Genomic DNA, 72089 nt, shown 5'->3' on the forward strand with positions numbered 1-72089 from the left:
TTACTGACAGATTTTCTGATTATGGAAAGCTTCAGTTCACACATCTTCTAGATTCTCAAAAATTTTCTGCTTATAGAGAAAACTTCCCGAATGAGGCACTAAACAAATTATTTCAGTCCTATAACAGTCACTTTGATCAAGTACGTTTGAAAAATGAATTAAGTGTAATATATTCAGCCGAAGTCTTTGATTTTTCGAACAAACCTATCCATGAAATATTATCTGCCATATATGAAAACCAGCTGAACCAAGTTATTCCTGAAGTCCTTAAATTGGCAACATTGTGACAATACCAGCTACGTCAGCATCGGTAGAAAGAACATTTTCTGCGTTGAAGAGAATAAAATCCTACTGTAGATCAACTCATACACAAGAACGTTTATCCGGCTTGGCACTAATATCCATTGAAAAGTCATTTCTACAGAAACTTTGCAAGTGGCCCAACTGTAATTTCAAGGACGAAGTCATCAACGTATTTTCGTCCCAATCAAGACGTCTGGAATTCACATAAATATGTAAGGAATTTTATTATAGGGATTTTAAAATATATTTTGTGTAATAATAGGGTCAGTGGTAGCCCAAACCAGAGCCTTCTTTAGTTACAAGCCGGGGCATGGGTAGGTTTGGCACCGCAGAGTGGAGGCGGGAGATTTTAGAGTGATATTGTGTTTGCTCATTGCTTTCGTTGTACGTAACGCGTATTTTTTCAACATTACTTCATGCACAAAGGTAAGATCAAGATTCAGAGTAGTGATGTAAATTATTACGGGTTCATCTGTGAAAGGTTTAGGATATATTTTAATATTATCTTATGCGATTATCTATCGTGTTTTTCTACAAATATTTCAGATGCCTAGAAAGTGCTGTGTGCCTATGTGTCGTAGCACCTACACTTATAATTAAAAAATAAATAAAAACATACTTGTTTTTTTATTGATGGTACAAGGGAAAATAAATAAATACTTAAAGAAATGTTACTTGTACCAAAAATAAATAAAATAATGACGTACTTTCGCAATATCCTATTCCAATCAATTAACCATTATGTGGCTAGTAAATTGACAATGTTTTGCCGCTTAATGTTGTTTCACCTTGACATGAAAGGTGTAGGATATCATATGCATTTTAATTTCATGTGATTATGTCGTGCTTTTCTATAAATATTTCAGATGTCCAGGAAGCCAGTTTTAGTTTGAACCCGGCCAGTCACCATAACAATACTGTTATCCTAAATTATTTGTTATAAACTTTTTAAAATATAATTTTAAATAAATATAACTACAGAAAACAAGCTAAGAATGTGAATTATGCAAATAGGCCTAAAATAAAATGTAAACAGAAGAAACTATTGACATTCCTATTATAATAAAAGTATGAGGATGTAAATACAGTTAAGCCAAGTAAAACAATCTATGAAAAAATGAAAACACATCCCTTCAACATAATACGTAACAAAACGTAACATTATCTATTAAGTACATGTATGTATCTATTAGCGTAAACTCAGTGGACTTTAAATCCTGTAAATACCAAGTGGGTGACTGTAGAGTATCCAACGCCCACTGAACGAATATTTCACTTTTATCACTGCCAATGTTGCGCTATAATCGTATATGCAAGGTAGGCTATAACAAAAACCTAAACAAACCAAACCTAACCTGTCAAAGAAACAACAAGTTATACTAAATATGTGTATAATTGGCCTATGTCTCTATAGTGGACGGGACATAAGTGACATTGACCAAACCAACAAAGTGATTATATGCATGTACAAATTATAGATAGTTCTGACGTATAGCAGGCATTCCGAATCTTCAACAAAACTGCAACATTTATGGGATCACAAAACAGCGGTTTACAATTACTTTGAAAACCAACGGCGTAACTTTATTGATATAGCAGGCGAGACCCAACAATTTGACTAGAATTCTGATACACACAAATCACAAATAAGAATATAAAAATGTGGTTATACAATATTTAATAGAATAGTCAATTACTTTGTCATCCATAACCGTAAAAATTCCCAAAGACTGCAACCATTTTATTTTCATTTATTGTCCTGTTTTTTTTAATCACCAACACGCATTTAGTTTATAATACATCAACAATTAACGTTTGGTACGACCGCAAACATAATTCCATCGACACACACTTATATTGTAACATTAATTTACATTGGAAATCGGCATTAGCACAAACACGTGTACTGTACGGTCAGCCTCAGGGTGACAGATAATTACAGTGTTGCCGACGTATGGCCCCGGCTTGTATCTAAAGAAGGCTCTGCCCAAACCCTTTAACCAGTATACGCCAATGATAGCACCAGATCTAGAGGGAAAATCGCTGATATGGACAAACGAGTTCTAACTCGTTGATATGGACACTCACTCACGGAAACGTCAAATGCAATCAAGTCAGAGTGAAAATGTAGTTCTAGTTTCTTCCGAAAGATGTCTTTGGTTGTATATATGCGTATATTCTGCCACCTATAATCTGTTTAGAGAGTTATTCTGTAGGAGTTTGTTTAATTGATGAAATAATATTATTATAAGATAAATTGTTAGGAAGTTACGTTATTGGCTGTTGACTTGCTGAGTATCATGCTATTTAAGTGAAGTGATATTTTCAGAGCATTAAGCACACTATTCGCGCTATCGTTTCGATGCGTTGCATAATTATATGACATGAACGTTCATAGATAATTTCACCCTAGCCTTTGCAGCCACCCATAACATTTTGTAGTGTCTGTGCTGTAAAGGTAAGTTTGGATTTAACATGAATAATAAAGTTACATCACTATTACATAACACAGTGTTTTACTTCATGTGTAATTACTTGATATGCAAGTTAGAAGTTTTGAGTAATGAACTGTCAAAATACCGAAAACTAGTTACATTGAATGACAGTAGTAGGTGTACAAGAACTTATTTATTAAAAATATATTTTTAATTTAGCGATCATGTCCTTCAATACATAGTTTCATTTGTAAATGTCAGTAGAAATGTTAAGATCGACGCTAATTCATTGTTTTGAAATGTACAGTGCCAAGTTGGTCTGTGATAGACTTAGGTCTATCTATCAGCTATTAATTACACTAAACAACAAAATGTTCACTTTTTGTTTTGCCTCCAAATAAAAATAGGTGATTATAAAGTATATCGTATATCGATTCTAATTCGTACTCTGAAAAAGATGGGGAAGTCTGATTGCATTATTTTGTAAATCAATAGGCCTTGGCTTACGATTTTTTTTTTTTTTTCACAGACAAAATTTCTCGACACCAAACATTCTACGTGGTTCATTTTATTTGAAAAGAATGTGCAAAACACACAATTCCTGCCGCAGAATTTTTGTGTTAATTGCTGTTGCATGCATATAAATTCACAAAAATGCTTGTAATTCCTTTAGAGTTCTATAATTTTCTGAAACATTTTTATTTGTAGCAGGATCCAGCAATAGTGAGGAAGCATGCTGGATAACCCTTTCAATTTGAGATACATCCTGAAGGAATCTCTCTGACTTCTGCAAGTTTCAGTAGAAATTCAAATGGGAATGTATAAAATGGATTTTCAGGGACATATTGCATTCCATCATCTCAAATGTTAAAATATTTTTCTTCAGTTTGATATAATTACAGTAATATCTGATCTAAAATTTACAAAAAAAAATTGAACACATACCACGCTAATTTTTCTGTACCTAAATTTCCCCCCCCCCCCCCGAACTATTGGTCCCTCATGATTTGGGGGGGGGGGGTTTAGAACCAATGAAAATAACTTCTTTTATTTCCCTTCACTCAACCTCTGAAACTTGCCTCTGAAGTAATTAAAATTTCATTCCTCTTTTTATGCCTTGATTTAACAAATTTATCATGAAGTAATCCTTACTTCATATGGATTGGCGGAAAATTTTGTTAGTATCTACACGTTAATGGTACTGCATCCATTTTTCTCCTTGTATTAGGCCTTAAACTTTTTATCAAAATTTACTTTTTGATTTTGTAATGATTGTTGTCACATAAGAAACAACAATTTTGTATAGGTAGTTTGATTACATTCCAGTTAGAAGTCAGTAATTTCAGGTCCCCACAAATTTGCCATTTATGTTCAGAATAGGTTACAACATTCACAAAAATATCCATGTTCTTATGTCTTTCTTTCATATTGACAATGTGAGTCACTGGTACCGAGAAATAAACATTTAATCATTTAATAAGACTTGGGGAGGCCGAGACGTAGACGGGAGGATAATATTAAAATGGATTTGAGGGAGGTGGGATATGATGATAGAGACTGGATTAATCTTGCACAGGATAGGGACCGATGGCGGGCTTATGTGAGGGCGGCAATGAACCTTTGGGTTCCTTAAAAGCCATTTGTAAGTAAGTAAGTAAGTAATAATAAGACTTAGGCTTGACTTTGACTTAAGTCTATTTGGAATGCAATCTCTTTGTCATTGGAGATCAGCAAATACAATTTTCTTCTTGAGGAAAATCGTCACGAATAAAATAAATTCACAAGAAATTTTGAAATTACTTCCTTTCTATGTACCTGCAATTCATCAAGTCACGCAAAAATGTACTTTTCCAAATCCCAAGATCAAGTACAGTCAGTAACAAGAATTCATCTCTAATTAGAATGCTGCCTCTTTTTAACAAATTAAATTATTTGAATAATAGCTACCGGTATTAATTTATTTTCGGGAACAGATGATGCATTTAAACACAAATTTACTCAAACATGACTAACTAAATGCCGTAGCTGCTCTTCTCTGGCATTTATATTCTGATTTCTCAGTGTATGTATTACAAATTCTTCTATAAAAATTATATTTTGTTTATATAGTGTTATTTATTTTTGTAAAGGCATTATTTATATGAAAAACGTGCTTTTTGTGGACAACATGTTTGTGTACTTTCACATAAGATTTAATTAATTAATTAATTAACTTTCTGTGACACATCTAGAACCTTTGGTGTCACAACATTTTTTAAGAGACTGGAAAAAATATGACAACATTCCTTGATTTTGGAACAAGTACAACATTCGTTAGTTTCATATTCATTTGTCAGGCAATTTGAAATCTCTTCTATTAATCTTATTTTATAGGAAAGATTGGAGAATGCTGGGTTTAGGCCTACGGTGAAAGACCTGCCCTTGTGCAGAAAACTATGACTGAATGAATCTTGCTTTAAATGTACATCTAATTATTATTATCTTATTTTTGGATTAGGTTGGTTTAGATTAAGATAACTTAAGTTAGTTAGAATTTTTCCTCACCGAAAACATTGATGGACTGATTTTGGCTTGTGGATCACTTGGCATCTAGTATTAAGGACGATGTGGTCTGTAATTGATGTAATTAATTGTAGATAGTATTACTCTTTCGCATAATCTTTACTACTCGTAACAAACCTATCTTAAGCCTAGTTGTATCAATCATAGACAGAACATAATTATGCAGTTCCCCACCTCTGTAATAGGTCCTAATATCAATGTTCTTATTCAGTGAAGGGCCAATTTTATTAGTCAATATACACACATGCGGAACTATTAATAATGGAATTTCTCAAGGATCAATATTAGGTCCCCTACTTTTTCTAGTGTTTATAAATGATCTTGCCCCCCTAATAAGAGATGTAGGTCATCCCATATTATTTGCAGATGACACAAGTATAGTAATTACAGCCAATAACTCCAACACATTCCAATCTTCAACAGAGGAAATTCACTTCAAAATATGTGACTGGTTCTCGGTCAATAAATTAGTATTAAATTGTAACAAAACTAACATAATTCAATTTAAATCCTGTCCAAATTCAACGTCGCAAATTTCTAGCACAATAATTAATAATAGATCCCTATCAGAAACAACAACAACCAAATTTCTTGGCTTAAAAATCGATAATGTGTTAAATTGGAAAAATCATATTAAAGAAATTACCCCCAAACTAAATTCAGCTTGTTTTGCTATTAGATCAATGCAAAAGACAGTAAATATCAATACCTTAAAAACAATATACTTTGCATACTTCCACTCGGTAATGAGTTTTGGAATAATATTCGGGGGAAATTCCACAGATAGTAACAATATATTTCTATTACAAAAAAGAGTAATTAGAATAATAGTAGGTGCCGAATCTAGGGAATCGTGTAGGACTATTTTAAAAAAACTACAAATAATGCCCATGGCTTGTCAGTATATCTTTTCATTAATAATCTTCCTCGTATGTAATCGTGAAAACTTTGTAACTAATTCAACAGTTCATAGCATAAATACACGTCAAAAAAATTACTTTCATACTCCATCGGCAAGTCTATCATGCTATCAAAAAGGAGTGCATTATATGGCAGTAAAAATGTTTAATACCCACCCTATCGATATAAAAAATGAAACTCAAAACATAAAATTATTTAGGGCCAAATTAAAGAAGTACCTAATTTCTCACGCCTTCTATTCTGTAGGTGAATTCATGACATTCCATAACACTTCATGAAATTGATACTAAAACTATGTGTTTGTACTAGTAGACTATATTGTAAATCTCGTCTGTATATATTTCATCTAGACTGAAACTATAAATTAAGATTTTATAATAGTATTAAGTTTTTTGACTTGTTCCATATTCTAGCTGTAAGCATGTATGAATACCATGGAATGTTAATAAATACAATACAATACAATACAATACATACACACGCACACACGTTCTGTCCCAGGGCAGATCTTTCACTGCAAACCCAGCATTCACCAATTTTTCCTAGTTTCTGCTTTCCTCTTAGTTTCCGTATATGTTCCATATAACTATCTTAATGTCGTCTATCATCTGATATCATCTTCTGCTCCGAACTCTTCTCCTGTACACCATTGACTTGGTCTCCTAAATTCAGATCACTTGTCCTGCCTGTGGTTTTCCTAAAGTGTTAATACGATGAAAGAGTAATGGAACGGAGAAAAATTCTCTCCGGCACTGGGACTTGAACCCGGGTTTTCATCTCTACATGCTGATGCTTTATCCACTAAGCCACACCGGATACCCATCCCAGTGTCGGACAGAATCGTCTCAGTTTACGTTGCAACTCTTGGGTTCCCTCTAGTGGCCGCCCTCTGCACTACGTCGTAGAAGTCTATGAACATAGGACTGAAGTTCACACATGTGCTGAGGTGCACTCGTTATGAGTGACTAGTTGGCCGGGATCCGTATGATGATGCAGAATATCTGCATGGAAATATCATATGTACTTCGGTACATTAAAATATGATATGCGTAAATCACTTAGTGATTTAAGACGGCACTTATTCCGTCTGATCCCGGCCAGCTAGTCACTCATAACGAGTAGGTTGATGGCATGATCGACTTAACCCTACAAAGGTACAAGTTTTCTTAAAATAATAAGTTTCAATACTAACATTTACGAACTGCAAAACTATTATTTCAGGATACAATCTCAACAAAAAGTACTTGCGTATACTTCCTGTCTCCTTTCACTGCTGACTATAATTTAGAGTTTGTAAGACTTTGTTTTCGTTTAAGAGAAGAAGTTGAGAATAACAATTTTCACTTCAACGGTAATAACACAGTGTTTCCATTGTTGGCATTCGCAGGCTTTTTGTTGTCCCTCTCGCTTACATTTACAATGTAAGGCAATGAAGTCAGCATAACAAAATTTTAACAAGTAACTGAGAAAATATATAATTTTCAATAAAAATCGCAAATGATCGATTTTACACCCACTGATTGACTTTACCCACTTCTATGGTACAAAGGAAACGAAAAACAGATTGAAAACCTACACAAACACATAAACAAAATACATCCGAAACTACACTACACACTAGAAACAGAAAACAACAAATTCATACATTTCTTAGACATCACAATAACAAAAACAGACAACAAACACATGTTCAAAATATACAGGAAACCTACCACCACCATAATGCACATACACAACACCTCCAATTACCCCACACAACACAAACACGCAGCATTCTGATCCATGATACACAGACTCCTCAACATTCCTATGAACCAACAAGACTATAACGAAGAAATACGCACTATCAAATACATAGCACAGGAAAATGGATTCAACCCCAACATAATAGACAACAGCATAAGAAAGACTAAATGCAAACAATAAAACGCCACACAAACACAGGAAGAAACAAATACGAGTACACCACACTAATATGCGAAAACTAAAACACATACAAGATTGCATTATCATTCAACTAAAATACAACATTGCATAGGAACACACTACAAAAACATCTTAACACATAGACAAGACACACAAATAAATACAACTTAACACGAATTTACTATCATGCAACAGTTGCAACGACTTCTACATTGGACAGACTTGAAGATCATTTCAAACATGTTACAAAGAACATATCACAGCCATAACCAAATTACACAACAATTCAACCTACACAGAACACATCACAAACTCCAATCACAACTACAGCAACACAGACACTGACATGAGAATACTACACATCCAGCCAAAAAACCAGAAACTTAACACTCTAGAACAATATGAAATTTATAAACATACAAAAGCACACCTACGTCACACCTTGGAGTTTACTTTGATACGTATTTAAACTGGAATAACCAAGTAACCCATATTACCAAAAAAGTGCTTTCCATACTACATTCCTTAAACAGCATTCGAAAATCCTTCTGCTATCACTCAAGAAAATACTAGTGGAAACACTAGTAATGCCCCACTTCGATTATTGTGATTTTCTACTGGCTGACCCCAATGTCAACCAGTCGCAAAAATTACAACATCTTCATAATTCTTGTGTTCGCTTCGTCTGCGATGTCCGTCACGCTGACCACATTACCCCATCCTTCCAAACTCTAAACTGGCTACAGCTTAACGAACGTAGAAATTTTCATTCTCTTGTTCTCCTTTTCCAAGTCCTTCACACTTCTACACCTACCTACCTACCTACCTTGCCTCCCGTTTCAGTTACCTGTCATCATATCATAATCTCTTCATATGCACACAAAATAGCCGCATACTAGCCATACCAACACATAAGACATCATCGTATTCATCATCATACACAATCTTGCTCTCGCGCTTGTGGAATACCCTGCCCAGTGACATCAGAGACTGTCGGAATTTAGTAGCGTTCAAAAGCGAGCTTATTAAGCATTTTCTTACTGCGTAGAGTAGGTTTAATTTGTACTTAATCAATAAAAGAAATGCTTCTCTCTTCTTAACTTTTACAATAAATGTCTAGCTTTCATTAATCAGTTAATCTTTTAGTACTTTGATTTTTATTGTATCTGTAAATTTAATATTAATTGTAATTATAATTGTACTTGTATTCTTAATATTGAGTTGTAATCCCCTAGTAGAGGGGAAGAGAAGGCCTGATGGCCTTATCTCTACCAGGTTAAATAAATAAATAAATACATCACATCCTGAACACTCAACTCAGTTTCAAAACACAGACCCTTTTCGACACAATCATGAACACATCCCACCACAACAGGAAACCAGAAGATAACGTGGGATCTCCACTAGGCTTTTGACAATGAAGAACAAGACTTCGAAACTAGTCAGCTAAAGTAAATCGTAAATATTTCGCAAATATTAACACAGTAAAGAAGTTGGAAATTTAATCAGTGATATATAAATGTTAAAAGTGAATATAGAAAAATGAACAATACTATTTGCTGATGTCCAGACTATCATTAGTAAAACAGAGGATGAACTTCAATATAACATACCTACCGGTACTCAATTAAATTGCTGAATTGTAAAATATCAACAAGCAAAACTGAAATAATGACTTTTAGAAGAAAAGAACCCATAAGATCCAAAATAATGATAGATAATGTTATACGAAGACTTCACACTTCTGTTACCTGGAAAATAGCGTAAATATCCTATGATTACAGTAAAGACGTAAAGGCTAAATCACCTTGATTTCGGATGTTGTGTGGGACAATAAAAACTCTTAGCAGGAAAACAAGGATAGAAACAAAGTTGAAATTCTATGGAAGAATGGCTATCCCAACATTATTATATGGGAATGAATGTTGAGTCTTAAGGAGAAAAGAAGAAAGCAACATACAGGCTGCTGAAATGAAATTTCTACGAGCATTAAAATGGGTGTACAAGATGAGATCACAACAAAAAAAATGGCCTGGACGTATAAACCAATAAACAGAAGAGATCGAGATAGACCAAGAAAAGAGTGGAGTTATGAACCGGAATAGGACATCAGCCCTGTGCTGTGAAAGTCGATGATGATGATGATGATGATGATGATGATGATGATGATGGTCTAATTTAGTTTTCTACTATCAACTTATCATCTCAGAATACTGTCACTTATTTAAAATGATTGATAAATAAAACAATTACTCCTACCTGCATCAAAAAAAAAAAAAAAGAAAGAAAGAAAGAAAAGAGATTTTAAATGAGCCATTTATTTCGTGTTATTAACTATTTGATTTACTAGAATCGTAAAAAAGTTGTCTAAGAAAATCATGGAGTCCTAAATATGTTGTTGTGAATAGTAAAGGACAATAATAGTAAGTACTTGTAGTTTTATAATGTGAAAAATTTATCCAGGATATACATTTCGGTTGTCCTTGTCATTTTCTCCACAAATCAGTAATAAAAATGAAAATCTCTCATTTCTGTCATTATGTTCAGAAGTAGGTTTCGAGCTCCAAGAGCAGTATGATTGTGTTCATTATTGCCAATTTCTCTAGCAAAAGCTTATTATTTCTCATTTCAGGTGGGTGTACTGTGAAGTACAATCATGCTGCCAAGGTCGTATATGTTGGTCAGATTTCTATATCAGAATGCAGCTAAGCAGTCAACAGATCACTTGTGTGTCATTCGAGTGGGTTCGGGTAAGTTCATTTAATCATTTACGTAATACTTGTATGTTAATTGTGAACTGTATGTTCTTAAATTAATTCCAAAAACAATTCATTATTTTCTCCCAGTGGTTTAGGGAAACAGTCTTCATTCCGCTATTTCTCCATATCTTCCTTGGATATTCACTACTATCTTTTCTGTCTTGTTATAAGAAGAGTTTAGTGTAGAGGTGTAGTAAGTTATTCTACTTTTTCATGAGTTTGAAATTGAAGACCTTTAAAACCATTAACAGCCAGTGTCCTCATATGAGGACAACGGATTAAAAAATTATGTGTACAATATGTTGTTGTTGTTTTCTAATGCCAGGCATTTGACAATAAAGTCATTTGACCTCTTGCACTCCAATATTTTTCAAAGATATGTGTACAATATGTGAATTTGTTTCATCAAAATATGCTATGAGATAAATTTTTGATTGTGTATGCAATGATCTATGTTCCATCCTGAACAGATGGAAAAACTATTTTGGGCAACTACTAAATGTACATAGGCCGAATGGGAATGATCGGGATGATATTCAAATACAAACTGCTGAGCCATTTATACCCAACCTATACTTTCTTACTCTGTGAAAAGATTTATTAAATCTACATACATAGACTTCAATAAACAAAATTTGATAACACAATCTCAAGGGAAAAAATGGAACTCTCTGTATCATAATCCACAGTTAATTCCCGATTTACCACGAAAATCGTCTGTAGCTGCATTTAGATTGGCAACAGGCCATTATTGTTTGGCCAAACACCTGCATAGAATTGGAATATATCAGTCCCCTAACTGCCCATTGTGCAACTCAAACCAAGAAATGGATTCGGAACACCTCAAAATCTGTGCTTCAGTGGCTGGCCATGATAATATCTTTGAAAAATATTGGAATGCAAGAGGTCAAATGACTTTGTCAAATGCCTGGCATTAGAAAACAACAACAGCATACTTTCTGAAGTCGAAATTGTGACAGAAAATGTAAAAAAAAGTACAAGTCTCCAGGTATTGATCAAATTCCAGCAGAATTAATATAAGAAAGTGGAAACATTATTTAGGAAATTGTACCAGAGCAATGGAAGGAGTCCATAAATGTACCTGTCTTCAAGAAGGGAGAAAAGACTAACTGTAGTAACTTTTGAGGAATATCACTTTTATTGATGTCATACTAAATTTTGTCCAATATTCTTGTAAGAAGTTTAACTTCTTATGTAAATGAAATTATTGGAGGTCAGCAATGTGGTTTTAGGCATAATAGATTGACTATTGATCAGATTTTTTGTATTCGATAGATATTGGAGCAAGAATGGGATTGTAAGAGCACAGTGCATCAGTTATTCATAGATTTCAAAAAGGCATATACACGGTTAAGAGAGGAGTTTTATGTACATAATCTTCTTATTGAATTTGGTGTTACCAAGAAGCTAGTTCGATTAATTAAAATATGTCTCAGTGAAACGTACAGCAGAGTCCATATAGGCCAGTTTATGTCTGATGCTTTTCCAATTCAATGCAAGCTAAAGCAGATACACTATCACCTTTACTTTTTAACTTTGTTCTAGAATATGTCATTAGGGAAGTCCAGGAAAACAGGAATTGAACAGGTTACAGCTTGTTCATGTGATTGACGTGAATATGTTAGGAGAAAATTAAAAAATGATTAGGGAAAACACGAAAATTTTACTTGAAGTAAGTAAGGAGATAGATTTGGAAGTAAATCCCGAAAGGACAAAGTATATGATTGTGTCTCGTGACCAGAATATAGTACGAAATGAAAATATAAAAATTGGAAATTGATCCTTTGAAAAGGTGGAAAAATTCAAGTACCTTGGAGCAACAGTAAATGACACTCGAGAGGAAATTAAATGCAGAATAAATATGGGAAATGCCTGTTATTATTTGGGTGAGAAGCTTTTGTCATTCAGTTTACTCTAAAAAAAGCAGAGAGTTAGAATTTTTAGAACAGTTATATTACTGATTGTTATGTATGGTTGTGAAAGTTGGGCTCTCACTTTGAGAGAGGAACAGAGGTTAAGGGTGTTCGACAATAAGGTGGTTAGGAAAATGTTTGGGGCTAAGAGGGATGAAGTTACAGGAGAATGGAGAAAGTTACACAACGCAAAAGTGCACACATTATATTCTTCACCTAGTATCATTAGGAACTTTAAATTCAGACGTTTGAGATGGGCAGGGCATGTAGCCTGTATTTTTTTTATTGGGTTATTTTACGACTCTGTATCAACATTAGGTTATTTAGCATCTGAATGAAATGAAGGTGATAATGGCGGTGAAATGGGTCCAGGGTCCAGCACCGAAAGTTACCCAGCATTGTAGCATGTATGGACGAATCCAGAAATATGGAGACCTGAGGGAAAAAGACCTTTTGGGGAGGCTGAGACGTAGATGGGAGGATAATATTAAAATGGATTTGAGGGAGGTGGGTTATGATGGTAGGGGCTGTATTAATCTTGCTCAGGATAGGGACCGATGGCGGGCTTATGTGAGGGCGGCAATGAATCTCCGAGTTTCTTAAAAACCACTTGTAAGTAAGTACCTATGCAATGATATGAAAATTTTTACCCTACAAAATTTCAATAAATAATCAAGAATAACTAACAAAAGGAATGCTGCTAACCATCCTCATTTACAATGTTCTACTAAAAATTAAATTTTCATCGACTATAAGTTGCCTGCTTCCCACATTTTACACACCTCTTTAATCTCATTTGAAGCGAGGAATTCGTCTGCTCTTTTCTCTTCTTCCTCCTCAGACGAGATCCCCTCCATTGCCTCTTGCTGTTGCTCGTAAGTGAAGCAAATTACATACGAATCGTCCTGCTCGTATTGCAAGAAATCGCTCTTTTATCAACAGTAATCTCACTAGAGGTTTTGATTTATCTAGAGAAAATCAAAACTCGAGTGGGATTTAATTGACTATTACATGATTAGAAGAAAGTATATAAAGATTAGAAGTAACGAAGTACTCCAATACAATAAAATATTAATTGACTTACGAAAATACAAAACTGTCTTCAAATTTGTACCATCTCAACATTATAAATATTACGCTAGATGATGGCAGTAGTGTGTTATGAATAGCTGTTTTCTTATCAATTGTGCCAACTATGGAATCTTCATTGAACTCTGTGGACGGTTACTGGTGAAGAAGGCTTTGTAGATTCAGTTTAATTTTTATTAAAACAGTTGCATTCCACTTCATTTATCCCGATCCCAGTAATCAACGTCACTTGACAGATGATTTTCAATAAATCTTAGTATTAAACAATCTCTGATACGTGACTATTCATAATATCATATAGCAGAAGCTATAACATAACCTAAATAATATAAACGAGTGTTAGAAAAGTTTTAATTAGGGATGATGAAATAAACAAGAAACATTTTAATTAATGATGATGAAATAAAAAATAAACATGAATAATTTTAAAAGAAACAATTATTGAAAGTAGGTACAATTTTCAAATTTCAATGTTTTAATGATTGGTGGTTCAGTTGATTTTATATTGGATGTGTGCGTAAAAAGAAGTGAACTTGGTGATGTATATGGTGTATACTTACTTACTGGCTTTTAAGGAACTCAGAGGTTCATTGCCGCCCTCACATAAGCCCGCCATCAGTCCCTATCCTGAGCAAGATTAATCCAGTCTCTACCATCATATCCCACCTCCCTCAAATCCATTTTAATATTATCTTCCCACCTACGTCTCGGCCTCCCCAAAGGTCTTTTTCCCTCTGGCCTCCCAACTAACACTCTATATGCATTTCTGGATTCGCCCATACGTGCTACATGTCCTGCCCATCTCAAACGTCTGGATTTTATGTTCCTAATTATGTCAGGTGAAGAATACAATGCGTGCAGCTCTGCGTTGTGTAACTTTCTCCATTCTCCTGTAACTTCAGCCTTCTTAGTCCCAAATATTTTCCTAAGAATCTTATTCTCAAACACCCTTAATCTCTGTTCCTATCTCAAAGTGAGAGTCCAAGTTTCACAACCATACAGAACAACCGGTATATAACTGTTTTATAAATTCTAACTTTCAGATTTTTTGACAGAAGACTAGATGACAAAAGCTTCTCAACCCAATAATAACATGCACTTCCCATATTTATTCTGCATTTAATTTCCTCCCGAGAGTCATTTATATTTGTTACTGTTGCTCCAAGATATTTGAATTTTTCCACCTCTTTGAAAGATAAATCTCCAATTTTTATAGTTCCATTTCGTACAATATTCTGGTCACGAGACATAATCATATACTTAGTCTTTTCGGGATTTACTTCCAACCCTATCGCTTTACTTGCTTCAAGTAGAATTTCCGCGTTTTCCCTAATCGTTTGTGGATTTTCTCCTAACATATTCACGTCATCCGCATAGACAAGAAGCTGATGTAACCCATTTAACTCCAAACCCTGTCTATTATCCTGAACTTTCCTAATGGCATATTCTAGAGCGAAGTTGAAAAGTAAAGGTGAGAGTGCATCTCCCTGCTTTAGCCCGCAGTGAATTGGAAAAGCATCAGATAGAAACTGGCCTATACGGACTCTGCTGTAAGTTTCATTAAGACACATTTTAATTAATCGAACTAGTTTCTTGGGAATACCAAATTCAATAAGAATATTATATAAAACTTCTCTCTTAACCGAGTCATACACCTTTTTGAAATCTATGAATAATTGATGTACTGTACCCTTATACTCCCATTTTTTCTCCAATATCTGTCGAATACAAAAAATCTGATCAATAGTCGCTCTATTACGCCTAAAACGATGGTGTATCCCTGAACTTATTCAGGATTTCCAAATGGTGCTATTCATTTATTTGTAAATAGGATTTCAGGGGAGATGCATAGCTATGATGAGTGGTCTTTATTAATTCTTGTTCTTGAATGCCAGTGTGAGTCATATTTGAAAGTGCTGTGCATCGACTGGAGTGGTTTGTAATTTTCTGTTTTTTGGCGTCCAGACCAGTGCAGTTTGAAATGTTGGCAAACAAAGAAACAAATGCTAGGGTAGTGATAAAATTAAACAAATGCTAGGGACGCGATAAAATTACACAAATGCTAGGGACGCGATGGAATTGTGCGATAAGCAGCCGTGATTGGTTGAAAGACGTCCTTTCGTACCGTTTTATTGGTCAAAAGTAGTGTGACGTAGTAAAAGTGTAATAGTCAAACATAAATGTTTCCTCAATGTTCGCTCATTTTGCAAAACACTTGCAAACCAAACTCGTAATCTAGGGTTTTACTGTAGGCCTACTTGCCATTGAAAAAATATTTTAATATTGTTCTTTTTTCTTTTTTTTTCTTAATTTCAGGATGTTTGAAACGTCGATTGAGTGTGTTAGTGAAAGAAATCTGTGAACGCAGAGTGAATGTTGATGATGGATGGCATTATATCCGAAAGTCCTCTGATCCCACAAGGATTGTTATGTGGTCACGGCTACTTGCTACCAATAACATCCAACCACCGAAGAAGAAATTGGCGAAGGAAGAAGATTTGAACAGTGTCGTAGAGAAAAGGATAGAAAAGAAGTCACTAGAAATTGATACACAAGCAACACCTACGGAGGTAAAATCAGTGACGGAAGAAAAACCAGAACAGATGGTAGCTATGGAGAAAAAGAGTATTATTAGAGAAGCAGAGCAGCAGAATGCTGCCACGAGCATGCTGAAGGAAGTAGTCAATAAGGGTAAATATCATCAGAGAAAATTAAATTTATTGTAAGAACGTATTTACAGCAATATGTGTACATATATCTAATGCCTACCCACTTCACTTAATGTTGGTGGTTTCGTGTTTTGTAACAGTGTTAATCCACTGCCTGTAATCCCAAGATTTTTCCAACATTGTTGTATTTATGGTTGTTAATGTAACTACATGCATAGATATGTTTCCTCAGAATATTTTAATTTCTTTTACCAATATCATTCCATTGTGTTTTTTTTTTTTTTGTTTTTTTAATTTTATTACTGTTTTCATATATAGTGAGAATCACGTAAGAGCAGTTCCTAAAAGGCTAATTTGGCCGTCTCTTCAGAGTTGCCAACTAATACCAGATATCACCAAAGAGGGTAGCATCACAAGCCATGTAAAATAATAATAATAATAATAATAATAATAATAATAATAATCGTAATAACGGTGTCTTGCTTATTTACTTATTTACCATATCTCATCTTTATGTTGAGAGATATTTTCTAAATGGTTCAATAATTTGTGAAAGAATAGGCCTATATTTTCCTCCTGAACCTCTTGCACATTATGTTGGTAATTAGTAGATTAATATGATCTAATATTAAAATGTATTTTGTCTGACAACATGAAATTCATTGCTTTGACTAAACAGTTTATGATTTACGAGACCTAACCTAAAAATATTTTTGTTAGATCACGTGAAATGGTTAGTACAAACTCCGAAAACCGAATGCCACTTCGAAATGAATGCTTAAGAATACTTACTCTTAATAATTTTACTATTCTAATTATAATTACTGTATCTGTGTGCATAATTCTTTCTTCATTAGGCCTATTTATTAATATATCCGTCTGTTATAACAGATGACCATATAGGTCCAGAAAACAATTTAAAAAAATGCATATATGGAATAGAGAGAAAAATCAATACAATAGGTAGCAATCATAGTACAGTATGCAATTTAGAAAATGTAAAAATTAAACATTATATAAATGATTATGTAAAATGCCTATGGATTTCTTTAAGATATTTAAACAAATATTTTTAATTTCTTGGGATGTCATATCATATTGTTTTAAAATGTCAGTAGTATATTTTTACGCTGATCCGCGGGCACCAAAAAGCAAACCCCTTTACCTCCCATGTGTAATCAATTGCATTGTATCTCTCACTCAAATGAGGAACACATGGACAGTAAATGATTTGTTCTTCTTGATCAGTTGCTAAGGCTCGTTATACATATGAACTATAGATTCCTGAAGTGTAGCCTACTCTAAATGACACACACTTTCTTTCTTGGAGGAGTCACTGCCATGCTAGTTTCTCTCTTTGACGTTATCGTAATAAAAATCTAAACACGAAAGAAAGTAATTAAAATGTGAAATGGCATTTCTATCGATCACCCAAGTGCATGTATCACACTGTAGGTTACATTTATTTACACAGGCCTATCTGACTATAACCTTGAATTGTAACAACACGACAGAACACACAAAATAATTATTATGTATTAATATTAATACTGATATTAATTAATTATTAGTTCATATTTCACTAGACTAGACGGCATTTCGGAAGGTGGTTAGCTTCTATATGCGCCGTAGATTTCTGGTATGTGACGTCACAAGCTTGTATAATAGAACCAGTCAGAATCAGTCTATAACAAGCACTTCCCGGGTTCATTTGTTCACGAGTGTTTCAATACATTGAATAAGTGAAACTAACATTTACTGTGTGTATGTAAGGTAAATAAATGGAAGAAGGGACTGTAAAAAGACAAGTATTACACAAGCAGGCGCGGAAAATAGTGTTTAAGGTGTATAATTATTTTAAAAACGTTAACGAGCAAAACACTGCCGGCCATCTTGGTGCTGGCAGCAACATTGCCAACATGCAAGAAACGACTGCAGAAGCATGTGGTGTGGGATTGAGAACCGTGCAAAGAATATTGTTAGTGAAAGAAAGAGGGTTTGTTTAGTGTCATGCTTACAGTAATCAATGGCTAAGGTCATTATTGTCTTTTGATAATTTAAATTCCCTCCTGTGCTATTTGTATTGCACGTGCTCGTGAAGTACGATGTGGCAATGTTGTATGCTGCCTTGCTCTCTCTATCTGTCTCTCTCGACGCAAACGCTAGCAGACAACCGCCTTCCGAATTGCTGCCGACTCTAGCTTTCAGTAATCAGCTCAGAAATCTAGAACAATTTGAATTTTCAGAATTTGCACTGCTGCCAACATAACAGTTAGAAACTCACTACCAATTGTAGTATTTCTCAGTACCGAAATTCGAAACGAAGTTGGCAAAAGAAAATTCAACCTTCAAACTAGAAAATCACTATAATCAACTAGTATATGTAGTATTTGGAGAAAAATGATTAGATTTCACCCTTAGGGTATTAAGTAAGCTGATCCAGACTATAGTCTTCTCTGATGGTATTCAATATCTGCATCCTTGCCATTAGCATTAAAATTAAAATTAGTCCCTTATTCTTGGATTTATACAACAGGGACACCCTTTTTTATTATTATTTCTTATTAATGTTTTACATTCCATTGTAGAAGTATACAGTAATTTATTTATGCCTTTACAGTTATACCTGGCAAGAAGCGTGTTAGAGTGGACCTTAGTGCTTCATCAATGGAGCGAAACTTCATCACCCCTGTTCGTGCTATGTCAGACTTTCTTCTCAAACCATCCGACCTTGAAGAACTTCGTAAAACGAAGAGACGCTCACCCTATGAGAACGAGCCACCTATAACTGTTTTCTGGAGGAAAGATGTTGAAGCAAAGTGAGAAATTCAGCATTGAATATTTCTATCCATTAATGTTCAGTAGTTAGAATCAGTCACTGTAGTGTTTCCTGCAATTTCACATGAAGTTAGGGACTATCAAATAATAGCACTTTGAACATGGTTTTTATTCTAAGCTGTTGTGTCATGATTGGTTTAGAATTCTTCCGCCTCTAAGGAAGTGATATTAGGCAGTAATTGTAATTGCTTCTCTGAAGATATATATCTGCAGCTATTTCGTACCAATCTTTAAGAAGGGGGACAAGACTAACTGTAGTAACTTTCGAGGAATATCACTTTTGTTGACGTCGTACAAAATTTTGTCCAATATTCTTTTGAGAAGATTAACTGCATATGTAGATGAAATTATTGGGGATCATCAGTGTGGTTTTAAGCGTAATAGATCAACTATTGACCAGATATTTTGTATTCGACAGATAATGGAGAAAAAATGGAAGTATAAGGGTACAGTGCATCAGTTATTCATAGATTTCAAAAAGGCATATGACTCGGTTAAGAGAGAAGTTTTATATGATATTCTTATTGAATTTGGTATTCCCAAGAAACTAGTTCGATTAATTAAAATGTGTCTCAGTGAAACGTACAGCAGAGTTCGTATATGTCAGTTTCTGTCAGATGCGTTTCCAATTTACTGTGGGCTAAAGCAAGGAGATGCACTATCACCTTTACTTTTTAACTTTGCTCTAGAGTATGCCATTAGGAAAGTCCAGGATAACAGAGAGGGTTTGGAATTGAACGGGTTACATCAGCTTCTTGCCTATGCGGATGACGTGAATATGTTAGGAGAAAATCCACAAACGATTAGGGAAAACATGGGAATTTTACTGGAAGCAAGTAAAGAGATAGGTTTGGAAATAAATCCAGAAAAGACGAAGTATATGATTATGTCTCGTGACCAGAATATTGTACGAAATGAAAATATAAAAATGGAAATTTATCTTTTGAAGAGGTGGAGAAGTTCAAATATCTTGGAGCAACAGTAACAAATATAAATGATACTCGGGAGGAAATTAAACACAGAATAAATATGGGAAATGCCTGTTATTATTCGGTTGAGAAGCTTTTATCATCCAGTCTGCTGTCAAAAAATCTGAAATTTATAAAACACTTATATTACCAGTTGTTCTGTATGGTTGTGAAACTTGGACTCTCACTCTGAGAGAGGAACAGAGATTAAGGGTGTTTGAGAATAAGATTCTTAGAAAAATATTTGAGGCTAAGAGGGATGAAGTTACAGGAGAATGGAGAAAGTTACACAACACAGAACTGCACGCATTGTATTCTTCACCTGACATAATTAGGAACATTAAATCCAGATGTTTGAGATGGGCAGGGCATGTAGAACGTATGGGCGAATCCAGAAATGCATATAGATAGTTAGTTGGGAGGCTGGAGGGAAAAAGACCTTTAGGGATGCCGAGACGTAGATGGAAGATAATATTAAAATGGATTTGAGGGAGGTGGGATACGATGATAGAGAATGGATTAATCTTGCTCAGGATAGGGACCAATGGCGGGCTTATGTGAGGGTGGCAATGAACCTCTGGGTTCCTTAAAAGCCTGTAAGTAAGTAATTGTAATTGCTTCTCTGAAGATATATATCTGCAGCTATTTCAGAGAACTACAAGGGGCATGCTTTAAAGTTAAGTGGTTATTATTATTTAAGGAGGTCTAAAATTTGAGACTTTCAATTATTAATCACATATTGCCCAGTGTAGCGTGTACCCATGAGTGTGAGATGCTTTTGTGGAGAGACCAATATGCTTGTCAATGACAAACCTTGATCATAGAAGTCAGCAAATTCTCGTAATAGAAGCCAGGTATAGACTTGACATTTGGAGTGGGATAGGAGGAGATTGTACTATGATTATTCTTTCGGGGATTTTTAATTCCTCTGGAAAGATTGACAGTGAACCTACATTTGAACTTTTCTCGACAAGAGACAGAATACCGTTACCCAAAAGTTCGTTCCTGAACATATTCACAATGACAGTCTAAAATGCATAAATAAAATTATTTCTATTGTCATTGCCAAAAGTAATAGTTCTTATACTTTTGATAACCACAGAAATAGTCCAAATTATATAAAGGAATAAGGAGAATGCTATTGGAAAGGTTCCAATTGAAGTACTATGTTGTGTTAACTTGTGTTACTTCATACTTTTCATCTGGATTTGTTTCAGGGCTATAGAAGTATGGGGATCTCGCGAAAATTTATTGAAGGAACTTCTCATCAGGGATGCCAAAAGGAAAACTTACCAACACAGTGAGTGTTTCATTGCACCCTTATCTTAATCCAACGTTAATTTATGTTAATGCAAAATATGAATATTATTTAATCACAACAGTGTAGTTTTTTCATTATATCTTTCATAATTTAGGATTGTTTTTCTGTCTAGATAACTCAGGTATCTTAAATTTCCTCGCTAGCTTTATTACGAAAATGGATACAAACTAATTTATAAATATTTAATTGCTATAACTATTCTTTTCTACATCATATGGTGTGCACTGAACTTTGATGTCTCCAGAATTTGGCTTCTAAATTTCTGATTCCTTCTGGCAATATTTGTCCTGATTGCTCTACGGATAATTATTGACTTTTTCTTCACTCTCTTTTTGGTGGGTACCTGATTGATTATCTTGATCTAACAAGCAAACATTCTCACAGGGGCAGATAAAAAAGTTATTTCTTTTCTTCCACCATATTAACAATGTCAAAACAAGTGCTTATACAAATTTTGGCCACTTGATCGCAATTACGATACCATCCAGAAAGTAAGATTCCCTGAGGCCGTTTACAGGAAGAAAACACAATTATTTCAGGGAAAGATTTATTAGAATAGATACAGCAATTATTGTGCTATTTTTCAACATATTCCCCACTGGAATTGAAACATGAGATCAACTTTTGTATCCATATGTCGTAGAAGTCTGCCGCCTGAAATAGGAGTGTGTGTGACAGCCATCTGCACTTCTCTGTTGATTTCATGGTATGACAAATGTCTCAATTCCGGTGGGGAATATGTAGAAGAATAACTCAACAATTGCTGTATCTGTTCCAATAAATCTTTTCATGAATTTGTGTTTTCTTTCTGTAAAGGGCCCCAGGGAATATTACTTTTTGGACAGCTCTCGTAATTGCGCTTACTTACTGGCTTTTAAGGAACCCGGAGTTTCATTGCTGTGCTCACATAAGCCCGCCATTGGTCCCTATCCTGAGCAAGATTAATCCATTCTCTATCATCATATCCCACCTCCCTCAAATCCATTTTAATATTATCTTCCCATCTACGTCTCGGCCTCCCTAAAGGTCTTTTCCCCTCCGGCCTCCCAACTAACACTCTATATGCATTTCTGGATTCGCCCATATATGCTACATGCCCTGCCCATCTCACACGTCTGGATTTAATGTTCCTAATTATGTGAGGTGAAGAATACAATGCGTGCAGTTCTCTGTTGTGTAACTTTCTCCATTCTCCTGTAACTTCATCACTTTTAGCCCCAAATATTTTCCTAAGCACCTTATTCTCAAACACCCTTAACCTATGTTCCTCTCTCAAAGTGAGAGTCCAAGTTGTGGTCGTGCCAGAGAATCAGTCCCATTCTGAGGCTTATTTGAAGGATTCGTAACAAACTTTTTTTTTTACGATGATGGGTTGTTAGCCCTTCCCCAACCCCCAAACTGGAGGACCACCCCTCATCGGCTGTTCGCGATTGCTTATTCAATATATTCACAGCTACCCTCCATATCTTGAGGCAGTCTCCTCGATCCGCAACCTGAGGATGCACCATGCCATGGTGATAGAGATCCACAATACATGGTCGTAATTGCGCTTGGTGGCTAAAATTTGTATAAGTGCTTGTTTTGACATTAGTAACATGGTGGAAGAAAAAAATTAACTTTCTGATCTGCCCTCATGAGAATGCTTGCTTATAAGCTTTCTTTCTTTTCAAAGAGTAACATGTCATATCCATAGACCACTTTACTGTCCTAGATATTGCATGTGATGCACCACATGATAGTGGTTCAACAGTGTACCAACATAGTAGTGGTTCTGCAGTGTACCAGGGTGGTGGGTGGTTGTAGTGACAGAGGTGGCAGTGGCAGTAGAAATAATAGAATGATGGCATGGGAAATGGGATTACTGCATAGGAATCATCTCCAAATACTGTCTCTGTCCATCATATGTACCACTTACATACCATTTACACTTGACAGGATTTAAATCCACTCTATGGCATAGAAAGTCTCTAGCCTAACCATTTGTTTAATAGTGTGCGATATTTGGTAAAGTGTTATAATCCGTTCTTTTTACACCACTTAAATCTAAACACATCAATCATATCGATCAGTTTGGACACTCTAGATAATATTCCTTATCATATCATACCTGCTATAGTCTCGTCACACCTGCTGTGTTTCTCAGAAGTATTATTTCTGCTGTCAGAACCCTTCACATCTTTCACTGTAAGTTTTCATATTTCACTTCCATAGAGACCTGTTAGAATTGTTTTATACACTGTAACGGTAACTTAATCTCCTATAGTTTTATTTGTCGCACATTTGATTAAATATGTGCTTTATGGCATATATCTACTTCTTCTTGGTGGTAATACATAGAAAATTGACATTTTTAATTAAAATTATAGTAGAAGAATAAAACTGACATTAAAGTTAAATGTTTTGCTGTCAGTATAACTAAATCACAGTCATCCTTAATTGAAACTCTGATGCCAGAGTCACCTAGGCAATGGTCAGGTTCCATGTAATCACTGGGTTGTTTGGCTGCATACCTGTATAGAATATCTTTCTACTCGACTCCAATATGTGCTTTGTGTGAAGAGGAAAATTCAGTTACGAATGGAGACCATCTCACATCATGATGATGATGACGATGACGATGACGATGACGTCGTCGTGGTCGTCGTCGTCGTCGTGGTTGTTGTTGTTGTCGTTGTTGTTACAAACTAGCATATTCACCCACAAATACTCTAATCATCAACCTCATCTCTCTTCCTTTAATTGGAGTAATACAATGTAACTCTTTCTTGATACAAGTCTCATGTAATGAATGGAATTCTTCATACTTTCATGCTAGAAACATCCAAAATATTTCGCTAGACTGTAGTGAAGTGTGCTAACAGTTAACCATTTATCTCCTTTTTTGCCTCTCTGATTTTTAAACTTGAATTGTGTGTACAAAAATAGGGACTTTTAACATTTTCAATTTGATGGCTGTTTTATGATCAGTGCAGAACAATAAAAAGTGTTACAATCAGAACTGAGTTCAAGAGATATTGCATTGTTTACATTTTACAATTAGTTTTGGTTCGAGCCAACCAGCAGTGTACTTTGATGAGGTAATATACAGATAATATGGCTCAAAGTAGATCAGTATAAACACGTGGGTTTACAGTAAGTAGTTTAGTGTACATTTGATGTGTTAAAATGTGTTCAAGAATGTGCATGCTTCTGTTTAATGTTGTATGTTTGCTTTATTAATTTGTGACTTCATTGTAAATAAATAATTACGATTACATATGCTTTCTGCTTGCTTCTTGCCTAAAATAGTACTACTAGTCCCACATGATATTTCAAAGTATATGATTATTAATTTTAAAATCTTACACAATAAACAATATTTCTTGGGATCTTGTACTTTCTTTTCTACTATAACCATGTGCAATGCTATGTTCTATAGTGTTTCACTACTTTGCCCTAAGCCAGACATTTTCAATAATAATAATAATAATAATAATAATAATAATAATAATAATAATAGTAGTAGTAATAATGAGATGACTATAGTGTATGAAATATAATCGAAACTTTATAAGTAAGGAGCGGATTCCTATGTAATTAAATATTATTTTTGCGTGTGATAAAACACAATTAACAAAGTTAAAAATTCCGAACATGAAGTTTCAAGTTTAAACCCCGAATTTTATTTCACATAAAAACACATATTTTCACAAAAAAATTATGTAAATACATATTTTCAGGAAATCTATTATAAACACATCAATCTTGGAGTTTATTTATTTAAATAATTTTTTTACAAGAACTTTTAAATATTTTAAAACTAAATCAGTTATGTAACTCAGAAGTTCGTTATCTTTTATAAGAATCCTTGGTTGCTTCGTGTTTCTAAGCGCTGTGTGGTGTATCCATGATCCATTTTCGTCATAGTATCGCCTCAAGTTCTGAGAACTGCTAGGCAGCATATCAGTGTTATTATTAGAGAATAAATTAACATGGACAAGGAGGAGAGATCTTGCAACACATAATTAGGAATGTTTATTGTTGCTGAAGATGATTTCATTCCACGCTTTGTTTGTGAAACACAACAGATAAGAGCTCGGGTATGAACATTATTTAATTTAAACAAATCTCGCCTCTCGCTCATGTCTATCAATTAAGGCAATACATCATGTTGTGATTCCCGTTATCGGGCTTCATCAACCGATATCCTTCAAGATATACTGAAAGATGGTTGTTTAAAAACAATTTGGCTTTCCTATTAGCAAATCTAAGCTTTTTTGTGACACCATAAAAAAACTCGAAACATCCAAAAACCTGTTTTCTGAAACAGGGAGGTGCGTGCCGTGAAAATTAAACTAAACTTGCTACCAGGTTCAGAAGTACAAGTACTAAGGGACAAATTCCAGAATGTGTTTGGGAAAAACAGTGGATATAAAAAAATGTGTAAAGTTGCTCAAGTATTGGAGGGTGTGCCTGTAGGTGAAATTGACGGTGTTTGTATTTGTGTCATTTCTCTCTTTAAATATGCACGTCTGACGTCCTGTGATGTGGAAAGATCGTTTTCACAGTATAAGTCGTTCAGAGAAAATCGTCATGCATTTGTGATGGAGAATTTGGAGATGATCTTTGTTGTTCACTGCAATTCTCGGCCAACTACTAGCACTCAAGTGTGGTTGGTCAGTACCTAGTAACATTTTTTTTCCAAGCTGAGTAAGGTATTTTTGTTATATTTAAAAAAATATTTTTTTTATTTTTAGCAAATATTTTCGTACTTTTTAGCACATAAAAAATAAATATATTTAAATTTTTTAGCACATAAAAATCCGCTCCCTATTTATAAGCACCAACAGTAATAACAGAACATAATCATATGTCATATTATTTCACATATCTTGAATAGGACAGTTGAACTACTTTTAACACTACAACTTGTTTCTTCCATAGTAAATAATACAGCTGTATCAATCGAAGTTCACCACTGATTAACATGGTTATATTTCCTTTGCTTATTATATGTTCGTGTTCCCCACTTCTTTCTTTATGTCTGCATACCTATGCCCAGATTTCAAAATGTTTTTTACAGTGCAATAGTAGTGTGAAAATTTATATATGTTATAAACTTATATATTCACTGATGTCGTGGTGTTTTTCTTGTTGCACTTTTAATGTAATATTTAAAAAACATAAAAGTATGTTTACTTACGTAAAAACGAAAAATATATTACAGTGGCATGTGTAGTAGTTGTTAATATCTCCTTGTAGACTTTTGTCGTAGTCCTTATAGAAATCCTTTGTTCTTGTGTCTACAGTTGAACCAGGAGATACGCAAAATGGTATGTATATATTGACTATCAGTTTTAATTACTGCAAGAAATAATTATTTAGAAAATATTTTATAAATAATTTTAATACTATTTCATTTTTGAAACTGGGGCACTCTCAGTGTAACAAATCACACCATAAAATTTAAAGTTTCTAAATGAATAAAATTAAATTGTTGCAGCTCTGAGAAATACATTTAATGTTGTTAAAATGCAAACTTGGAAAAAATTTTACGCTTTAAATGAACAAAATGCCTTTTTTTTTTTTTAACAGGAATTAATGAAATCATTTTAATTTATTTACACTTCTCGCCCTCAGTGCTACTGACTGTACTTGCCTCTTAACTCAGGGTACAGGGGTTTGATTTTTATTTGTTTACTTAACAGGGCAAAGCCCCAATTACAATAGACAGTACAAATATTTGCTTAGAACATAAAATTGGAGATAACATGAAAAAAAAAGATAAAAGCAAATGCAAATACAAGATACAAGTGTAAATACAAATGAAATGAAAAAGAAAAACAAACTACGTAGTAAAAGACACAGATGTAGACAAAAATGAAAAATACAAAATTAAAAAAAAAAAATGAAAAATACAAGCAGTGAAATTTTAAGCACGAAGAACTCCACAGTGCTGCTTCTGTTGAATGAAATACATTTATTGGTCCTGTTTAGTCAGTTAACTGTACATGAAAGAGCCTTTTATTCGTTTCTAAAGATGAGATAAAATTCTATATCTTATGTCTGCTGTTACTCTATTCTCGGCTCTTAGTAACAGATGTCATCGTTGTAACAACTGGGGGGAGATCTGATGGAAAAGAGTAGTAACATTATTGATTCTTACTATGATGGAGAAGAGTAGTAACATATTGAATCTTAATCTCATTGGCGCAGAGCTATTATTGCGAAAAGATCCTACTAGCATACTATTGTGAGGTGCACAATTTCTTACTATGTAATGAATATTTACTTTAGTTGAAATGTAAATTTTGCGTATTGTTTTCTTATTTTTCATATTGTATACCAGTGTTTGTCAACCTTTTGATACTTGCGAACTGGCATAAGAAAGGGAAAGTTTTTGCTTCAAGTTGTTTCTTAGCATTTATTTTTTGACGTCCACTATTAAAATTTACAATATTTAAATACCTACTAAATTTTACAATAACATCAGCAAACAATTTGTTTATCCTTTTTCCCAACGTGCTGTTGTTTACTTGCCAAAATCTTTTTGATTCATGCTTCCAACGTTGATATCACAAGATGTAGTGTAGCGCTAATGTCCATTCTGTTCCTGTATTTTGTCTTAATTGCAGAGACGACCAAAAGATATGTTTTGCATGTATATGAAGTTGAAAAGTTACCAGTTATTTAAAGCTCTTCTACTGAGATCTGGGTATTCTTCGCCTAGATCTACAGATAAGCAGAAATGATTTTGTAACTTGGTTTTGAATCTGGAGGTGGGACTTTCATTTCATTTCATTTTGTTTTATTTTCCTTCAAAATCTACTAAAATGCAGTAAATACTAAAATAATAGAATCTATGAATTTTCTGTGGACTGCCAATTGAGAAACACTGCTGTATTTAGTTACTGGGAAAAATAAATGAGCATCGTTTCAAATCATATTATGTCCAAAACTAATTTTTGTTATAGGAATGGTGAAAAGCTGAATTACTCATAATTTCATAAACCAGACAAGTTTTCATTACTATAATTACGAAAATTATGACTTGAAACGATCAGACTCAACAACATGAAAGATAAAACAGGAAAAAGTATAAAATTCAGTTTCGCTCACAAGTGGACTTAATATATTTCGAAACAATGCTCCTCAAATGCCGTTTCAAATTATGTACAAAATGTTTTATATAATAAAGTGTAGCCTATGTCCATTTTAGTACAGTGCCTAGGTTGAGGAAAAATCAAGTGTGAACTTTTGCCAGGACCTAACCTACACTGTGTAGTCGAAAAAAATGAAGGGAGAAAGATTATTTAAAAATGGGATAACGAAAGGACGTCTTCAAACAGTTAATGTGTGTATCTCTATCAATGAAGGCGTATTATTTTTACTTCAATTGTTGAGAGATACAGATATGGTGATTTTAGAATTTCTCTTCTTTATTGAAGTTTATTGTACATTTAAACTGAGATTGCTTCCTTAGAAACAATTTAATTTCCTTCTTTCTAGAAGATTTTTTTTTATAAAACCAAGCCACTATCTCTGTTCAAATAAATTAAAAATCTGTATGTTTCCCTGACACACATTTCACGGAAAATATATTTAAAACATTGATATCTTTCAAATCATGATTCAGTTTTTAAGTAGACAGTAAATGAACTTGTAGCTGTGGGATAAAGACAGTTTTTTTTTTTACTGTGCCATACACTTTTCTTTTAAAAAATATGACTATTTATGCATACTAAAAAACATTAACTTTCAATTTTAAAATTTTATCTCATCTTAAGTAAATATGAAACTCAGTTTTCATCTTATATTAACTTGCTCGCTTGAATAATTAAAAATGTTGAACTCCTCTAGTAATGCATGTGCTTGCATGCTTGCTTTTGCGTAGCTTTGTTTCTTGTATTTTTGTCTCTTCTCACTTCTAAGGGTATAATGATGCATAACTACCTGTTTGTTGTATAAAGTTACAGAAACTAAGGTACCTTAATTTCTTTCGAGCAATTTTTGAAAAAGTCATAGCTGATTTCATGAATATTTATGTTGTACTGTCAAGGAAGAAAGTTTATTTTCATTTTCAAGATGATACGAGCAAATTTAACAGCAACATGGAGTTTTCTTCCTTTATTGCGTGTTGAAATAGCTTAACTTATCTAGAATATAGAATATACCGGTAATTATATCAGTGGATAGAAGACAAAATTAATTAGGTTGTGCTATAAATTGTTGTACAGTAATGTTAAAGCAGTCCCGCACTGTGGTGTCGTGGTCTAAGGCATCCTGCCTAGGACTCGCGTTACGGAATGCGCGCTGGTTTGAGTCCTCATGGGAGAAGAAATTTTCTCATGAAATTTCGGCCAGTGTATGGGACCGGTGCCCACCCAGCATCGTGATGCACTTGGGGAGCTATGATAGGTAGCAAAATCCGGTTGCGAATGCCAGCTATAATGGCTGGGAGGATCATCGTGCTAACCACACGATACCTCCATTCTGGTTGGATGATCGTTCACCTCTGCTTTGGCATGTGGGCGTGAGGCCAGCAGCCAGCTGGTCGGCCTAGGCCCTTCACGGGCTGTAGCGCCACGGATTATTGTTATTATTATTATTATTATTAATGTTAAAGCAAGTCATAATGTCTGCTTTTAAGCTGTAGAATTCAAGCATTGACCATCTCAAACGTCTGGATTTGTTAATTATATGTAACTTAAATTTTTCTTTGGGTTACATATTTAAACTGAGGATTCAGCCTAATTTTCCAACAAAATAGTAGAGGTTGATCTCGCATCTATAAGAATTCGTGTGTTCTTTTTGTTGTATGGACTTGCTCCATGTTCACCTCATGACCAGAAAATTCAACTTCTTCGGGAGTAAGAATCTGAAGAAGCATATTAAGGAAAACACAATAATAATAATAATAATAATAATAATAATAATAATAATAATAATACTAATAATAGTAATAATCCCACTGTTATAATAATAAATAATTCTCTTCTGCATCTTGGAGACAGGACAGTCATATTGCACTCAGATGTGCACAAGAAGCTACACCTTATTCTAATGAACAAATACAAGAGAACTTGTACCTCTTGCATTGATAGCAACATGCATTACACAAAAGTACTTAATATTGTAGACATACCACATTACGAGGAAAGTTGTGCAATCTTTACTGAAAATGTACAGGTTTGTTGTTTGGCATAGGAGCCTGTGAAAGAATCCAGCTGAGTTGAAAGAAAAATTGAATTCAAATTATAATACCGGTAGTAATAATATTTTTATTAACTATTGTATTGTTATTTTTAGACATATTTGGTTTGTATGAAGGTATAGTTTCCTTTGGGTTTGTGTTTTGTTAAAGGTGTATGGAGATTTAGGTACTGTCAGTTCTTATGTTGTAAGACATTACTTAAAGATGACTTAAAAAATAATGCTAATACTTAGTTTTACTTCCCAAAGCAGATATATTCACTGTAAAACGAAGGCTGAAGGAATTCCGAAGAGAACAAGGTATCAGAGCAGAGCAGTCAGAAGAATCAGGTCTGCTGGGATCATCAGGAAAAGTCGTGCTTACAGCTATTGTAATGTAAGATCATTTTAAATTATTAATATATGATAGTGGTTTTTATATGTAGGGAAAGTTCTGTTAGCTATTTACACTGTCCACGAATTCTCAGAAGCTACCGGCATAGCTCAGTTGGGTAAAGTGCTTGTCTTCTGATCTGTGGTTGTGCTTAGGTACAGGTTCGGTTCTTGCTTGGGCTGATTATCTGGTTTTTTCCGAGGTTTTCCCCAACTGTAAGGCAAATTTCAGGTAATTTATGGCTAATCTTTTGCCTCATCTCTCCAAATACCATTTTGCTATCGCTAGTCCCATCAATGCTAAATCTGTGGCCGGGAGGAAAAAGGTCTTAAGTAAAAATTTTATACTTTTCAGGAGAGCAGTAGAAAGATTGAAATTGGTATCAATGATAGAGTTTTTTAATTAAGAGGTTTTCCCTGGATATTATTTGTTTATATTTCTTCTAAAATAGATAATGTTGTTCATTTAACAATTTTCTTGGTTATTTCCAAACATAGCCGCACTTAAGCCCTTTTAAGACTAGAACCCAAACTGAGTAAAAGGGACTATTTAAACATAAGACCTTTTTCATGTCAAAATGTAAAGAGAAATGTAAATTATTAGGAATGCAAAATGGGTCTTAAACAATTATAGGACTGTTTACCGTGGTGCTTAAAGTATTAAAAGGAAAGGACATCAATATGTGATAAAATGGCTAAAATACAATTTAGACCTTTTTAATAGGGAAGCATGGAAAGTAAACATGTGATGGTGTGTAAGGAATAAAGTATTAAATATTCTTAAGTCCTTTATTCTGTGTGTGCTCGATTCAAAAAGTACTTAGGACATTTGGTAACACTCTATAAATCCAGTCAGGAGTCTTATTTGACTTTAGCCATTTTATCAGATTGTAGAGAATTGTTTCCGCTTTCAGAATACATAAAATCTCATTTTCACAAAAAATTGACTTAAGACCTTTTTTCCTCCCTGCCACAGAAATAATCTAGTAGTTGATGCAGCATCATTAAATAATCAAGTAAAAAAAACACTTACAGAATTTCAGACACGTAGCTTAATAGGATGGTTTAAAAGTACTTTCCTTATTCCCTATTGTAAGGGATTGCCCCTTACTGCCTGTCCCCAGTATCTCTGTTTTGTCACAAAAATCATAAGTCACATTTTTCATGTCGATCATCATCTGATCTCTTTCCATGCTTCATAAATATTGTTAAAAACTGCAGCACAAAAGACGACACTCACAGGAAGGAAACACTATCATATTGCTGCAGTGTATAAGCCGGGGTAGACATGTCTAGTCTACGAGCAGGCTGTGTTGTGTTCTGTGTATGAGGGAAGAAGGTAGTCCTACGCATGCACGTTTTTAAAGCAAAGCCAGAGCAGGTACTCTGGTGCAGCTACAAGAGACTGAAGCAGATGGGAGAGACAAATCATGTTCTGTCTACCCCACATGCAGTATCCACCATGGCTGCAGGAAACTTAATTCTGAGATGCCTAAAATAGATTACGTGGAATTTCGTTAACTTTATCAGAAGTTAAAAGAAATCTGTTTAGAAATTCAAAAAGAACATGTAAAAAAAATTGTAATAGATACTGTAGTATGAATTTTTAGGGTAGATGATGTCTATCCTGTCTCCCCTGACGCTACGCCACTGAGTATACTTTTGATTGCAATGAGTGAAGCTTTCTAGAGAACTGTTATGCCATGGACATATCGAAAATTACGTTATACACATATTAACCAGTGTGACTGTTCTGTAATTAATCGGGATGAATTCCATCAAGAGGCTTCCAACTAAATTGGGCCCAGGTTAAAGAATTCGCCGGCAAAAGTAATAAAAAATTTGTTGTTGTTGTTGTTTTCTAATGCCAGGCATTTGACAATGGAGTCATTTGACCTCTTGCACTCCAATATTTTTCAAAGATATTATCATGACCAGCCACTGAAGCACAGATTTTGAGATGTTCCGTATCCATTTCTTGGTTTGAGTTGCACAATGGACAGTTAGGGGACTGATATATTCCAATTCTATGCAGGTGTTTGGCCAAACAATCATGGCCTGTTGCCAATCTAAATGCAGCTACAGACGATTTTCGTGCTAAATCGGGAATTAACTGTGGATTTTGATGCAGAGAGTTCCATTTTTTCCCTTGGGATTGTGTTATTAAATTTTGTTTGTTGAAGTCTAAGTATGTAGATTTAATAAATCTTTTCACAGAGTAATATGTAGATTTAGTAACAGGTCTGTAAGTAGCAGTGCTGCCCTTCTTTGCTAAAGCATCCGCATTCTCATTTCTCAGGATTCCAGAATGGGATGGTATCCATTGGAATACAATTCTTTTATTGAGTGATATTAATTGAGAGAGCATTTTAGTTATTTCTACTGTTTGAGATGAAGGTGTGTGTTTAGAGACTATTGATAGAATAGCTGCTTTGGTATTGGAGTGAAATGGCAAGTTGTAGCCGATTTAAGTGAACACCATATTTTAACGTTTTGGTGGCTACTTCATTCACACACAACCCCCAGAATGTCTGGAGGACCACACCTGCTGTTGGTCGACGGGTCCATTGGACCTAGCTGGGAGATCTTGTTGATCACCAGCTTTCCTTCCTTAAGCCACTGGAAGACGATTTTAGTGCCATAGCAATAAAAAATTTATCATGGAACATATCAAAACTGTTATCAGTACAGCTGTCTCCTCTGTGAAAATAGAGAACTGGATGAATTCCTGCAAGCATGTGAAAGATGTGTGATATTTCTCGAAAGTGATAGTGATGACAATTACTCGTATTATAGCAGTGATGATGAAGATGATAATGATGATGATGACTGATAGAAGACAATCCTGAAATAACTCTGTCAGATATTGCTTAATGGAAGTTTTCATTACATTAAATACCTTTTGTTCTTTAGTTACGAACATTTCCCTTTTTGAGATAAGTATTCCTGTGTTTGTCCATGGTTCGGAATTTAGATTAAGTTTAGATTTAAGACCTTCCCTGACACCACATAATTATGATCATTCTATCATTTCATTGGGGTAATGTAACTCCACCTTCCAGGCACCCTAATCTCAGAAGTTACACATAAGCCATTGCCAGGAGAGAAGACTAGAAATCTCGAAAGACAACCTGGTGGCATTAGAAAAAATAAAATAATTTAAGAAATTGAAGTACATAAAAAATATGAAATCTCTAGTTTATTTTCTTATTGGCTATGTTTAGTTCTGTCTGTATTAGGCTAATGATTTACATTATGATTTTTTTTTTGTAGATTGAGCTTTTGTGGAAACCACCTCACAGACATGCACGTTCTTAGGAGAAGAAACGAGAAATTGGTTAGCTACTTGTACTGTGAAATTAGAGCTCGAATAAAAATATTATCAAAAACTTGAGTAACTCCTGGGCTTGAGTAGGTCAGAGCACATTGTGTGCAAAAACTTATCTCACATGTCATATGATAGGGCAGGCATTTATGAGGATGATAACTCAACTACTCCAAGAATGCACCATTGTTTCATAATGTAACATTCACCCGTACAGCAAGTAGTAACAGTTAATTTTTTATTGTGCAAATGTAACATTGTGCATAGTTTGAGGGGAGATTTTGATATGAGGTCATTAATAATTTCCTTATGAGACTTAATCAGGCTTGTGGAGGATATACTTATTTTTTCGAATAGAAAAATCACATATTATGAAAATAGGTTAAAATAAACTAGACTAAATAAATTACTGAAACAAGTTTTAAGATTCTGTTACATGAGTTTTGCCGTGTTTAGGTAGTGCACTGGAGTGTAGACCACAAGATAAAGGGTATGTAGGTGAAATGTATGAAACAAAGGCAGGAAGTATTAAAAAAAGTCACTGTTGTTGTGATTTACCGTAAAAAATAGGACAGTACATTCTTTTATTTATTAGTTATGTTCGTGCTGTAACATCAGTGACTGCATGTCAGCCAAGGTCCTTCTTTGTTGTTCACAATGAATCACACTTTTTTTGTGGTACTACATGACTGTCCACCTCTGCTTCGGCATGTGAACGTGAGGCCAACAGTCGGCTGGTCAGTCAAGGGCCGTAGCACCATGGATTATTCAAATTTCAAATTGGCCAGTAAAGTATGTGGGCAAAAATATCATCACCTTGTCCATTAAAACAGTAAATTAATAAAATAAATTAATCAAATTACCACTATTAGCTTTTCATTATTGTGTCATTTAGTAGCAAAGAAATATTAGCATTTATAGCCCACCTGAAAAACAAAACCAGACTTTTTTTTTAAACTTAGGTTGCCAGAGAAAAATGGATTGCACTATTAAATTCAGCGATAAAATCTTATATCATGCAAAAAAGTTTTTCACTATTGTTCAGTGTTATTTGTAGGAAATCTTTTTACAAAACTGACTTATATTGTTCTTCCTGTGTGACCTTCATTCAATAACGTGATTTTTTTTTTTTTTTTTTTTTTTTAAATAAGTTATTTTCGACTGCTTGCTCTTAAGGAATAAATGATGCTCTAAAATTGTGAAAACTGTTTCTAAAGCAGTAACAGCATCAATAAAGGACACAAGATTGTTGGAGGCAAATATGGACAGCTTCGAATTTCCACGAATTTCAAAGTGGGCCACAACTTAACAATGAAAATGTGCTGTATTTTCGCGTTTTAAATTTTTACAGCAAATTTAATTTCGAGCGAATTGATTTTGAATGTGTAAATGACGTTTCGTATCTCCTGTGGCTTAAAATACGATCATGTAAACTGTAAAAAAATATATAAACGAAAAACCTATGACAGAAATAAATAAACATGAAATGTATAGGAATTTCGCCAGGACTTAAAAAAAAATAGTGTGAAAAGGATATAAGTGCGAAATGTATAATAACAATTAGGTAGTAATTGAGTGACTGCACAAGAAATTGTTCTGCAGCTATCTTGATTACAGAAACCGGAACACAGCTATGGATATGAAAATGCCGTTTGGTATTTGAGTGGTAAAGAAATAAAACTTGTGCATCATATATTAAATTTAGTAGAATACATTTACGTATTTTTTAATATCCTGTAACTTTGTTTACTGATATTTCCTAATACATTATAATTATAGTGTTGAAAAGTATTCTTTTTTCTAAATAATATTGCGGTATTTTATGTATTTCTTCACCATATTTATTGTAGGCTTTATATTTTCACAGCAATGGAAGCAATTTCCTGTTCAAATTGTGTGCATGGCTGTACACAGGCTCACATAGCATGTTCTCAGAAAGTATTCATTCACTTGCGGATACCATCAATCAGTTGATTCTAGCATATGGGATCCACAAGTCTGTGCAGGTAAGCTATAATAAAGTTTATCAGTTTACAGAAGTTAGATTGACATTTTTTATCAAGAGATAAGTTATACAACTACCACTTCATTATGTCAGTTTTATTATATTCACAGCATTTGATAAGCCCTATGTTGTTACGAGGGTGAATCGGAAAGTAACACAATTTTTTTCTGCATTGGTATTGTGGCTGGGATATTGACATTTCACCGAGATATAGTTTGAAGTTTTCACTACAGGCACAATTTGTTTTGCAAGCGAAGCGTGAACTACGCATGTTACTGTCGTCAACTTGTGAAGAGCAGCAAAGTGTTGTGCGATTTTTGTGGGCTAGAGGACATAACCCGAGTGAAATCCACAGGGACATGTGTGGCGTGTATGGGGAAGACTGTATGGACTGTAACATCTCCAGGTGGTGCACATTCTTTGCAGATGGCTGTGAGAACCTTTGTGATTTGCCACGTTCCAGGCAGCTGGTAGCAGCTGCAACCCAGCAATATTTCACGGACATTGAGGCGGCAATTTTGAACGACTGGTGGATCCAACTGCGAACCTTATGTCAGCAGTTCAACATTTCATACAGTGCAGTGTATGATATCGTGCATGACACATTGAAATTTCATAAAGTTAGTGCTTGCTGGGTGCCTAAGAACCTGACAGACGACCACAAGGACCAGCGAATGATGACATGCCTGGACCACTTAAGATGTTACGCTGCAGAAGGGCATGACTTTCTGAAAGGAATTGTCACTGGTGATGAGTCCTGGGCATACCATTACATACTCGAAAGTGTGCTCTCAAGCAGTGAAGACGAAACTTGCTAATATTCCAATAACTATTTGTGATTCTATGTTCCTGAGGACATTTTTAGTGTTCTTAAGCAGTGAATACGGAACTTGCTAATATTCCAGTAAGTATTTGTGATTCTATGTTCTGAGGACACTTTTATGTGTTCTTAAGCAGTGAAGACGAAATTTGCTAATATTTCACGGGGTTCCTTATTCTTAAGAACATTTTTATTTCTCTATTTCCTATCCATGAATAAATACACAAAGTTTTAAACAAACTTTCAACTTGCTCTATACATCAATGAGATCAACAGCTACATTCTTTAGAATTCAAACTGCATGTTACGCAGCATAACAGAGCAGATGTGTGGCCATACACTGACCAAAAAAGTTTATATATGTCAAGAAAATATTTGGAAGCCCGAAATCTCTTAGAGCATTGTTTCACAAACTTTAATTTCTAGTATTATTTCAGTGTGGCCCTGTAATCTAAGGTGTAGAGTATAATGTAGAACATATTGGATGTTCATTTCAAAGTGTGTCATGATGTCACTGTTGTGAGTCAGCGATTTGAAGCGAGTTTCAGCTTTTATGTCAGAGAAGTTGCTTATTAATCAGGCATTCAACCTGAACTTGAGAACATGTACGGTATAACTTGAACATCGTAGCAACAGATGGCGGTCTGTACTGTCTGTGTGCTACCATAACCTCTTTCGAACTGTGTTTTACGCGGCCAAGTCGTACGCAGGGTATTTGTTATCAGTTGCGTACGGCAACATTCCACAATACAAATCAAATGCTCCGTGTCCATGTTGTCCGTCGAAGTTAATGTCAATAAATACGTAAGTAATCGTCTTAACCCTCTCCCCATATTACAACAGTAAGAAAAAACCCACCTCAGTACATGTTTCCAAACAGTTCACATTCCTGCCACTACTGGTGTTACCGTACATATCTGTAAGTACTCTTCAGAATGAACGCCGTACTTGCTAGGCAACTTCTCTAACACATAGGTTATACACCTTTGCAGAAGTGTAAGAAGATTGAATTCTCTAGGCTCATCGACTAGCCATATGACGACATACAGCGAGCCATGACACACTTTGAACTGAACACCCAGTAGTAATGTAGAATGAAATTTAATTATGTTTTTATGTAATGTAAAATAGTCGGAGATGTTCAAATTTTCATACAAAAAATTAAAAAAGAAAACAATTCATTGCTCTTCAGACCCCCAGAAAGTCATGGACTGGTTTAGAATTACTGTCTTAGAAGTCAGGTAGTTCAGTTATTAACATCAATATCTGCTATTTCAGAAACTCTTTCGCTGTACTATTTGTTCTTTAAATTCCTGGTTTTAAAGAATTACAACTCTGATTGGAACATGTCGATGGATGCTAATAATGATGTCTTATAATTGCAGCGGGCAGATTCAGATCACCCATATGGCTACAGCAACATGAAGTATGTGGCGTCTCTCATTTCGGGTGTTGGAATTTTCTGTGTTGGGACAGGACTGTCCTTTTATCATGGAGTAACTGGCCTCCTTCATCCTGAACCAATGGATTCTTTCTATTGGGTGAGACTTCTGAACATTGTTATGGAGTATAAGATACACAGGGAAATATAGTTCAATTGTAATGCTTTATTTAATGACAGTTTCTATGTACAAATTCTATTCCGACAATATGTAACAAAGAATGATGGAATGAGAGTGATCAGAGAAACTGAAGTATGTGAAGAAACTCAATTTGATGTAAACTAGACGTAACATTTGCAAACAGTTCATGCCCGTCTCTCTGCCACTCTGGACACACACACTCCCATCTGTTTCGTAAGTACGACATTTTACCTTCGAGGTTTTATCAAACTTCCCCCATTAGCATTATTTTGTTCTTCAAATTTTTAACATTAACTTGTCACCCAACTTATATTTTACGTATTCAGATTTCAAGGCACAATCTGTTGTGAACGTTTTTGTCTTTTCGTCGATGCATGAAGACATGTATCAACTAGCAATCAATTCAATTTAATGTTATCTTGTAACAACTCTCAGGAACTGATATTTTTGTATATGCTGCCACCATGCTACAATCCTGCTTAATTTATCGGCAAACACATTTGTATTGGTACTTGTAATATTTTACGAACTTATGTCTCATGGCATTGCCATATGCCCTTCTTCTGCTCACAACTCCTTCCTGTAATGCAAGTTCTACCAAAACGTAATTGTACTACTGATATTTCCTTTATTATAGTTGTTAATGTTCTATGTTTTTATTCTATTTTAACTAATGACTTTCATATGCACTACTGATATCCATTATGTTCTCTCCTTTTTTACTTCATACATAAAGTAGGTTCACTTGTTTGATCTGAAGATGATTCCTTTGAAGCAAAAACGTTCGTCATTTATCTTTTAGTAGCATCTGTGTATTCAATCACATTTGTATACTGATAAGTTTGACGGTTGTAAGAATAAGTTTGAATATGAAAACATAACTGGTTTTCAATCTTTCAATCAATAGCGAAAAAAACAATTGGCACATAGGACGGAGAATGAAAGATTTCACTAAATTTTCGTGCAAAATGTCGTTTGTTAGCCAAAATTGGCGACACAATCTCATTGACAATACAACAAAACTTAAAGTTGGAGTAAAGGTGTTGTATGTCACTTTGCAATCAGATTATGTTTGTTAAATTCTTGCCAATGTTACCATTACATCATATTCAAGATAGTAATGTTAAATATGTTGGTGACAACCTTAAACCTCTAAATAAATTTTGAATCTCGCGTTATTAAATGGTAGAAGAACCTCAACTGGTGGCAACATCTTACTGCTACTGTATTAGTCATTTCAAAATCTGAAAACAAGTATAACAAGAAGCAAGCTCCTGTTGTGGGCCAGTTAAAGAATACTGCAGTCGATCATTATTTTAATGCTTGGCGTATCTTTCAGTTTACTAATGGAATATAACATTTGATTCATTTCAGGCATTTTATATTTTGGGAGGTTCGTTAGTATCAGAAGGAGCAACTTTACTGGTGGCTGTGAATTCAATCCGAAAAGGTGCTAGGCAGAACATGATGTCATTTACAGAATACGGTAAGTAAGAACATATCTCCAGTACTGTCTGTTAAAATAACTGCAGATATTGTAACCATTGCATTTGTCACGAATTCATTATTGACTCAAGTGAGTAGATACATAATATATTCAGTTACCAATGTTGGTGTGAAGAATATTACTAACATTGCTCCGAACTCTCTCCTGTTCATCATCCCTTTCAGTGCATCCTTCAGTAGGCAGTTTCTTCTCAGTCAGCGACCTACCAATTACTTTTCCTCTTCCTTATGAGTTTCAGTATCATTCTTTCTTCACCCATTCTTTCCAACACAGCTTCATTTCTTGTTGTCTGTCCATTTCACATGCTCCATTCTTCTCCATATCCACATTTCAAATACTTGTAGTCGCTTCTCTTCACTTATAAACTGGATGAGCCGTAAGTAATGTAATTATTTTCAAGGGGTTATTCCTTGAGATATTTTAAACACTAAAGTTTAATACAATTTTGCTCGTTTTTGCTTCCTTTTCGAGGAAAAAAGTATATATATTGTGACAGCGACGTGAGATTCGAACTCACGACCAGCGTCCCGCAAGAAAGCAGATCGCACAGGCTCCACGGAACATTGAGTGACGTCGCGCGGTGGAGAGAAGAGAGAGGGTGTATTACGTCAACGCGACGAGTTTGCGTGCGCATCTGGTGCTGGTAGAGAAGAGAGGGTTCTGGATTTTTCTGGAGTGCCATCTCTAGAGACGCGTGGAACTTTCGAGGCTACGTCGCTGTGGTTATAAATTACGGTCGCGAAGGAACGACAGCAGTTTTCAGTTATTCAGTCAGTGAGTAAGCCAGAGCAAGCAAGCCAGACTTGTGTGCCGGAGTTCGACTCGAGTGTGCGTCCGCATCTGCGTCAGCATCCGAAGGCCTGAGTTCGAGTGCAGTGGACCGCAGTTGGAGGGACCTGAGTTCGAGTGCAGTGGACCGCAGTTGAAGGGACCCGAGTTCGAGTACAGTGAACTGTCTCTGAAGGTCTGTGGTTCGAGATACTGTGAACTCGAGTGACTGAGATAGAAGAACTGTGAACTGAGAACTGATAGTTCTGATTTGTAAATAGTGCTTTGTAAATATTAGTTAAGATTAACAGTTCATTGTTGTTCGTACTAGTCCAAGTAAATTGTCATTGTCGTCGGTGGAGTTTTATAACGAATATTGTGTTGAGTGAAAATCCAATTGTTGACGAGAGCGTTTAAGGCGAATTGTAGAAAGGAATTATTGTTGTGGCGAATAAATTACATTGTTGTTACTAATAAAATTTACAATATGAAATACTTCATAGTGTATTTTGGGAAGCTGCTGAATTAATTTCCAAAATGGTCGGTCAAATTGTCTGAAGGAAGTGAAATAGGGAGAGGAGTACGACAAGGATGCCCTTTATCATCTACCCTATTTAACATCTACTTGGAGGATTTGGTGAAGAACTGTTTTCAGAACATGAGAGGGGTGAAAATAGGCGGAAGAAGAATAAGTGCATAAGATTTGTTGATGATATGGCATTGTTAGCAGAAGAGAAGTCGATACTAAGGTATATATGCTACTGGAGCTAAATGACAGCTGTGAGCAGTATGGGATGAAGGTAAATGCAAACAAGACGAAGATCATGGTTGTCAGAAGAAAAATGAAGAAGGTAAACTTGCGAATTCTGTTGTTGTTTTCTAATGCCAGGCATTTGACAATAAAGTCATTTGACCTCTTGCACTCCAATATTTTTCAAAGATATTGTCATGGTCAGCCACTGACGCACAGATTTTGAGGTGTTCTGAATCCATTTCTTGGTTTGAGTTGCACAATGGACAGTTAGGAGACTGATATATTCCAATTCTATGCAGATGCTTGGCCAAACAGTCATGGCCTGTTGCCAATCTAAATGCAGCTACAGACGATTTGCGTGGTAAATCGGGAATCAACTTGCGAATTCTAAATGAGGCAGTAGAGCAAGTGGACAGCTTCAAATATTTGGAATGTAGTAGCTGCAGCCAAGAAGTCAAAAGGAGGATAGCAATGGCAAAGGAAGCTTTTAATAGAAAAAGGAGCATCTTCTGCGGACCTCTGGAAAAAGAACTAAGGAAGAGATTAATGAAGTGCTTTGTGTGGAGTGTGGCATTATATGGGGAAAAAAACATGGATATTACGACGAAGAGAATAGAAGCATTTGAAATGTGGATATGGAGAAGAATGGAACGTGTGAAATGGACAGACAGAATAAGAAACTAAGCTGTGTTGGAAAGAGTGGATGAAAAAAGAATGATGCTGAATTGAAAAAAAGAATTGGTTAGGTCACTGGTTGAGGAGAAAGTGCCTACTGAAGGGTGTACTGAAAGGAATGGTGAATGGGAGAAGAGTTCGGGACCGAGGAAGATATCAAATGATAGATAACATTAAGATAAGTAGATCATATGCGGAAACTAAGAGGAAAGCAGAAAGTAGGAAAAATTGCAGTGAAAGACCTGTCCTTGGGCAGAACACTTATGTATGTATGTTACTGTATATATCCTCAGTCAATTTAAGAGAGTAGTGTATAAATCCTGAGCCTCCCTAAGAATTACTGATCATTCATCCCTATCTAAGGCTTTAACTTCCATCTTCTGATGCCCAGAGATTTTGATGCCATCAACCTCGGTAGCATAGTTGGTATAGCGCTGGCCTTCTATGCTCGAGGTTGCAGATTCGATCTCGGCCCAGGTCAATGGCATTTAAGTATGCTTAAATGCGACAGGCTCATGTCAGTAGATTTACTGGCATGTAAAAGAACTCCTGCGGGACAAAATTCCGGCACACCGGTGATCCTGATATAATGTCTACAGTTGCGAGCGTTGTTAAATAAACCATAATTATAGCTCGTGCAAGGAACAATTACCGAAAAGCAATGGTGGTGTTGCTGTCTGTTTTGACGTGTGTATGTAGGCACACCTAGGGGAGAGAGGTGCGGGCCGATGGAAGTACTGTCTCTTCCAAGAAGATGAACAAATGAGGACATCGCTGTGGAAATAAAGGACATAGCAAGAGAAAAATTCGAAGCTAATTAAACGTGCAACGTATGTTTACGATTGAAATAATAATAATACCGTGCGATACAAGACACATATTCACATGCAATGGAATAAACTAAAGTCGTAATGTAACTATCACAACGCAAGACTGATTCTGTCGGTGTCATTTCTCTTCCGACTGTACTCTTGAATATCATTCAAGTTACCTCATGACCTTTCCTATCGCCCGCACTTCCTTATTGCAGTGTTTCATTTGCATTCCTTCCATCAGTATTCCGTGCTTGCGAGACCTAGAATAATAATATTTGATGCTGTTCTCATAGTTTTGACCTGACTTGTGTCTACATTCTGGTTTAGCATTATTAGTCGATTTTAGAAAACTGTTCCATTCTTGTAATTATAATTTCTGTTACAGTATTAGGAGCCTTGTACATCATCTGCAATCCTAGATTAGTTCTTATTTCCATACTCCTTTGTCACATTTGTATCCATTCCTATAAATCTTTATTTCCTCATAATTAAATACTCTTACTTACTTACAAATGGTTTTTAAGGAACCCGAAGGTTCATTGCTGCCCTCACATAAGCCCGCCATCGGTCCCTATCCTGTGCAACATTAATCCAGTCTCTATCATCATATCCCACCTCCCTCAAATCCATTTTAATATTATCCTCCCATCTACGTCTCGGCCTCCCTAAAGGTCTTTTTCCCTCCGGCCTCCCAACTAACACTCTGTATGCATTTCTGGATTCGCCTTTACGTGCTACATGCCCTGCCCATCTCAAACGTCTGGATTTAATGTTCCTAATTATGTCAGGTGAAGAATACAATGCGTGCAGTTCTGCGTTGTGTAACTTTCTCCATTCTCCTGTAACTTCATCCCGCTTAGCCCCAAATATTTTCCTAAGCACCTTATTCTCAAACACCCTTAACCTATATTCCTCTCTCAGAGTGAGAGTCCAAGTTTCACAACCATACAGAACAACTGGTAATATAACTGTTTTATAAATTCTAACTTTCAGATTTTTGGACAGCAGACTGGATGATAAGAGCTTCTCAACCGAATAATAACACGCATTTCCCATATTTATTCTGCATTTAATTTCCTCCCGAGTGTCATTTATATTTGTTACTGTTGCTCCAAGATATTTGAATTTTTCCACCTCTTCGAAGGATAAATCTCCAATTTTTATATTTCCATTTCGTACAATATTCTGGTCACGAGACATAATCATATACTTTGTCTTTTCGGGATTTACTTCCAAACCGATCGCTTTACTTGCTTCAAGTAAAATTTCCGTGTTTTCCCTAATCGTTTGTGGATTTTCTCCTAACATATTCACGTCATCTGCATAGACAAGAAGCTGATGTAACCTGTTCAATTCCAAATCCTGCCTGTAATCCTGAACTTTCCTAATGGCATATTCTAAAGCGAAGTTAAAAAGTAAAAGTGATAGTGCATCTCCCTGCTTTAGCCCACAGTGAATTGGAAAAGCATCAGATAGAAACTGACCTATACGGACTCTGCTGTATGTTTCACTGAGACACATTTTAATTAATCGAACTAGTTTCTTGGGAATACCAAATTCAATAAGAATATCATATAATACTTCTCTCTTAACTGAGTCATATGCCTTTTTGAAATCTATGAATAACTGATGTACTGTACCCTTACACTCCCTTTTTTTCTCCATTATCTGTCGAATACAAAAAATCTGAACAATAGTCAATCTATTACGCCGACAACCGCACTGATGGTCCCCAATAATTTCATCTACTTACGGAGTTAATCTTCTCAAAAGGATATTGGACAAAATTTTTTACGACGTCAACAAAAGTGATATTCCTCGAAAGTTACCACAGTTGGTTTTGTCCCCCTTTTTAAAAATAGGTACAATTATGGACTCCTTCCATTGTTCTGGTACAATTTCCTTTTCCCAAATAGCAAGTACAAGTTTATAAATTTCGCTATATAATGCACTTCCACCCTCTTGTATTAATTCTGCTGGAATTTGATCGATACCTGGAGACTTGTACTTTTTCAGATTTTCTATCGCAATTTCGACTCAGTCATGATATTTCGAAATCATTTATATGATAACAATAGTATATAGAACAAGTTATTTTCCGTTTATACAAACATACTGTATTTTTTTCAATGTTAATTGTAATATTCGTTGTGAGCTATTCTGTATCAATTGGCAAACCTCGTATATGGAATCAGACTTCAAATCTAATGTAAATCTTGTGTTACAGTTCTCCGGGGACAGGACCCCAGTGTAAATGTAGTCCTGATGGAGGACCTTGCTGCAGTGCTAGGTGTAGGAGTAGCAGGAGCATGCATGGGTCTGGCTGCACACTACGGAACTCCCATTCCAGATGCAATTGGCTCGTTGCTTGTTGGGGGTATTTTGGGTGGCGTTGCATCATTTCTCATCTACACAAATGTGGCTGCTCTTGTTGGCAGGTGAGAGATAAAAAAATTAATGTAACTGCATATATATATTTCTAACCAAGGAAGAGCACAGGCGAAGAATAAAAGATTTCTAAATAAGTAATTAAGATAAATTGATCTCCTATGTTATTTGTTTGTTTGGAGATCAATTTTTATTTAACCCATTGCCGACAAAGGACAATGAGTTTCTTAAGGTGAGATCAATTTTTATTTAACCCATTGCTGACAAAGGACAATGAAAGAAATCACAACTGTGGTGAAAGAAGTGTAATCATAGTGCATGAAGAATACAGTATTATTCTCAAATTACTGTAATACATACAGGGCATATCAAAAGTCCGGTAACACTTTCAGTATTTTATTACACGAAATACTACCAATGATAGCATTTTCAAACACACGTCAGTTTAAAGTCAAACTCTCAAAGTTATTCAGACGCTTAATTTTCAGCGACAAAGCGACATTCCATACGAGTGGGAAAATTAACAAGCACAACTGTCGTGTTTGGGGTACACAGAAACCTCACAGAATCATTGAACATGAGCGTGATTCACCAAAGGTGAATGTTTTCTGCGCATTGTCACAACGAAAACTGTACGGACCTTTCTTCTTCATTGAGGCTACTGTGATTGGACATTCATATCTGGACATGTTGGAGCAATGGTTGGTGCCTCAACTTTGACAAGATCTCGATGACGATTTCGTCTTTCAACAAGATGAGGCTCTGCCACATTTCCACAATGCAGTTCGTGCTTACCTGAATACGGAGATGACTGATCGTTGGATAGGACGTGCTGGAGTAAGGGACAGATGTTTCATGACATGGCCACCAAGGTCATCCGATATGACTGCATGTGACTTTTTTTTGTATGGGGGTACCTAAAGGACCGTGTGTTTGTACCGCCTTTGCCACATGATTTAGAGGAACTAAAAACCAGAATTCGAGAAGCTGCCGCCACGATCACAGAGGATATGTTGAAAAGGGTATGGGAAGAGTTTGATTATCGTTTGGACATCTGCCGAGTCACTCGTGGTTCACACATTGAATCTCTGTAAGGTGTAAACAGAACTTTGAGAGTTTGACTTTAAACTGACGTGTGTTTGAAAGTGCTATCATTAGTAGTTTTTGTGTAATAAAATATTGAAAGTGTTACCGGACTTTTGATATGCACTGTATATTCTCTCATTCAGAATATGATGTGCATTAGACAAATCCCAACCACATACGCACTAAGACATATCCAACGACACACATTGCATTTCTGCAATACGTTATGATAGTTCGCTTGAACATAAATAGATTCATTTTCCCTTCTACCACCAACTCGTCTGTGTAGCCAAGAGGTCTAAAGCGTGACTAAAAAGCATGCGTGCATTTCATTAGGAAGACCAACAGATCGAATACGACCCTCTTCTAACAATGGAAGAGTTTCGGCTCGAACAGGAATTTCATATCCAAAATTTGTATACAGGCCCATCTTTAAATCTCTGTAAAGCTCCCTAAAGCATTCGTTTGTGTAATGTGTGGTTTGCCTGTTAGAGCACTGCACAAGTTGAGGGGTGGGGAGAGTACTGCACAAGTTAAGGGGATGGGACACCTTACCCATAAGCATAGCACTAGCCTAGAAGCTAGTGCAAGTGGTAAAATGTCTAAAGTCCATTTAATAACATTTTTCTCCGACGTTCTGTCTGAAAATATTGCAGCTAATCAACAGTATATACTGTTGTGTGAGTCATTGAATGTGCACAAGGACGCAACCTTAATAAATGAATCATTCCAAGGCTAGGACATGGCATGTATGATCATTCCACCTAAAAAAAACTAAATATATCCAGCCTCTGAATATCTGTTTCCTTAGACAATACAAAATATATGCTCGGAGGATAACAGATTGCACAAGGACTATTGCTGAGAATCTAGAACTTAACTTGGGGAAATCGAGTGTTTATAATGAAAATGCACTCTGTTATTCACAACCAGTTGTCTGCTCCAGTGTACCGCCCTATGCTTCAGTATTCCTGGCAGTCAGCTGGCTACGTGAATCCTGAACAAGTCTCGGACTTCAAAAATATAATTCAGGTGGCATTTGATTTTTCAGCACTGGAGTGTGGTTCAGAAGATTGTTCAGGTGTTGCTTCTGCGTGTTGTGCTTATTGCTCTGCTCCATGCTGTTTCATGCATTTTATAGAGAATCCTCATGTACATTTTTAAAGAAATGTATTGACCAATACCAACCAAACGGAGAGTTACACAAATGAATGCTTTTACGGTCTTCATCACCATTGTGAGGTAAGCGTCTGTACAAATTTTCAACCAAAAATTCCTGTTCGAGCCAAAACCCTTCCCTTGTAAGTCATAAGAAAAAAAAAGAGAGAGAGACATGAAGCAAAGAAGAGAGAAAGAGAGGCTGGACAGGGAAACAGGACGAAGTTACGCTTTTGCTTCATAGATGCCGCATTCACTCTCTTTGTTCCACTTTCCTCCACTAGATGTCATCCCACCCTAAACCCCTATTTCCACTCCTTCCCGCTAGAGTATGTGGTGAGCTTGTAGGGGGAAAAGTGGAAAGGAGTCCTGGGCGGAGCTTAGCATTCGCTGTTTTACGATTTGCCCCCCCCCTTTTTTTGCCTAGCCAAAAGTGCCGTTGTTTCGGTATTGCCGGTTATTTGGGTGCTGGATACGAGGGATTTTACTGTAATTCGAGTCAGGGTTATAGCATATATACGTTTTTGTTGTTGTTGTTTTCTAATGCCAGCCGTTTGACAATAAAGTAATTTGACCTCTTGCACTCCAATATTTTTCAAAGATATCATGACCAGCCACTGAAGCAACGACCCCAATGGCATTAGAGCATTCGAGGCCTAGGGGTTCATTTCCCTTTCCTTCCTCCTCTTTCTACTTTTCTGTTCCTAGTGCTGACCTGCTATGCCACTAAAATCGTCCTCCAGTGGCTTAAGGAGGGAAAGCTGGTGATCAACAAGATCTCCCAGCTAGGTCCAATGGACCCATCAATCAACAGCAGGTGTGGTCCTCCAGACATTCTGGGGGTTGTGTGTGAATGAAGTAGCCACCAAAATGTTAAAATATGGTGTTCACTTAAATCGGCTACAACTTGCCATTTAACTCCAATATAAGTTTTTGTATCAAGAAACATCTGCAAAGAAAAATTACTTGTCATTAATTATTTAGAAAAGGCCACTAAATTCGAAGTAAAATATTACTACTGTAGCAAAGTACTGTTCAGTAGAAATAAAATTTCTTTCTTAAATACAAACTGAAACAAAAGTCCACCCAAAAACTCGTATGCATGTACAAACTCTTGCACTGCACAGAGATCTGTGAAATAATATGGTACTCATTACATTGTTCATATTTATTTTTTTTTTCAGATCAATTCCTCAGGAAAGGTTGGACAAAATAAACTCTCAACTTGAAACTGATGTAATGATACGTGCAATTCATGATGTGAAAGGTATTGATATGGGAAACTCATTGGTGCGATACAAAGCTGAATTAGATTTTGATGGCCGAGAACTCACTAGGAGCTATCTCGACAAGCAGGATTTGAATATACTTCTAGAGGTAAGAAACATTCTGAAAAATTCTTTGTCTTAACGGACTCAATTAGCTGGCCTATATCTGAGCTAGAATGTAACCATTTGTAATGTTCTTGATAAGTATTATTATTTCTTTTTTCTTCCTCCTCTCCCTCTTCTTCATCTGAAGACAAGGGTAGTTTGAACCGGCATGTTTTCTGATATTTTAACAACAAGTGAATCCAGACAAAATCTCCTGTTATAAAAAATACATAATGTGAATTGTGTTTTTTTTAATGTTATGTTGAAATATGCATTATACCTGTGAAAGAAAAACGTATAATACAATGTGTGAATAAAATTGTTTTTTTTTTTTTTTTTTTTTAAAGGAAGTAAGAAATATGAAGAATATTGATGAATTGGAAGCATTTATGTTGAAACATGGAGAAAATATTGTGGACATGATGGGTGCAGAGATTGATAGAATTGAAATGAAGTTGAGGGTAAGTTTCATAATTATATACTGTATATACATCTCAGTTGTTAACAATGTTTGAAACATTTTCCAGTGCTCAATAATATTCTTTCGATTCCTAATCCTTCACTGCCATTCTTCTCTATCATTCCAATGTCCTTTTACTATCCCCTAATTCTTCTACTGCTGTATCTCTGCGCTCACTGTCCATTACTGTGTTGAATGTGAAGTACAGGGTGAATCAAAAGTCTGGAACCATATAAATATCTTCCATATGCTATAGGTGTTATAGCTGGCATCAGCGTTTTTGGCATGTGTCCTAGATATATAGTACCCAGTCTGTTAGCATGTTGCTAGTGCAGCTGAGAATGGTGACACTTCATATACACGTCACATCAGTCATTTGCCAAACACAGTTGTCAGACTGACTGCAGCAAATATAAAACACTCGCAATTAACGTTCCCATTACTTATTTCACACACCAAAAACGGTGATGCAGACTGTACCAGTATTTGTAAGATCAAATGCTCTATATGGTTCCAGACTTTTGATTCACCCTGTATATTAAAGAAAGGAACAGAGCATTGTGCTCATGCACATTAAAACTTCTCATTCTTGCCAACTGCTCGAAGGAAGCATCACTTCTTTTGTGAACATGTGGTGATGTGCATTTTTAAAAGGTTTTATTCGGTCTTGCGTATGTTGCTTTAAACTGTTTATAAGAATTAACATTTTAAATTAACGTAGTCTTTATGAATTTGTTTGATTTATGATGCATTATGATCTGGGATGTCGTTCCTGTTTTTTCTTAGGGAGGAGAGCAAGATTTTTTAGAGAAGATCTTACAGGGTATATTGCATGGAGTACTCACTATTTCCACTGAAATGAACTATTTTCCATACCATAAAGTGGGGTAAACTTGACCATAAAAAATTTAAATGACTCCACAAATACATTAAACTTATTTTTAAAAGTTCTTTATTTTTTTATGGTCTAGTTTACCCCACTAGTACATTTCCAGTTTCCACTCATAGGCCTAATTTTAACTTCTTATCCTACTTATATGATGCATAATTTACATGCACTTGCTGTTCCTATGGTGCAAATACAAACAAATGAACACACACAATTTTACTGATGAAGTTTAATTTCAATTAACAAAAAAGAAGAAAAAATTGTACTTCTAACATAAAAATATATAAGGCAATTTTTCTCTCACCAACTGATCACAATAGCACAGAAAAAATATATACAGTAAAATCCCTCATAACCGGCACCCAAATAATGTCAACACCAAAACAACAGCACTTTTCGCTACACTAAAAAAAAAAAGTCATTCATGTGAAAGGGAAGAGTCGGATAAGATGTGAGTAGTTTTTGTGGATCGCACATGCCACGTATTGTTTACTCTTTACATTATTCACGTGTGAAAACCCCGTTATATCCCTGGACTAGATCGGGTAGCATCGGTAAGCTATCACTTGGACCTTGCAGAGACGATATCTTTAAATTTTGTTAAATTTATCACTTGAACTCACCCACTTTAAAGGGATGTTGGATGAGTCGAAATAGGAAAGTGTGAAATTCTCTGTTCCTACAACGCATAAAAGTTTTATTCGAGTGATAGATAGTATATATAAACAAGAAGATATTAGAGATATGTTAATGAGGTTCAAATCATCGAGCGTTACTTCATCTTCATAGTTGCAATGTTGGCTGCACTGCTCTTCACGTCACATGGCTGCTATTTAAAATTGTTATAAGGTTATGAAAAGTTTAGTATCTTTTACGCTATTATGCATTACAATAATTATGAACTGATGAATGTACATCACCCTATTCAGTACTAAAAATAAACATTGTACGTATTTCAAAACTTTATTTTTAAATATCTATATGAAAATTACTAAATTTCAACATGGAAAAAATATTTGTGCAGAACAGTATATCTTTAGGTCTACATAACCTATAAACGTATTTTCCAATTATCCAGCACTGGCTTTGTCCCACAGTTGCCAGATATGAGGAATTCTACTGTACTTGTTACAATACCCTTGTACCTACTATTGTAATCCAATTATATAATATTAAATATATGAAATAAATAAAATTAGCTGTGATTTTAAACTGGAATATTACGCACACATGCATATGGAGTCCTTTAATATACAGACGTGGACAAATTATTAGCAAAATTGGAGATTTTTATTATATATTTTTACAAAATATGATTCTTCAATTTAGACCGCAGTTGACATCTTTGCGTATTTACAAATTATTAGAAAAATTGAAGATTTGTATTGTATATTTTTACAAAATTTGACTCTTCAATTTAGACTGCAATTGATATTTTTGCATATTTACAAATTATTAGCAAAAGTGAAGATGTTTTTGTATATTTTTACAAAATTCGACTCTTCAATTGGGACTACAGGTGACATTTTGGATATTTCCAAATTATTAGCAAAACTGAATATTTTGTTATATATTTTTACAACATTTGACTCTCCACTTTAAACTGCAGTTGACATTTTTGCATATTTACAAATTATTAGCAAAATTGAAGATTTTATTATATATCTTTTACAAAATTTGACTCTTCAGTTTAGAATAGCCTACATTTTTGCATATTTATATCTATTGTAATGATAGAAATATGCAAAATTGTCACTATAGTCTAAATTGAAAAGTCAAATTTTGTAAATGGAATTATCATAAAAATCGTCAATTTTGTTAATAATTTGTCCACGTCTGTATTACGTCCTCAGTATTCTGAAAAATCAGACATTTTTTCAATAACGCCAGGACTCAGTCATGGTGGCAACATGACAGAATGCCTTTATAGGAGTAATACGAAACAAGGAAGAGAGGAGAGAGACATGAACACACACATGCATAAATTCACATACAGATAGAATACTTCAAAATGGAAGATAAATGTTTCTTTCCTGCTGAAGTCATGATTTAGAAACTAGAAAACAGCAATATAACTTATTACTAAAGATAGGAATTTACTCACAGAGGCTACAAAGTTAGGTATGCATAGAGTGTTTGTTGTAAGCACGGGAAACATAGGCCTATCTCCATTCAATTGCTGCGATACATTTCAATTGTAACCTCACCATACCTCAGGCTTCACGTCATTCGTGACATAACGACAATCTAAGCACACCTAACCTAATATCCTCATGTTGCAGTCTAAATTAAAATTGCACTTTTTCAATTCAGATTCCTTTCAATTACAAGCCCTTTTCTCTGCTATAGTTTTGTAAAAATATTGGCTATATATTTCTTTCCTTCCTTTCCCCTTTTTGTTCTCTTTATCAGCCGATGAATTTATTATCATAGCCTTTTTATTTTGAATTTTATTTAATATTCGTATTTCTTTTCTTTTTTATTATTATTTTATTACATTCCATTTTGTTATATTCTACCTTACGTTTTCCATATTAACCATTTGTACTAAATGAGTTGCTTTTACTATATTCCAATGTATTTTACTTTCTTTTTTCTATTATTGAATTATTTTCTTCATGTTGTTTAGTGTCGATTTTATTATTATTATTATTATTATTATTATTATTATTTTATTTTTTTTATTTATTTTTCTAATATGTTAGTATTCTGTTCTTTAACTGTTTGTTAAATTTTCACTGCTTGTATACTTTGTGACCTGGTAGAGTGTAAGAGAAGGCCCTATGGCCTTAACTCTGCCAGTATAAATAAAGAATTGTTCTTGTTCTAAATTTCTACCTTTAGTTATTACTGTATACTGCTTAATAAATTGCCCTTTTTTTTTTCTTTCTTTCTTTTTTGTGATTGATAATCCACAGAAACATTAATTGGTGACAGATAATCAAGGTTCTGTTGCAGTTATTATTATTATTATTATTATTATTATTATTATTATTATTATTATTATTATTACTACTACTACTACTACTCGATTCTTACATTATATTTGTCTTTTATTGTTACAGAAAAATCATCCAGAAATCCGTCATTGCGACTTAGAAATTTTGTAACCAAAGTTGTAATTTTTAATGTAAGTATGTACATGAAACGAGTTGTATATACTCAGCATTTTTTGTAACTTGTATATATATTATTTATTTCCAATACATTTATTTCATAGATTGTATTATTAATCATCGCAATTGCTTCCATTTTCCTATGAGGGTTGTAAACCTGTGAAATCTCTAAATAATATAGTTTGTCTTATTATTTATACCAACGTTCTATTTATTACATTTAGAGTGTATATTGCAACAGTATTTGATGTACCTTAGCTGTGGCAGTATGTTTGAGAGGTAGACAAAATTTCAGAGTATTTGCGAGATTTTGAATTTCATGCATTTAGAAGTCACTGAGCATTCGCTCATGAAAACTGAAGTACCCTACCCAACTGAAAGCCTTTAGTTTTGGATTTAGGTTATGGCAGCTAATTGTATTTAATCATAGATTGGATAGTTGCATATGTGAATATTTTGTCTACTTCTGACATTTGTCATGTTTCTTGGACACTAGTTCAGAGTTCCTGGTTTGGAAAGCTGTGTCATTAGAATTACTGGCAATGGTGAGTTGCTGTAAGCATTTTTTATGGAATTTCGGGACAATTCACAGATTTCTATGTATAAACTGCTGGATTCTGAAAGTGTACCTTCACTGAATTTGGAAACGTTGGAATTTGTAAAATCTTTATGGTATACATCGACTCTTATACTGGTGACAGACTACAGTACTAATCGCGATTAGCACTTATTGCGATCAGGCCCGATCGCGATTACCGAAAATGTGGTGACACACTAGGTCACGCTTGGTCCCGTCTGGTCAACAGCTGAATTACCATAGAGGAAACAATTTTCTCTATGTACATACGTATATGTTTGTTTCCCTCCTGGACAGCACCTAAAGTTCATACTTTTGATGTTTGTTCATTCCTCTTCCCCCCCCCCCCCCCCAGCTTGATATGGGACTTTATTTGTTAAAATTGTTATATGCTTTACAATATAAACTGATACAATTTATATTATTTTGAAAAGAGATTTTATAACCTATAAAATTTATATCATGCCAAAAATTTATATTATTTTGTAATAAAACATATTTTTAAAATCAGCCTAACCTCAACTACAGCGTCGTAATGGAAACTGAAATTGAAAATCTGAAAAAGAAACCAGTTCCAGTTTGTAATCCATTATTTATTGAAATGAAACATCTTTCAGCAGCCTTCTATTGCTCTCTATATATATGAAATATGAATAATTCGTCTGTCATTTGTTAATATATTTCTCTTTACTTTTCTCACATCTGCATTAAATTTCTCCACTATGCCTAATAGTAGCCAAATTCATTTTCTAGCCATTCATTTTCGTTTCTATTTCATATAATATAATGGAAGGGGTAACAAAATTCCACAGCAGAAGCTATCACGACTTCCTAAATAATATAAATCAAGGTGATTCGAAACCAAAGATTACTAAAATGTTACTTTCGTCCACTGGGCCATGCCTCAGTGTGATCAGGACGGTGACAAACTGCAAACCCGATCATGATTAGGTCGATAATCGCAATTAGTGACTGTAGTCTGTCACCAGTAATAGGACAGAAATCCACATTTCTTCCTTAATGTCTTTCAAACTTTGGTGACAGGATTCCTGGGAGTAATCTAAGCAATTTATATAATTCAAACTTGAAAATAGAATTTGGGGGCATCCCTTTTTTTTTTTTTTTTCTCCCTTCTTCTTTTTTTTTAGGCCAACTTACCTCCGTTACAAATTGACGTAGGGTAAAACTTCTTTTGCCAAAATGATTTCCTACATATGGAGAATGTTACATACTAAAACTTTTTATTTATTCCGAACCATTGAAAAGATATGTCGCATTATATAAGCACTTTAGGAAAAAAAAAATGTATATTTGTATGTTTTTGAACTAGAATAATTATAATCGATTGAAAATAAAAATTTTAGTTTACAACATAACCACATGTTTAATCTTTGATTTGGTACCTCGAAGTCTTTTTCCCAACCATTGGAAGTCTACTTTTTGTCTGTCGAAGGGATAATAAATGTCGGAAATTGTGAAATAGGAGAAAACAGACACTGAAGATGGTGTAAGTTATAGAAAATATAGTGCACTTATATTATAAATGTCCAAATAATTATGAAATTATTGAGATAATAGGTACAAGTTATATATTTTTGAAAACTACAAGAAATGCGCTTTCAGATGAGCAAAAACATTATTTACCAAAATTTTGAAGAAATCTAACATTTCTAGAGTCAATGTATACCTTAAGTGATTCTGATGACTTCATATATATATTTTATGCCATCCTAGCATTATAAACAGGTTGTTACTACATCCAATATCGTGCGTAATCAGCTTATTATAGCACGCATGCCAATAAAAGCAATGACATATTCGTTATGATGTAATACCGGTACGCTTGCTATCTTGCTTACTGCTTTTACGCGCGACGTAGAGTAAACGCAAGAAGAGCTTGCCACGGAAAGCTGCGCGAACTTTCGGAAACATTCGGGTGAAATCGACCTCGCTTCGATTCGATTGGCAAACTAGCGTCAGTTCTGTCGTCTCCTGGCTTGAAGTTTCGAGTGAGATTTACCACAGCGCAGGTAATGGAACCTAAACCTAGTTGCAGAATAACTAATAACATAACATTGTTGAAAATATAGAAGCACGAATTCTTTTACATATAAAATCACTGGATGAAATTACAAAGATGTCGTAAGAAATATGTGATCGTGTAATAATTGATATTTGAAAGTATAATAAAATACTAATACTATGTGATTTTATTAAAATGTTCCGATAACTAGCGTGGTACTATGGTCGATTTATTTTAATCTGTATATACTCCTTACGTTACGAGCTGAGCCTGTTTCGTTTTTCATACATTTATAAACGTTAGAAATAATTCCCTAGTTTGACTGTGTAACGTTTCATTAGCACTTCCTAATTTAGAGCCAACGGGGGGCATTGTTAAGTACATAGAATGATATACAGAACTCTGTTATTTAACAAACACACTTTGAACTCTATAAAAATCCTGATATGAGGGATAAAACGCAGAATATGTAACACATACGCTGGCTTCTACCCGCTCTGCACAATATATTTCACTATACGAACAGCTCGAGACCGCGCTTTCGAATGCGCCCTGTAATCAGCATTACGTGATTCATAGCAGCCCTGTAACGAGCATGACGGCACGAGGACCGAATATCGTTCTCTGCGCATCAGTCAAATAGGCAAGCTTTCTTTGCGCTTCCTCTAACAAATAAAATGCAGGACAGAAGGGAACATATCATTTATTTCCAATCTTTAACAATTTTGTATCACTTTTATAATATCACATAAAACAGTTTTTTGGTTCAGAGAAGCAAAATAAAGAAACATTTGTAAAATAACCTGCAAGATCATCCATCCATTTCTCTTTATTCAGTGTCAATGCCAGGTGCAACTAATCCATATGAACATATGAAGACTCTGTCAGCTATGGATCCTGAATTTCTTTCATAATTTATTTCCTACAATTTATTATCCTAAGATGCCATAAAGTGTTGTATCCAACTCGTGAATAATCTTATCATATGAAGACACTATCAGCTATGGATCCCGAATTCCTTTCATAATTTATTTCCTACAATTTATAATGCTAAGATGCCATAAAGTGTTGTATCCAACCCATGGATAATCTTATTATGACACTCGTGAAAATTGTCACACTCACTATCATTCGTGCGACAAACATTCTTTTATGCCATAATCATCAAGATTATCCACTTGTTACATAAATAACTATTGCATTTGGACACGGACTTTTTCATTCACAATATTGGTACCAAGGTTATGGAGAGCACATATTTTATAGTTCCTTCATTAACGATACTGTGTAGGAGATACAAAAATAATAAACTCTGTTCTTTTCTCTTTCATGTTGAACACACATTGAATAACATTGTAATTTTAAATTTTACATTTCCATAATGGCTTGGTTTAATGAAGATTTCTACAAGTAATTTTTTTTTTCCTTTTTGTTGGAATTTCATTGGAAAGAAATTAAATAGATTATAGATTTATAATATATTTTCTTACTTTAGTAATTAAAGTTTTGAAAATGCGTATTATATTGATAGAATAATGGTATCAGATGTCTGAGTATAGCTGTTCTCTATTAGCTATGATATTTAGATTCTACAATATAGAGTAAACTTTCATTGGCTGGCTGAAATGACTGTTATAGACGTATATGAATGAATATTCAAAAGCTTCTGGATCTATAAAAAGTAGTTAAATATATTTATTACCTTGCAACTTAGTCTTATATCAAAATACTGTCTTTGAAACATAACACATTTGCCTCATACAAGAAAGGAAAAACTATGGGTTTCATTTGATAACATCTTGCATACCTAAAATGCGTTATTTACACTGAATACTCGTACTTAGTGGATATTTTCTTAATTTAGGATGTGCTATGTAAATATGTAATGAATCTCTCCAGTGAGATCCTTAAAGGAAATATAAAATAACTATTTGATTTATGCATGTGTTTGTAACAACACATTGTCAAAGCTTACTCTTCTTCAGCAAAGATGATATCAGTTAGAATTGATGAAAATCTTCAGTTATCTGTTTCTCACTTCGGTTTAATTACACGTTATACATTTAATCCCATTTATATTCCTCTAAGTTCTTTACGCAGCTATGGAATGTAAAGTACACGACAATCCTTTCCCCAAAAACAGTTTCGGAAGTTTTCCTACGTTAGTCTCAGTATTTTTACCTTTCTGAATTCTTTGAAAGAGAAAACAAAACATTTAAAAACGTGTAAATTTTGAGATCTGAATAAAATAATATACATTTCGTTCACAAATAAGAGAAAATATTGTCGGACCATCGGATCTATGCCCCTTCAGCGCTGTCGTCATTCTTGGAAAAGTTAACACCTCTACTCACCCCATTCCACCCATTTCTCTCCCACTACGTCAAACAGCAGGCCACGAACCTTGCCGAATAGGGATGTTGCCAAACTTCCGTTAAACAGTGTCATGTCTCTTGAATATTGCTTATACTACTGTAAGGTTAATTATTACTTATTCATAATTTAATTTAAGTAGATCTAATGACGGTGATTGACTTATGCAAAATGCTATTACTTGCTTAATAATATTTCTTTCATCACTCCGTGCTACAGTATTCATGTTGAGTTGACAACACTGGACTGCAAGTGCAAATAAATTGTCCCGCAAGAAGGCTCAAAATTGTGAGTATGGGGGAGAGAAAGAGAGAGGGATAGGAAAGAGAGAAATAGGAATACAGGGAGAGAAATGAATTGCTGAGGCTGAAAAGGAATTAGGGTTCAGTTCGCATATCTTACGGGGGCACAGATCCAATGGTCAGACTATATTTATTTACTCCTAATATAAGCTCATTTTCATTTTTTCTCCAAAACAAATTAATACATACAGTAATCTATTTTTTGCTTTGGTTTAATTACACATGTTATACATTTTAGTCCCTGAGATTTTTACGCAGTTACAGAATGCAAAGTAAATAATAACCCTTTTCCCCGATACAGTTTTGTAAGTTTTCCTGTAGTCCCAATATTTTTACCTTTCTGAGTTCTGTGAAAGAGAAAACAAATGTACATTTTAAAAAAGTGTAAATTTTGAGAACTGAATAAAATGATATATATTTGGTTCACAAACAAGAGAGAGTATTTATTTGCTCCTGATGTAAGCTCATTTTAATTTTTTATCACGAACTAATTGAATATGTATAGATGGTTTAAGTGCGAAATTTCAGAAAAGATATATTCCCCCCCCCCCCCAGACCTTTATATGTGAAATGTTCGTAACGATCAAAGAGTTTGTAATATATAACTAGAGACACCAACGGCGCTAGTTTCGCGTACAAAATTGAACCGCTGTTTGGCCGCCATTAAAGGGATTTGGTGCTTCGCCAGGAGTGCGAGCAGTTCATGATTATTGAGGAGTACGAATAAATATAAGTACACTTGAAGGGAAATAATAAGAAAATGGTGAAATACTGCGCCGCAAATAATTGTTCGAACATAGCTACTATTGTAGGATGCTCAGGAAAGCATGCATCTCTTAATATTTGGAGGCATGTTCCAAATGCAGTTCCTCCTCTGAATGTGTTTACTGAATGTCGGAATAGGCTATTTCTTGGATAAAGTTTTTCTAGAAACACATTAATCAGGTTTATAAGGTTGGTTTCAACAATGTATGTAAGGGTAAGGTGCCATCATATTACAGTGGATTATAATAGCAGAGTGCATAAGAAAATCCTCAGACTATATCTGTCTAAAACTATTTTGTTTCACAATAAATGAATTAATCATATAATTTCCGTATTGTACAGTATATACTTCTAGTTTTTGGTTGAATTAAATGCAAAGAAATTAGTGAAAATATAGCTGATGGCCTAGCTAGGCCTATTATTACCACTACCGGTACTACTAGGCCTACTATGACCACTACTACTAGGCCTACTATTACCACTACTACTAGGTCTACTATGACCACTACTACTGGGTCTTATTACCACTACTACTAGCCCTATTATTACCACTACTACTAGGGCTATTACTACCACTATTACTAGGTCTATTATTACCACTACTACTAGGCCTACTAATACTACCAAAACTAGGCCTCCTATTATTACTACTAGGCCTATTATTACCACTACTACTAGGCCTATTATTACCACTACTACTAGGTCTATTATTACCACTACTACTAGGCCTACTATTACCGCTACTAATTGTATTAAAAAGTCTGTACTGACCTCTAACTTGGTGGTCATCAACTACACAATGAATAAATTGTTTTATGATAAAATTTATTCTCATTATATTTTAAATCAGTTTCCAGAATTTTTATGATCTCATATTTCACCACTAAATATTTTCTAAGCACCAAATACCTTCCTCTTCCTTTGCATGAAAGGACTGAAATATAGATCATTTTAAATATTACAGTAAATATCCATTATTATGTCCTTAAAACTATACTAGTAATACTGAAAATTAATGTTGACATTGCCATTATTCAGTATTTCACATACCTATCCCGAGTGTATATGGGTGATTTCATTTATTTTTTAGAATATCGCCAAAGATGAATCATTATAATACTTTAATAAATATAGCGCTCCTCTGCCATTCATGTTTATTTCATCACGACTCATCCTTTGTAAAAGATGTTTAAAACAGTGTCTATCACCAGGCTACATCAATGTATTGTGGTACTGTTTTCGAATTTCGCGCCGCAAACACTCCCTTTAATGGCGGTTGCTAGCCAGCTCAATTTGTGACATTTTTCTTGCCTGCCACTCACGGGTATGTGTCTCTAGTAAGTATTACAAACTCTTTGGTAACGATATGTTTTTTACATAGTTAAGTTGTTAGCCCAACATACAACCCCCTTATTTAGGAGGACCAAGGATTTTCTGTAGGGGTTTACTCCCTTAGTTGATTGGCCCCAGATTTAAGGAAAATTTTTGGTCCACTTGAAAACAAGTGGAAAATTCGACATAATAATGGTATTCACAAACTTTATAATCAACCGTCAATTTTAGATGTAATACAGACCAAAGGATTAAATTGGGCAGTACATGTTATACGTATGGATGAATGCAGCAGCGCAAAACAAATATATATGAACACCTTTAAGAAGAGAAGGCCACTGGAAAGACCTTGGAGTAGATGGAAAGATGAAATTCAGAAGGAATGCATGGAAATGGGAATTACCAACTTGGAGGAACTAGCAAAAGACAGATCAGAGTGGAAGCATTTTGTGAAATCAATATGGAGTAGACATGCTCTATAATGTCCTTTGATTGATTGATTGATTGATTGATTGATTGATTGATTGATTGATTGATTGATTGATTGATTGATTGATTGATTGTACCTTTATATGTTTCGATATGTGCTCCTTTGATGTCTGCAGATGTCAAAATCATATTCAATATCCTGCCATATGTATCTAGTCATTTCTGTCAGTATGATCTCTATACTAAAAGCCAGGTTATGAACCGACTAAACCAGAAGCAACATTCTGTTGCTCTCTTTCTGAGCTCTGTTGCCACGTAGTGGTGCGAGATTCAAAGCATGTTCAGCGTTTGTCACCGATATGTTTAAAATTACTGCCAACTGTGTTTTCAATTATTAATATAATAAAGAAGTATATAACGAATTCAAATATTTCAGTTAAACGAACGAACGATTCAATTCAACAACAACACCAATAATAATAATAATAATAATAATAATAATAATAATAATATAGTGTTATTTCAAAGGCATATTCGTTCCGTTAAGTTCAATGTTAATTGAAAAATGAGTATTATTCAGTCAATACTTAACATAAAACACAATAAAACATGTTATAATACGCTACCACTTCATGTAAAGATCAATCGTGTCGCCGGCCTCATGGATTTCAAGACGTTCTTCCATTTTTTTATTTTTCCTGCTCTCCATAACGGCCACATGACTGACCTGTTTGTAGCATCTTCAAATCTATCTTGAAAACTGTATCTGCAATGACAGAAGAGTTTTGCTGTTTCCTTGGTTCACACACACCTCTTTCAACACAGTGATTCTTCACACATCGTGGAGGCTTTTTGCTATATTCTATTCTTTGTTTTTAAGTGATATTACAGTTGTAACTTTGGTTTTTAACGTCATATACCAAGTGTTCACTTTTTTATAACATGTTCCATTCGACCTACACGACCTGAAGATGCCTATCAAAATTGGCGAAAACGTTTGTTTTTAAATCTTTGTAAATGTTATTATAACATGTTTTATTGTGTTTTATGTTAAGTATTGACTGAATAATACTCATTTTTCAATTAATATAGTGTTAGCTAAATACATCAAGATATATTATAGTAATTTTTATTTTGTTTTGAGTTGTTGTTATAAATCGAATTTATTATTTAGCTATTTTTGTACATCAATAATAATAATTAATTTAATGGATATGATCTTAATTTTATATTTATACTGATTGAGTCGTGTACGAGTATATTCAATTATTATTATCATTATCATTATTATTATTATTATTATTATTAATTCACATAATATATCAATAAGCAAATATACAAATTTAAAAGGAAAGCTCGAGCCGGCTGAGCCATTGTTTAAAATAAATAAATAAGAGTATTCGGACACCATTAGATTTACTATTAATTTATAGTACGCACAATATGAAAATTAGAACAATTAAGTCACAAGCAGTGCCTTAGCCGTTTGCGACGCTGCTTCTTCTACCGATGTGATGCCTCCATTTACACTTTTATCTGTAATATTTGTATACAGACAAAATCATTTTTCTCTCTCTCCAGACTTAAAAACTCGCTCCCTTTTAGTATCGTAGCACCCGGGAGAATTCATTATTTTGCTCAAGTACTACTCCATAATACTATCAACAGTATTAGTAATTAAAAATTACTGTTTTAAGAAAACACGAGCTAATGACACTGGTACGAAATGAGACTGGTAATGCACGTGATATTGCAAATGAACTGGGAAGTTTGGCTATACTGTCTCCGTGATCTTGTTGCCAGATTTTCGTTAGCAGACAATATTTTCACGTGAGATCCAATGAAAAGCTCCGTTCTCCTTCACCTCTCACACTCAATGTGTCATCACTGCACAGGCTCTCCCCCTAACCCGCACTTTCCTCTCGCCCACCCAGCTACTTCCTGTTTAGTCGGTTCATAACCTGGCTTTTAGTATAGGGTCCGGAATTTTATGTGCTAAAATGTGGAAAATATTTTTTTTTTTGTACGCCTGTTTTATTGTGTGTACGTATATATAGGGTCCAGCAAAAAGATCTGAGGGTTTTTGAAATGAGACAACACAGTTGTATTTTAATGTAAGTTGTTTTTATTCTTTCATCGAAAAGAGACATTATTGCCATTTATTGATGCAAAAGAACGAAATTAGGTTTTGAAAATTACACCCTCCAAATGACGTCCATTTTTGGAGCCTCAATCTGAAGTTCAGCACTGCCCTACCTATCATGTCTTGTGGTATCACGTATCCTTGGCATTCCTGTTGACTTACATTTTGACGCTGAAGAAGTCGTTTTGAAATTGTTTACCCACAATAAAATTGTGTTATGGCTGGAAACTCGCCCATGTTAACTCACATTGAAATGTTGTCAGAACTTACGCTGCGTAAGAACTACTAAATCATTTGTTTTGAAAAACATCTCCTCAGGAAATGCCTGATGCAATGCGTTCGACAGATCCATTGCAACTGAAAAGACATCAATAATGTCGTTCATTCCCTATCTTTCCACTGCTGCGCGACTGTCTTAGCCACAGTTACTGGCAACCTAAAAACGTCAGATCTTTTTGCCGGATCCTATATTTATTTATAGGCAGTCTTTTTCCTCTTTTACTTTGATATGGTTTATGTTATTTTCTTTTTGACATTAATGGGAAGTTTATATCTCTCTTTTTCCTTAGGAGTGATTATCATCCTTCTTTGCAAGGAGGTTCACTGTATTTCTAGGGGTGTTTTCCTCTAGAAAGATTGGCATTCTTACGTCCAGAATTACCCACTGGCTTTCCTACGTCCAGAATTACCCAATATAACTTTTAGTTTTAGTTTCTCTTTCCTTAGTCCATTACTCCCAATTTTAGGTGCCGAAATTTCACCTTTTGACCTGGTCTTCACTTCAATTTCCGCGATCTTCATTGTCCACTGTCTGGAACACCACGAGAAGATGATGGCATGAGCTTGGTCACAGCATCCTGTTCCTCGAGTAGCAGTGTGGTATTCAGCAGTCTTACAGGTATGTTATTCCTGTGATTGTTATTCTTTATTTTCTGATTATGCGAAGTATAAAGAGAAATTTTGCACAAATTCTAATTCTCTGGTACCGAAAGATTGTTTTCGGCATACCATCCATCTGTCTATTTGTCTGTGTACAGTGATTTCTCCTAAACTGTTTTGTACGAATGTTATCGGTATCCTACATCTGTGAGTCAGTTTTTTTTTGTAGGGGGGGAAGGAAGTGATGCACATGAAACATTTGAGGACATAGCTGCAATAAAGGCTCATAGCTCCATGGGTCCTTTTTTCAGAGGTTACATAAATAGATCCTCAACAATTTCTTTTACCCACGAAGTTCTGTGGAGAAATTGTGGACAGTAATGCTGGTAAACCTGTTTACTTTAATAGATGTTATGGGCCTTTATCCATAGAACATGTTCATTGTTAAAAGTATCATTAAGGGAGGGAGACAGGTGAAATTTTGGTAATTTTCAGTCAAAAAAAAATTATTTTGTCGTATATCAGGTCTTCAAAGAAAAGTGTCCTACTTTTAACATATAACAGTTGCCATGTTTATGAACCTGTAGCAGTCATATTTTTCCCATGGTTACAGCAAATACCTTACTATAATAATACCGGACAGCTAGCAGTTCTACGCGCGAACGACACTGGTGCTGCTACCTAGGTGGCCGGTGTGGAGATACTCGTGAAACAAGCTGTAATCAACTGCAATGTATATTGTTTCTGGGCTAGTTAATAGTTTTATTAATTGGTGCTGTGTTAAAATGTCAGAGTGTATATGTGCTGTTTATAATTGCTACAATTACAGTATTACAAATTGCTCCAAATCGTACTTTCGATTTCCGAGGGTTCATGAACTGTGAGTCAACAAAATTCTTTATTAGGCCTAATGCCTTTGTCTCTGTGTTCATAGAACAATAAAAATTAGCTTTTTTTATTTAAGCCTAACAAATGAATGGAAGTTAAAATATGTTGGAAATTTTAAGATTTTAGCAAATTAAGTTTTATTGTTGTCCACATGCCTTTACTAATTATTACCGTACAAGCATCAGATTACTACGATTTTTATCTTTGCAGTTGTCAGCAATGGGTATATAAAGCGTTATTGTAAATTCATTCTTAATGTCAGAATTAATTTTATCTCACTAAAGCAAAGAAAAAATACGCAATATATCTCATAATATGCAGTTTTTATATAAAATAATGTTACATTAAATACGGTACTATTCAATTAATATTTGTATTTGTGGACGTAATTCCACGCCGCTCCCCTAGATGTTAAGTCCGTGATATTTCGCACTCATGTCAATGCTGTTAGTATACAGCTGTCTCATATTATTATAGTAAGGTATTTGGTTACAGTTGTTGACAAATCATGGAAGTTAGAAACGCAACACATAGAAATCAATGAAATGTATTATCAAAATGGGTCATTCGTTCGCCAAACATTATGTGAAATGTGTGGTGTGTGTAATCGTCCCTGCAAGAGAACAGTTCGACGTTTGATCGAAAAATTTGAGGCACCTGGTTCTGTCTCAAATCAAATAATGCCTGTAAGTGAATGAGGCAAATGCTCCAATGAAAGAAAACATAGTCGCTTTTCGTGAGTGTATGTGAGAATCCACGGAAATCAATTTTTCAGCAACCACAAGAATTGGATCTTTCATCGACCACAACTGGGCGGATTTTGAATCTGGACTTGAAGTTACACCATTACAAAATTGTTTTAACTCAAGAACAGAAGTCAAATGACCATAGATTGTACCGTGTATTCTCTGACTGGGCTATGGAGTAATTGAAAGTTGACCTTGCTTTTAGCCGAAAAATCATCTTTAGCAACGAAGCTCATTTTTGGATGACTGTTTTCGTTAACTAACAAAATTACCGCTTTTGGTGCAATGAGAATTCATTGGAGATTCAAGAATGACCACTTCATCCCCAAAAGGTTACCGTCTAGTGTGGATTTTGATACGGCAGAATCATTGGTCCGTATTTTTCCAAGATGACCGAAGAAAGACTCAGAGTCAATGGGGAAAGATACGAGGTCACGATAAGGGCTTATTTTTGGCCTCGTCGACCTGGTTGGCGAGTTGGTATAGCGCTGGCCTTCTATGCCTAAGGTTGCGGGTTCGATCCTGGGCCAGGTCGATGGCATTTAAGTGTGCTTAAATGCGATAGGCTCATGTCAGTAGATTTACTGGCATGTAAAAGAACTCCTGCGGGACAAAATTCCGGCACATTCGGCGACGATGATATAACCTCTGCAGTTGCGAGCGTCGTTAAATAAACCATAATTTAGAATTTTTTTGGCCTCAATTGGAAACTATGGATCTCAGAAACGTCTGGTTTCAGCAAGATGATGCCACGTGTCATACTGCTCACGAAACAGTCGACCTTTTGAGGGAGAAGTTCAGAGGCTTCATCATTTCGCGTGGTGGTGATGTTAACTGGCACCCGAGATCATGTGATTTTGATTTGACCCCGCTGAATTACTTCCTATGGGGTTATGTTAAATCTCGGGTTTATGTCAAGAAGCCAGAAACTGGTCTTTTTTTTACATTTCCGTGCAAGATTTATTATTTTTGTGTAAGATTTTACATTTCCGTGTAAGACTTTACTTTTACGTTTAATATATAAATTTAGAAATGAATTAGTCGGAGCTAAAAGAAACTAAGTCACTTTTCACAACTTTTCAGGAGAAGTAAAAAACATTCCACTATATTAATATTTTTATGTTATAGAAGATCAAAGAACATTTAAATGTCTGACTTCGTTCTTTCTTCCACCGTTCGATGTGCATGACATCCTTGTTCAAATGGTTGGATAACCAAAACATTGTATATTTTGACTTGGTTCCTTTTAACTTCCACGGATTCAAATATATTATTAATAAATGTATTTATTTATTCTAATTAAATTAAATGACTATCGTAAAGAACACCAATAAGTGCACTACAGAATCTCGGAAATAGAAAAAACTCCACTTGGTCTCGTATTTTCTAACTTTTCCTCCATTCTGTAATAACACGCTACACTTGTATCGCAATATACTATAGTTTTACCAAAAATAAAACCTAATCTAAACAAAAAGTCACGCTAATTAGCCTAATAACGCCAAAGAAAAACCGAAATTATAGGCCTACATCATATCTACAGAGAAAAAAAAAATAATGCTTCATTTTTTCTGACAGAGTTAAGGCCGTAAGGCCTTCTCTTCCACTCAACCAGAGATTTGAAGGAAATACATGATAATATAATGTTAGTACAACAGAAAGTTAAAGATATACCTTAGACAAGATCGAAACAGAAAAATGTACATAAGCCAGAGGATTATCGAACTTAAATACTTAAACTAGATGACTAATTAAATTACATGAGTATTTCATGAACTAGTTACAATTGTGAATTCTGATATATAAGGTTATTCGAATGTAAGTTCCCAATTTGAAACAGCTGTATCTTCTGTACATATCAGCAGTTTGGTTTCATATAGGTAGGCTACAAATGGGCTCGGTGCAATAAGGTGTTAAGCCACTACTGCTAGGCTACTGCTTAGAAGGTTTGGTTTTTTTTTTATTGATGCGTGTTTCGTTGCTATGGTAACTGTGTCAGGCTTGTGTAAACAATAATTAATGTTCAGAGTACAGACGAAGTAGGAAAGTAATTTTAATAATTTTTACAATGATTTCAGATTTATCAAGGTTACTGTCTGATGTGGTTTTACGTCACATTTCATAATAGGACTGTATTTCTAAGAAGAAATTGAAAATGGACAAACAAAAACAGTGACGGTAACCAGGCAGCGATATTCACAAATGTTGCAAGACTTTGCAATACCAGCGTTACAGAATTATGAAATTGAGAACATTGTTTTCATGCAAGACTGTGCTCCACCTCACATACACAATAATGTAAAAACACTATTGCGTAACACATTCGGTGATCGTGTAATTAGTAAGCATTTTCCGAACAGTTGGCCTTCTAGGTCATCAGACATAAATCCAGCTGACTACTAGTTATGGGGTTATCTAAAAGAAAAGGTATTTCTTAGTAGATCTACTATACATGAGGAACTGAAACAGTATCGGATGTCATTGAGAACATCCCTAGGAATGTGCTTACGTATGCCATTTGTAGCATAGAAGAAAGACTATTTATTATTGAATAACGCAGTGATGGTCATATTTAATTTCCTTTCCAGTTCTTCAAAGAAGTTTGGGTTATCTTTACTTCAGAAGTAAATGTTTTTCGCCGTTGCACTATGGTAAATTGCACACTTGTCCGAGGAAATCATTTTTACACGCACAGGGATTATTTGAAAGGCATTGAGAAATCACTCTTAATGTACGATCACACGTCGCTACTTTTGCAGCGCTACAGTACAAAAAACTGCGCAACTTTTGTACTGCGACGTGTGAACAACGGTGCAACCCGAAAAGTAGCGGCTGCCGAACCTGCTGCCCACTACTTTTCCATGCTGCACGCAACTTAAAAGTAGCGACGTGTGAACAGGGTTCTCAGGGTTGCAGCCGCAGCATTTTTGATATCGGTTTTGTTGAAACTTTTGCTGCGGTTGCAACCAGTGTTACCACCCAAATGTGCCAATGATACTTTTATTGTTTGGATATATTTTAATGTTAAATGTGATGAAAATAAATTATTTGTAACAGTTATTAAATACACAACACAGTCTGAGCATAATTGCTGACGATATACTTCATTTTTTTAATTTTCCGTAGCGTAGTTCCAAACAGGAGGGTTGCCAACATTGATTACGTGAATATACTGTTGGTTATCGTTTAAGTATATAGGAGTTTTTAAAAGCTTTATAGTAAAAATAATGTCAATTTCTGAATACTAGATACGACAGAAAAGCAAATAATAGATAAGGAAGCTTTCGCATGAGTTTCTTAATAATGCGAACATAACCACAAAATGTATTTGAGAAGTCAACACGGAGATGGAAACCTGCAGCACTCGGGTTGCGCAGCACGAAAAGTATACCTTATTTTATTTCAAGGAGTGCAGTTCGGTGATTCCTTTGAACACCCATTTACAGATTTATGACTTTCTACACAACAGCTCTGACAATTCCATCCTGTCCCCTAATCCCAACATTGCACAGTTGTCACAATCCTGATGACCTTCGAAATTATGCAGTGAAACTGACGGGATTCTTGGAATTCGGAAACGATGCGGCAACTCTGCCTCCACGTGGATTTGACGGGCACCTGTCAATTCTTCTGAACGAGGGTTGTGATTGGTTACTAACAAGAGAAGACAAGATTTCCGTCATAGTAAGGAAGACATTTATTTATGACAACCAATTAGTAGGGGGCAGTAGAAGGTCTGTCGGCAAAGTCCTTTCTATGAAACTGCACTCCATGAAAAAAAATAAAGTATAGCGTGCAGCGCGCTACTTTTCGCTTACGTGTGAACACGATACGCAACTTTTGCAGCTGCAGTATAAAAGTAGCGCTGCAAAAGTAGCGACGTGTGACCGTACCTTTAAGCTTAATGTCATTTCATCATGTCACTATTACTCAATTCATTTATAAAAGAAAGTTTACGATCTGTTCTTTCAGCATATACAGGGCTATTCAAAAAGAAGGAGCAGATTTCAAATATTTTTTTCTTCCAAACTACAGACAGAAAAACAATTCCAACGTTCCTGGACAGGCGAAAGTTTCAATTTTGAACAGTCCGGGTAGAAGTTCCAATCACGGCCGCATTGGCGCTGTTGATTGTCTGTAGTAAAATGGCGAAACAACAGGAAAAAGCATTTTGTGTGCTGAATTAGCGAAACTACAGTCCATTATTGAAGTTCAACGTGCTTTTCGCCGTCAGTTTAATAAACAACTGCATCGTCATAAGCAGATTCACCAGTGGCATCGAAAATTCGTAGAAGATGGTTGCATATGCAAACAGAAAAGCACGGGACGTCCACGCATATCGAATGAAAATGTCGAGCGTATTCGTACAGTTTACGAAAGGAGCTCAAAAAAATCCACAACACGAGCAAGCAGAAAACTGAACATTCCTCAACCAACGGTATGGCGAGTTCTGAAACACCGTCTGTACATGAAGCCGTAGATATTCATTTCACAGTTTGCTTCAAAAAAAAAAAAGAAAAAGTCCACACATTTTCTTTACAGAAATGACGCTAAAACATTCATCTTCGGCGAGTCTCTTGCATGTTTGACTACGCAAGGATTTTCAGTCCCCAAATTCGGACATGTGGCGAGTAACTGCGGCAGACAGGTCGTTGCTTTTTCCGCTATGCTTAAGACCCCGGACTGAACATCCCGTGTAACCAAACGATTAAAAAAAAAACTTCAAACCTTTCTCTATCGAATGGTGTGCGACAAATGGTTCTAATGTTTATATTTTGTTTGAAATAAATATTTCAAATCTGCTCCTTTTTTTAAATAGCCCTGTATTTATTGGCCGTAGCTAAGGAATATATTAACAGTTACCATAAAAAACAGCCTGCGGGCTAAAGCAGGGAGATGCACTATCACCTTTACTTCTTAACTTCGCTTTAGAATATGCCATTAGGAAAGTTTAGGATAACAGGCAGGATTTGGAATTGAACGGGTTACATCAGCTTCTTGTCTATGCGGATGACGTGAATATGTTAGGAGAAAATCCACAAACGATTAGGGAAAACACGGCAATTTTACTTGAAGCAAGTAAAGCGATCGGTTTGGAAGTAAATCCTGAAAAGACAAAGTATATGATTATGTCTCGTGACCAGAATATTATACGTAATGGAAATATAAAATTGGAGATTTATCCTTCGAAGGGGTAGAAAAATTAAAATATCTTGGAGCAACAGTAACAAATATAAATGACACTCGGGAGGAAATTAAACGCAGAATAAATATGGGAAATGCGTGTTATTATTCGGCTGAGAAGCTTTTATCATCTAGTCTGCTGTCAAAAAATCTGAAAGTTAGAATTTATAAAACAGTTATATTACCGGTTATTCTGTATGGTTGTGAAACTTGGACTCTCACTCTGAGGGAGGAACATAGGTTAAGGGTGTTTGAGAATAAGGTGCTTAGGAAAATATTTGGGGCTAAGAGGGATGAAGTTACAAGAGAATGGAGAAAGTTACACAACGCAGAATTGCACGCATTGTATTCTTCACCTGACATAATTAGGAACATTAAATCCAGACGTTTGAGATGGGCAGGGCATGTAGCACGTATGGGCGAATCCAGAAATGCAT

At 35.0% G+C, this 72089-nt stretch overlaps 1 protein-coding gene across 4 annotated transcripts; it reads left to right on the forward strand.

The window, feature by feature from the left end:
- The first annotated feature begins 2485 nt into the window (after nt 1–2485).
- ZnT49B (Zinc transporter 49B) lies at nt 2486–54210 on the forward strand. Of its 4 annotated transcripts, none has more exons than XM_069836057.1 (14): nt 2486–2761; nt 10780–10897; nt 16246–16620; nt 19219–19417; nt 21622–21704; nt 27014–27037; nt 31167–31293; nt 36482–36620; nt 38825–38980; nt 40397–40508; nt 45769–45979; nt 49358–49550; nt 49894–50007; nt 53961–54210. In XM_069836057.1, exons 2-14 carry the CDS (start codon nt 10804–10806, stop codon nt 54003–54005), a joined length of 1872 nt encoding a protein of 623 aa, XP_069692158.1. In that variant the 5' UTR covers nt 2486–2761; nt 10780–10803; the 3' UTR covers nt 54006–54210. The 4 variants fall into 4 exon arrangements, with proteins under 4 accessions (XP_069692158.1, XP_069692159.1, XP_069692161.1 ...); XM_069836058.1 differs by having other exon boundaries at nt 31170–31293; XM_069836060.1 differs by lacking the exon at nt 27014–27037.
- Nucleotides 54211–72089: the final 17879 nt, after the last annotated feature.

The sequence above is a fragment of the Periplaneta americana genome, chromosome 9, assembly GCF_040183065.1.
Source record: "Periplaneta americana isolate PAMFEO1 chromosome 9, P.americana_PAMFEO1_priV1, whole genome shotgun sequence".
Taxonomy (NCBI): Eukaryota; Metazoa; Arthropoda; class Insecta; order Blattodea; family Blattidae; genus Periplaneta; species Periplaneta americana.

Excerpts from the sequence above, each read along its gene's own strand:
- ZnT49B (XM_069836057.1), top strand. The coding sequence starts at position 10,804 with ATGCTGCCAAGGTCGTATATGTTGGTCAGATTTCTATATCAGAATGCA. Across the intron at positions 45,980-49,357 it reads GTGGCTGCTCTTGTTGGCAG|ATCAATTCCTCAGGAAAGGT; the intron begins GTGAGAGATAAA and ends TTTTTTTTTCAG. Across the intron at positions 49,551-49,893 it reads ATTTGAATATACTTCTAGAG|GAAGTAAGAAATATGAAGAA; the intron begins GTAAGAAACATT and ends TTTTTTTTAAAG.